The 72089-nt window shown below is 39.3% G+C and overlaps 2 protein-coding genes across 2 annotated transcripts; one reads left to right on the top strand and one right to left on the bottom strand.

Moving 5' to 3' along the window:
• Positions 1-12487: 12487 nt before the first annotated feature.
• On the top strand, positions 12488-60739 carry GASK1B (golgi associated kinase 1B; the record flags this gene model as incomplete). The annotated part of the gene is given in 6 exon segments (XM_080696988.1): positions 12488-13397; positions 13516-13529; positions 13531-13617; positions 33613-33750; positions 57137-57363; positions 60532-60739. Coding segments are annotated over 6 exon segments (1584 nt in total).
• Positions 45978-52270, bottom strand: LOC308264483 (large ribosomal subunit protein eL34-like; the record flags this gene model as incomplete). The annotated part of the gene is made up of 3 exons (XM_080697810.1): positions 45978-46329; positions 46512-46747; positions 52226-52270. 3 exons carry the CDS (start codon positions 52268-52270, stop codon positions 45978-45980), a joined length of 633 nt encoding a protein of 210 aa, XP_080553936.1.
• Positions 60740-72089: the final 11350 nt, after the last annotated feature.

Below are 72089 nucleotides of genomic sequence, written 5' to 3'. Positions count from 1 at the left end.
GTTTCAGTAAAGACCTGGTCCAGTAAAGACTCAGTTTTAAGCTTTGCAATGCCTGACCTATTTCACTTTTGTTAATTACAAGACATGGTCATTTTTAGTACGTGCCTTTCCCCAAGTCCCTGGCTTTAGTAAGTCACCTCCACCTTGAATTCCAATCTCTTAATTCTCGAGGGTCATCCAGTAGTCTTAATTCTCGAGGGTCATCCAGTAGCCGAACTCACCGCATTAGAATTTTCTGTCTGCTGTTTTCTGGTACTTTTCTTGAAGCTTTGCTTTGTGTATGCACGACTCAGGAGTTTACTAATAATGTAAGGGAAAGTTAAAAGGGTTTTGAGTGCCTTCATGGGTTCTTCCGCTTTGCTCCTCAAATCCCAGCTACATTGGCATCCTTAACCTCTAGTGTCTATCCTCAGATCTGTGAGACTGTTGCTTTTCTCTCCATCTTCGCCACAATTTGGAAAATATCCTCAGGAAAATTCAGAGGTGAAGGTTAACACAGCTCGGCTGGTTCCATTTCTCGAGGGTTCTAGCTGCTCAGTGTTGTTTGGCGCGGGCTCTCTAGTGCCTTCTGGGGATTGTTTATATGTTTTTCCAAGTTTTAAAGTTATTTTTGGTAGAAGATTTAGTTCGGCGTCAGCTACACTATAGGGTCCAGGATCCCACTCGTTCTGTCTGTCCATCCATTTATTCCTTCCTCCTCCTCTCCCTTTCCTTCTTCCCCTTTCTCAATGCTGGGACTTGAGCCCAGGGCCTCACTTCATCAGGTGAGCACTTCTGAGCCCTCTGAATTTCAGTTTCACTAATTATTTTTTATCATTTCTAAATCTAATTTTTCAATTAAAGGAAGACAGTGAGCATGTAGAAAGAAGGTCCATGTTCCTTGCCCACGTTGTTTAACTTTAAACATTTATATATAAATTTATGTTTGGATTCTCTTTGTACACCTGTGTTTCCTTATATTCACCTTAAGTAAAAATATCAGTTTGAAGAAGTTTTAGAGTTTTTCATTTTTAGGGAATGAATGTGTAAATGATAGATTAGATACAATTTTCCTTATTTGAGTCTAGGTTGAAAATAACAGAGCCTTTGAGAGTTTCTATCTTGACACACTAAAGTAGAAAGTTATACATTTTAATTTTGAATTGTGTTCTCCAAGGAAAACTTGAAAAGTAATAAAAATGTTTAATTTACTTAGATTCTCCAAGCTTCTCATTTATAAGCTTTACCTGTAGAAATTCAAAACCCATCCTATTAAACTTTTTCATTTATTTTTTTAAAGTTTTATATTTTAGAAGGAAAGCTATCGCACTTGTTAACTCAAGTATGACCAAGTTTAAAGGACTTTTTTTTTTCTAAGTTAAGGAAAAGGAGAATACCCCCTCCCCCTTGGATCCAGTAAGTAAATAAGTGAAAATAAGCTTTGGCTTAATTTGAAACTTATGACAGACTGATAAATGAATTATTTGCCAACTAAAATGAATTATCTATACAACTGTGCAAACTAGTCCAGTACTGCCACTTGGCAAAAGACAAATTTGGCATGATTAGAATTGTTATATTTGAGGCTGTATGTAGGCACAAGTGTAATTATAGTGAGATAAGATAGAATCGGGAGAATTGACCTCTGAAACTAGACATTTCTGTTAGGTTTGGACAGAAGGGTGGTAGATGGGGAAGAAGAGAGAGAATGGATAGAGCAGAAAGTCTTAGGAGGAAGATCATTCCAGAGGGTTGGATTCTTTCATCCCTTTTTCCACTGTTGCATCCAAAGTGTCTTGACAACCTTTTGCATAGTAGTTACTATAAAAAGTATTTAAGAGAAAATATTAAAGAATAAAAGAAGAATCTAAAGATATGACAACAAACACCTGTTTCTGATAAGCTGGTATGAGTTTCCCCATAATAGGAAGATACCTGCCAGGAACTAGCTGACTCAATGGATCCATGCCCGGTGCATATATCAGATTTTCTAACCCTCACATACCAAACCTATGCAATAGGTATAATTATGAAGAGTAGTAAAATTAAGTTGGGCATGGTGGTGGCACACACATGTAATCCCAGTGTTCGGGAGGCTGAGATCGAAGGATCGTGGTTGGTGAACAGCCTCAGCTACTTAGCAAGGCCCTTCTCAACTCAGTGAGAACCTGTTTCAAAATAAAGAATAAAAGAAAATAGGGCTGAGGTGTAGCTCGGAGGTATGATGTCCCTGGGTTCCATCCTCACTACTGCAAAAAAAAAAAAAAAGTGAAAATAAAGGCTTGCATGTGAAATACACTCCTGATTATCTTTTAAGTCCTTTGTTAGGTACAGAAGGAGTGGAATAAGTTCTAGATAAGTTGCTGCATTCATGATTTAGTAAGACTAAACGATTTTATGAATCTGAAATTGTTTTGATCAATGAGTTTTTATCTATCAGTGTATTCTTGTGGTCTTTAGAGCATGCTTAGCCATCAATATTACCCTTGCAGAAAAAGAAGAGAGAGAGAGAGAGAACAGGCAGTTGCTTCTTATAATCTGCCAAGCACTGCAGGGAGTGTTAAATGGTTAACCATCCTGCATACTGGATATAATCCTACTTTTTCAGATGAGGAAACTGAGCAGAAACTAATATCTTGCCCAAAGTGCCTAGCTTAGAGAAGAATGTTTTTGTTTATAGATTCCTCAACTCAAATGAATTAAATGAAAGTTTCCTATCATAAACAGCATTGTCTGGCTATTTCTATGTTCTAAGTAGCTACTGCCAAAATAGACCAAGGCACTGCCTCTGAGTTGGTGATTAACTCTGCCAAGGATAGCTTTGTGAAGGATAACTGGTCATTTCCTGTGGAAAAATAATGGGTATGTTATATTTAGAAAAAATCACATGTTCATGCGTAGGAAAATACTTAATTTTCTTTGTGTTATATATTTTTCTCTTTTTTATTTTAGAATCCAGTTCAGGCTTCTAACCAAAAGCTTTTAGGTTCATCATTTTTGGCTAGGCTACAGGCTGCATGATCATGGGAACCCAAGGAGCGCCTTTTGGAAAACTGTGATTTTACTATAAAAGGCGTGACGGGATGCGGGTAGGGGACCAACCGGCTTCTCCTGGCAGTTTTCCTTAGCAGGTTCTTCCGCACTCTGCCAGGAGTGCTCCTGTGAACTGTAGGCTATCTCAAATCTTTCTTTTCCCAACAGCGTATACTCTGACCTTGCTTCGAGGAAGGGGCTTGAATCTACAGTGCCAGGTAGGTGAGCGTGGGTGTCTAGGCATGGTATGTGATAATAACACATTCTGATTTTCCAATCCAGTGGCTGACCTTTGAGGAAGGAACTGGAGTGCTTGAAAGGGGGGAGTGGTGTACAACAGTGACAGCTGAGTGGCCATGTGACTTTGAGTCTTTGCTTTGTTCTAGCCTTCCTCTTTTGGCATCTTCCTATTTTCTGGCCTACTCTATTCTTTCGGTTTCTAATTCAGTAGATCTGGGGTGGTGGTTGACAATTTGTATTTCTAATGGATTTCCAGGTGAAGCTGAGGCTGTTGGTCCAGGGCCACCGTTTGAGAAACTCTGGTCTAGAGACTGTGATTTTTCATTTTAATATTTTCATTCATACTGGATGTAGTGGCACATGCTTTTAATCTCATCACATGGGAGGCTGAGACAGGAGAATTGCAGGTTCAAGGCCAGCCTTAACAACTTAGTGAGACCCTCAGCAAACTAGCAAGACTGTGTTTCAAAATTAAATAAATAAATAAATAAATAAAAAGAACTGGGGATGTAGCTCAGGGTTAGAATTCCACTGGGTTCAATCTCCAGTACCAATAAATAAATAAAAATGCACCTGGACTCTGCATCCCATTCCTCACCTGAGGGCCAAATGTCTGCCGGCGCCTCCGCAGCCCCCAGGATCCTGTCCGCAGATCCTGCAGTTACTTTCTTCCTGTTGTTCGCTTTTCATGGAGCTGGGCTTGTTAGGGCTGGGAAGGCTGGAATGGATGCGGGCAGGGTACATGATATTAACCTACTGTCTTTTCTAATGTAGTTTCTCAACTGATTCACAAAACGTGTGCATGTGGTTGCACATCCCAAAAAGTTATCAGACATGCCACACATGTCTGAGCTGAGTCATAGGGTAACACAATGGAGTCCGAACACTACTAGATAAACATGACTAAAGGAGTCAAACTTCTATCTTCTTCTCTAATGGTATTTTTAATAGTGTTTATTTATAAGAACAATGTGTTTCTAATGTGCCAAATTTAATCTAGCACAGCAAGGAGGCCTTGCTTCCTTTAAATGTAACTCTACAGCTCATTTTCTTTTTGATATAAACTATACATTAGGTGAAGAGAGAAGAGATAATTTGCAACTCTTCCCTAGTTTCCTGCAAAGAGCCCAAGAATTGAAGTACTTTTATCTAATTTTTACTTCTCTACAAAGGCACAAAGCTACTACTACATGTGTTCTGCCTCAGCCAGGAGCGACCTGGAGCCAGCCGTCTGCCCTGGCGTCTGCTCTGCACACTGGGGTGGGGGTGCAGGGGGCAGGAGACTTGAGGCCTTAGTGCCCACTTCCAAAGTTGAGAAGCTTAGTTATCCAGACTATCTGGGGCCTTTTAATGGAAGCTCAGGGTAGCCTCAAATTTACCTAATTCTTTTTGTCTTTACTCTGTGATGGCCCTATGAAGTATTAGGTATTACAGCTATGAGATGAATGATTATTTTTTTTTTCAGTACTGCAAACTGAACCTAGGGGCATTCTACCTCTGAGCTACACCCCCAGGCCTATATTTAATTTTTTGTTTTGAAACAGGGTCTCACTAAGTTCCAGAGGGCCTCACTAAGTAGCTGGTGCTGGCCGCGAACCTGCAATCCTATGGTCTCAGCCTGCCAAGTAAGGGATTTCAGGCATGTGCCACCATGACTGGATGCTACTTATTCTAATATGCATAAATGATCTAATTATTAAGAGATGAAATAACAACCTTAAAATATTTGTCACTTCAAATTAAATCATATTGGCAGTTATACATTTTGTCTGTTATATTATGGTGCACACCTGCAAACATTGTTCCGATTCTGGTCACATGGCAGTACCATCCTAACACAAACACAACTTTAAAGAAACAGAACAAGCATTCCTAGGGAAATGAGGCTACATGGGTTACTGCAGGAGGTTTCCACAGTGGGAGAAGGCGAGGAGCCTGGTCTAGCTCCCAAAAGAGAACACCTATCCAGTGAGATGCCAGGCTTTCATCTCCTGGAATACGCCCACATGGTGCTCTCACAGTCATAGGTAGCTCAGTGCTGAGTCACTCAGCCCCTCCAATGGGCTTCTCCTCCTGCAAGTAGATGGAATTGCTCAGATTAGGAGATGTTTTTAGAGGTGAGCCTTGTAATATGATTGTGCACATACTTTTATAAAACATAATGTAACTCTTTTGCATATAGTTTAGAGACAGATAAAATATGGAGTACTATTTAAAGAAATACAAACTCCTTGGTATCAGTTAATCACTTTGTTATAGTTTAGATTTCTTTATTTTTACTTTATTTTGTTGGCGCACTGTAGTCTCACATCTTAATGTGATCATGTTGACAATGGCACACATTCACACAGTACTCGGTGCCCCCCACATCTCCTGTTCCCTCCCTCCCAATACTGAGTGTCCAGGTTTACAACGTTATATTCACATGTATACACATCTTTGAATGTAGCTTTTCCATTAAATAATCTCCACCTTCTTCCTCCCCTACCCCTCCTTTCTGGCTTTGCTGAGGTTTCCCCTCCATTATCTGGAGTCCCTCTGGTATTCCTAATACTCCCTAGTTTGGGCATATTAGAGAAAACATATGTCCCTTCTCTTTCTGTGCTTGGCTGATCTCACTTAACATAATGTTCTCCAGGTCTTTCCATCTTCTTGTGAATGACGTGATTTTGTTCTTTATAGCGGAGTAGAATTCCATTGTGTGTATTTCCCATAATTTTGCTATCCATTCATCTGTTGGTGGAGATCTAGGTTGGTTCCATATTTTGGCTATTACAAATTGTGCTGCTATGAACATGGGTATGCATATGTTAATATAGTTCTCTGATTTCAACTCTTTGGAAAGATACCCAGGAGTGGTATAACTGGATCATATGGTGGATCCATTCCCAGTTTTCTAAGGAATCTCCATACTGATCTCCATAGTGGTTGAACTAGTTTGCACTACTAGTTTAGATTTAAAATGGCACCCCTGACTTTAGGTGCTAGAGGCAACCATGTTTGGAGGCAGGGCTAGAGGGCAAGTCCTTGGAGCCAGGTGGCATGGTGTTTGTCCTGGGCCCTGCCCAGCTGCAGGAACTGGTTCTGACCCTCTCTGTGTGTCTGTATTGCTCTCTGCTTCCCACTACGATGCCCTCCAGATTCCCAGCCCTGGTGCCTTGTTGGAGCGAGCAGAAAATAAAGTATGTGTACATGAATATATACATGGAGTACTTCATTGCCTTTGAAACCTAAGACTTTTACCATTAAACTGATTAAAAGTATTAATTTGTTTCTAGAATCAGCCTGAGAGTAGTGAACTATAATCCTACACATTACAAGTTTTCAGAAGTATGGATTCCTGGGCTCTACTCAGACCAAATAAATTTGAATCTTTGGGAAGGTGAGTGGGCCTTACATATATTTTAAAGATTTTCACTGATTTAATTGCTTTTTAATTTTTAAATTTAATTTTTAAATGATCAAACTAATATGAAGTCTACATTGTAAATAAAAGACGCAAAAATATTTTTCTCTTTCTCCTTCTTATTCTTCTTCAAATTGAATGCAGGGACATTCTACCTCTGAGTTACACCCCCAGCTCTTTTCTACTTTTATTTTTAAAACAGGGTCTTGTTGCCGGGCGTGGTGGCGCACGCTTGTAATCCCCGCGCTTGGGAGGCGGAGACAGGAGGATCACGCAGGTTCGAAGCCAGCCGTGCTGGCTTAGGAGACCCTGTTTCAAAATATAAAATAGGTCTGGGAGTGTAGCCCGGAGGTAGAAGGGCTTCCAGGAACCCTAGTACCACCAAACAAACAAACAAAAAAACCAGGGTCTTGTTGAGATGCTGAGGGTCCTAGTAAAGTGCTGAGGCTGTCCTAAAATCTGCACTCCTCCTGGCCCAGCTTCCCAAGTCCTAGGATTACAGGTGTATACCACCACACCCAGCTTAGCTTTGTTATTTTCTAAAATTAAGGGTTTTTTGAGTCTCCTACTACCCAAAGGGCAGAAAGTATTTTTCTATTTGGTTTCAACAGATACCATGAGCAATAAATGTTTCTATATTACCAAAATGGATCCACCATGCAAGGGAAGTGGTCACTTCACTGGAAGCCCAAGGCTGTCAGTAAAACACAGTGAGGTGACTGTGTCCACTTGAGGGCAGCATACACAGACCAGCACAGAAGGCCAGCTTGCTGGGCTTCTTAAATGCTCTGGGGAGAATGAGCTGAAGCCATGAGTCAGCTCTTGAAAAACTGCAGCTGCTGGATTGCAAGCGGCCCAGAAGACATCAACAGCCAGCAGGGCGGTGCTTTACTAGTGTCTTTGCATGGCTACAGAATGCCCCTTAGAGGAGCAGTTTTATGCATTCATATACCAGCAAGCTGATAAGCCAATTCACAGCAATATTAATAAGTAGCAAGAACTTTTGTGCTATCACTACTTTCCTCTCTCCACTACTCTTTGATCTTAGAATAGCAGCAGCCAGACTCAACATGGGGTGACTATGGGTCAGAAACAGAAACTCTAGACAGGGCCAGGCACAGTGGCGCGCACCTGGAAACCCAGTACTTGGGAGGCCAAGACAGGAGGATCGCAGGTTCCAGGCCAGCCTCAGTAACACAGTGAGACTCTTAGCAGCTTAGCAAGACCCTACTTCAAAATTTAAAGGTGGGGGTATAGCTCAGAGGATAGCATACCCTGGATTTGATCCTATTAACAAAAATGAAAACAAAACAAAAATGAAACTTTAAATGGAAAAAAAAAAGAATCTCAGATGAGTCACCTCTTCCCCTTTTCAGAAGGCTTTTGTTTTTAATTTTTATGGGTACATTGAAATCACATATGAGGTTCAGGGTGATAGAAACATACATGCACACAACACGTGGTGAGCTTCCCACCCGGCTCCCCCCTTCCCCATATGTGATATTGAGACCAGCATGAATAACTCTGTATATGTACATCATGTCAATTAAAGTGTTTCCTTCACCAAGTCGCCCTCCCCCGTCCACCTCTTCCCTTCGCCCCTCCATCACTTCACTGGGATTTCTCTTCCCTAGTCCGGAGTCCCTTTTGCATCCCCAAATCAGAAGGGTTTGAATTATCCTCTCTGATGCCTAGTGTCTAACCCAGGGCCTCCTGCGTGCCAGGCAAGTGCTCTCCCACTGAGTCATGTGTACCCAGCTCTTGGTTATGCTTTTTCAGGGGCCACTAGTTTCTGGAGAGGAGAAATGTTTTAACTTTAAAAGAAATTCAAAGGCTTTGACTATCGTACAGGATGGGGCATTTCAATTAATTTAGGTATATGTGTGTATATACATTTATGACTGCCAGAGACTGAAGAGCTTAAGAAAAATCTAAGCATAACTAAGAAGATTATGGGCCTTCCTGAGTCCTCATCCAAGGGCACTGAAAAGAGCTACTGGAGCTGGGGATGTCTAGTGGTGGAGCGTCTCCTAGCACTCACGATGCCCGGGGTTCCATCCCCAGCACTGCAAACAAAAATAACCACAAAACAAAACACAAAGCTAGTAGGCCCCAGAATGTGTTTGATTGGACAGGGGGAGAAAAGTTAGAGTTGTTTTCTAATTACATCTGATAAGCCCTGTTTATCTGCTACATCGTTTTGATTAATACATTGGCTGTAGACATAATTACAAACTTGTTCCCAATTCTACCTCAATGCCTTGGTCCAGTAGGGCTGTGAGAGGACTTCTGAGAAGCACAATAAGGTGTGTGTATTTTGGGGAAGAAAAGCACATTGTTGAGCATTCCAAATGACCACTCCCTTACTACGCTCTCAGTTTAGCCTTCACAAGAAACCTGTGGGATGAATGGTTATTATGCCTCTCTTAGAGGAAAGGAGGCTTAGCTACAATAGCTTGTCACAAGGGACCACATCTAGCAAGTGAAGGAGGAGATGAAGACTAAAAGCCAGGCTTTCTTCCCTGCAGTACATTCTCCAGTCATCTGCTTTAGATGATTTAGTAAGGATCCCACCAACCCCTTACTGCGGCAGTACAAGAAACCCCTGTATTGGTCTTTTTCTTTTTTAAAAATGTGTTTTTATTGGTGCATTATAGTCTCACATTAACATAATGTAAATCATTCTGATGGTGACATACATTCATACAATACTTGGTGCCTACCCCTCGCCTCCCCCTTTCCCTGTACTGAGACTGACGTTGGTTTATTCACATATGTAGACATAGTCGATGCTAGTATTTCCATTAGTGAACCTCATTCTTCCTCTTCCCCTTCCCTTAGACCATCTCCCTGGCTCCACCGAGGTTCTCTTCCATTATCTGGAGTCCCTCTTGTATCCCAGTTACTTCCTATTTTGCACATATTAGAGAAAACATATGACCCTTCACTTTCTGTGACTGGCTAATCTCACTTAACATAATGTTTCCAGGTCCTTCCATTTTCTTGCCAATGACATAATTTTGTTCTTCTTTATTACTGAGGGCAATTCCATTGTGTGTATTAATTTTCTAATCTATTCATCTGTTTATGGACATCTAGGCTGGTTCCATAATTTGGCTATTGTGAATTGTGCTGCTATGAACATGGGTATGCACATATTACTGTGGTTCTCTGGCTTCAACCTCTTTGGAAAGATAACCAGAAGTGGTATAGCCAGATCATGTGGTAGATTCATTTTCAGTTTTCTAAGGAATCTATACACTGATCTCCATAGCGGCTGAACTAGTTTGCACTTCCACTAACAGTATAGAAGAGAAGAAGGCAGTTTTGAGGTGGGGGAGAAGACAACCAAATTTACCAACTTACACATGTCTCATCTGCCTCCTAGGCATTTCTACACTAAAAAGGTTGCCTTAAAAGTGGCTAGAGGAGACTCTGCTTCCTGTGATCTGGCCTTTGCCAAAGACTTTTATTTTATTTTTTATTTTTTATTTTTTTACAGTGTGAGGGATTGGGACCCAGGACCTCCCACATACTAGGCAAGGGCTCTACTTCTTTTAACTTTAAATCCCAGGTAAGTTATTCTTTTGGTAAAAATCATAAGATAGAGAAAGTAACTGTGCCATGATTTCTTATCAAGTTCACATTTACTGTCTAGAAGATAATTCTGTGCTTATGGAAGTGTGTGCTTTTAAGAATTTTGGCATACAAAGAAAATGGCTTTGATGCCTGAATTTTCTTGAAGTTTAGCAAAGACCTACAGGCACTTGTAGGCTGCTGTCAGTATTGGAATTGCTCCTTCTCTTTCAACTGTATAGCTGGAATTTTAAAGAGGGAAAAAGATCCGAGTTTAAGAGGGCTAAAAAACAATCCCATTTTAATTTCTGTTGCTTTACAACTTGGATGTTTTTTCTCTCCTTTCCTAAATACTCCAATCCCCCCCCCTCTCTGCATTTGTAAAATGCAATCGTTTTAGGATTATGAACCATGTTCTAATTTCTTGCCCACCCTTTTGTATCACAACCTTCTTGTCTGGTGGGGAGGCCCCCAACCCCTTTGTGCCTTTTTGACTTCTGATTCTCTTTGCCATAGGAACAAATAGAATAAGCCGGTGAGACCTCAAGGTCATCAGCTGCTGCTTTTGTGCCCAGACATGCAAACAACCCAGGCCAATCACTAACCTGTTTTTTAAAAAACCTCCAATCAGAGACTCCACAGCCGCTTTTTGTGAACTGCTGCACTGTGTAACTGCTCACTATAAATGTCTTTCCCTATCTCTGTGTGCTCTTATCTCACTGTTCTATTTTCCCCCTCGTTCATAGTAACCCTTTCTTAGCTTTTTCTCTGAACTTCTAGACCTTCTCTTTCCAGAATAGGTGGGAGACAAATGTTCTTCTGAAATGGCCAGGATGGTAAGGTGAGTGGAAGGTCCTGGGACCCCAGAGCTCAACTCCCCAGCTAGTGGGTGGACAGGGGGGCGATGGCATTTCTCATATTACAAGGTATTTATTTGGTATCAGCTGCTTCATCAAGCTAAGCAAACACCGGATCCTTTTAACTTCCCAAGTGAGATTTCTTAGTCTGTTTGCAAACAGGACACTAGAGGGCTCCCAGGGGTTAAAAATAAGGAAAAAGCTGAATGAAAACTGATTCTGCATGGGGTTGTTTCTTCCCCCAGATTTTAAAATTAAAATCATCTTTTATTAAAAAAGAAAAACCATATGCATTTGAAAACTGTGTAGTAGCAAGTTTACAGGTAACCATTTTGCTTTGCCCTTGGTAATTTTCAAGGGAATTTTTAAAAGCTGAGCTGAAATGTTTGAAATGTGGAACACTCTTGACCATGAAATATGTTCTACTTACATGCCTCAGCCTTTCAAAGTTCTTTGCATTAGAGGCAGGAATTACATTCCTCCTGGAGCCAAGCGTGGGGCCAGCTGTGTAAGTAAGGCTGCTTAAGAGCTTCTTTTTAATAATGTGGAAAAAGAGCTAGACATTCTTTTTACGTTCTTTCAGCTGACTTTGGTGGAAAGAAAGGAAATAAAAAGAAGTTGGATTTGTATTTCGGGTATGTGTGTGGCTGAGTAAACGTAGTTGCTTCTGTGCTATACCGGCATTGATAGCTTTATATTATGCTAACACTTAAGGCAAGATAATGGAACATATTATGAGAAAACAAATCTGTAACATTAGATTAGGAGAGTTTTGAATGTGAATGTTAATATGTGGTGCTTCTGCCCATTGAGTTAGTGTATAACTTTTAGAAACAATATAGGGTAGCTACACTTTAAAAAATCTATTAGTTGTCTTAATTATTTCTTAATTGGAAAAAGGAAAAGCCCAGGTTGACCAAACACTTGGCTTCTGAATCAAATTAAAGGACTCTAGCTACAAGTCGTAAAGCATTTTTTGGATTTTTTTTTTTTTTTGGTGTGGTTTGTTTTCACTGCTGTAAATGGAATATCAAACCTACACATCTATCTTGTTTTCGTTTTTTAAACTTCACCTATATTGAGAGGCGCGATCTAGGAAGGAAAGGGTTACTTTTCTCTTCCCTCTTGTAGAGGAACTGGAATGGTTTGCAATGTGGCTCAGTTAACTCTCTTTCCATTCATTTCCAGCATCGGCCAGCATTCCTCCTCCGGGAGGTGGGTGGCAGTTTAAACAGCTCGGCCAGCCACCGCCACCCTTCCCTTCCTCCTCTTCCCACTGGCGACCACTGGGATACCCCGCCGGACACGACAGGCGAGTTCAGGAAATCATGTATCATGTTGGCAGGCGCCAACTGCAGACTTTAAACCCTGCTCAACATGTGGAGGCGGCAGAGAAATGACCTGTCCAGACAAGCCGGCAGAGCTCATGAACTGGTTCATCTGCTCCCTGTGTGTCCCACGGGTGCGAAAGCTCTGGAGTAGCCGGCGTCCCAGGACCCGGAGGAACCTCCTGCTGGGCACCGCCTGTGCCATCTACCTGGGCTTCCTGGTCAGCCAGGTGGGGCGGGCCTCGATCCACCACGGACAGGCGGCCGACAAGGGGCCCCACCGCAGCCGCGACCCCGCCGGGGCGCCCTTCCCAGAAATCCCCCTGGATGGCACCCTGGCCCCTCCTGAGTCCCAAGGCAATGGGACTACCCTGCAGCCCAACGTGGTGTACATTACCCTACGCTCCAAGCGCAGCAAGCCAGCCAATATCCGTGGCACGGTGAAACCTAAACGCCGAAAGAAGTACGCAGTTGCATCTTCCCTTCCTGGACCAGAGGCTTTGGGGGGGTCATCCCTTCAGCCACTGGAAGCTGCAAGGGCAGCTGATGCCAACATGCCTGGATATGCGCAGGGAGGAAACCGGGCCAGCGTTGGACAGCGCCCCTGGAGGTTGGTGCGGGGTTCAGGGGTTAGAACTGGGGGCTCAGACTTCCAGCTGCCTAAGGCCAGAGAAAGCAACATCAGGATCTACAGCGAGAGCGCCCCCTCGTGGCTGAGCAAAGATGACATCCGCAGAATGCGCGTGTTGGCGGACAGCGGGGTGGCAGGCCTCCAGCCTGTGGCCTCCAAGAGCGGCGCCCGCCTGCTGGTGCTGGAGGGGGCCCCCGCCGGCCCCGCGCCCCGCTGCGGCCCCAGCCCCTGCGCGCTGCTCAGGCAGCCCTTGGACATGAGTGAGGTGTTTGCCTTCCACCTGGACAGGATCCTGGGGCTCAACAGGACCCTGCCATCAGTGAGCAGGAAGTCAGAGTTCATCCAAGGTAAAAGATTCACACGCTCCGTTGTTTGCAGCTGTTGGGGATTCGGGTTCATTTTCTCTTTTCCCTCACTCTCTTTTTCTAAATGATTTTTCTCCACCCACGTTCCACGTTTGGACAGCAGCCGCAGCAGCCTTGTCCTTCCAAGTGCTTGGCATTCATTATTTTCCCAGCCTGGGAGATTAAGAGAGTCCCAGTGAAACGCCGTGCTGGACACGCAGGAGTAGGCGCACACCGTGAATCTCTGCTCGCCATTTCCGGGTGATTCCCAGTGGCTTATTAGATCTAATTAAGCCGGGGGAATTTGCATGACAGGAGAGGAAGGCAGGCCGAGCCACAGAGCTTGCTGACGGTCAGACACATCATTAAAAGCAACTCTGGAAGTAGAGTTTCAGCCCTTGGAAGTTTTTAAAACTACGAAGGAAGTGAGTTATCTTTCTCAGCACATAGAATCTCCTGAAGAGGCCCAGAGCCACAGTGTGTTAGATTTAACCCCTTACTTTTTCCTCAGCTGGGTTTACTCCCTTTATTTAACAAATGAAGAAAATGAAGCCAAAGTTGTGGATGTCCTCAGTTCGTATGCTAAGTAGCCGTGTGATTTCTTCAACTCTCATTGCTGTGGTTTCTTGACTGATTTCCAGGAGCCTCTCTTCTTGGAGACAGCGTCTGGTAGGTGCTAGGGGACGTGGCCAGTTACTGCGGTGGTAAGAGGAAGCACTGGTCCCTGGCCATGCTGAGCCACATAAAGGCCATCCTCTGTGTGTTGCGGCCATTCCAGGACTTGAGTCCAAAGTGCGGTCAATCTGCGGCTTGTATCTGATTGCAGAATCACCCCCAGAGTTACAGCTGTGAATCCAGGCTTCCTCAAGAGGCTGAAAAAACCTCAAAGCGATTACACACTCAAAGGGTACCCTTATTCTCCCAGTCAGCATAAAACTTAGACTTGCTGCGAGGTCCCCAGGGAGCCTGGAATGAAATGGACGAATGCTTTGGGAATGGCCGAGAACCAAACCACATTTCCGTTGGCTTTGGGATGGTAATTCTCACAGTGATGCTCTGAGGTAGGCACTGCAATTATTTTCATTTAATAAGAAACTTGAGGCTTATTCAGGCAAAATCACTGGCCTCAACTCCCACACCTCGTTAATGGCTCAGCTGGGTTTTGAGTGTAGGCCTATAGGCCCAGCAAAGGTCTTAAGCAGTGAGCTGAGGTGACTGTGTAACTTGTCCTAACTGGGCACATGGGAGTAAAAAGGGACACTGGGGAAACCTGGGTTGACAGGTGTAAACAGAGTACGCTGTGGCAAATCAGAGCCTGGTTCACCCTCAGCATGCTCGTGGCCTTTCGTTTCAGGCTGTAAAGGCCCCGGGGAAGAGCAGGTGAGCGCATCCTAAGGCATGGGACTGTGCTGTGTCCCCTGGACCTCCCTGGCAGCTCTGGGGGGAGGCTGGGGGCATCCAGTTGTGGTTAACATCCTGGGCTCTGGCCCTGTGCCACCTGGGTGGAATTAACCAGCCACACGACTGGGGAATGTTGCAATATCTCCTCCTGCCTCAATTTCCTCCACTGTAAAATGAAAATACTGCCTACTGTATGAGGGGGTTGTTAGTTTGTACATGGAAAACACTTAGTTTTGGGCACAGAATAAACCTTCGGGAAGCAGTGACTCTCATGTTTACTCTGTTTTCTACACTAAGATCTTAAGGTATCAAGTTAATTGAGTCACTCATATTGCCTTTAGACTCAAAGACCATTCATTTCTACCTGAAAAACTCTGCCTAAGATCTCAGTCTCCTGACTGCTTAATTAAGCTTTTGGTTGTTGTTTTTGTTGTTACCAAAATTCCTCCTACATTTAATTCTGTGCTCTGAATTTGCATGTGTGTGTTGTGGGCGTGTCTGGGGATTGAGTCCAGGGGCATTCTACTTCTGAGCTATACCTTTAGCCCTATTTTATTTTCTATTCTGAAACAGGGTCTCACTAAGTTGCTGAGGCTGGCCTCAAACCTGAGATCCTCCGGTCTCAGCCTCCCAAGTACTGGGATTAGAGCATGCACCACGACACTTGGCATTTTTAATGCATCTGTGAGAATAAAGATTCAATTTGAAAGAAGAATTTATAATCTCAATATGCTGCCAGGCGTGGTAGCGCACTCTTGTAATCCCTGCGCTTGGAAGGCAAAGACAGGAGGATCGTGCAGGTTTGAAGCCAGCCATGCTGGCTTAAGAGACCCTGTTTCCAAAAATAAAATAGGTCTGGGAGTGTAGCCGGGAGGTAGAAGGGCTTCCAGGAGCCCCAGTACCATATATGTGTGTGTGTGTGTGTGTGTGTGTGTGTGTGTGTGTGTGTGTGTGTATTGGGGTTCCTTATATATACTAATACATATTTTATGTATAAAATCTCATTATGGCCTGAATATTCCTCTCTCCCTTTTTACCTAAGTGGTGATAGAAAGGATGTATAAGGTCATAGTGATAAGACTTGATTTGATGGATTAAATTTCTAAGATCACATCTCAAACAAGGCCAGATCTTCCCTGAATCTCTCTTTAGTATCTTCTTCTGTTTTAGTGATTTAGGTTTATAAAGTCTGAGCAATTTCCTCAGGAGCCTATAAGATTATTTACACATAGGTGTGAACGCCACACAGCATAACTCTGTGCTTGGAGACGCTCACAGTGAGGGACAGTGCGTAAGAAGACGGATCCAGTCATGATGTAGACAACCGTGGGTTCTCAGCATCTTTACGCACTTCCCTGTCGTCTTTTCCTGGACTTGTATCTTTCTCTCCTGACTTCCATAGAATTGTGAATTTTCCTTTAGGGCCCTCCTATTCTTCTCTTAGTCCAAGTTTCAATGGAGAGTACAATTGGGACTCTGACATATAGTAGGTGCTCAAATAATTTGAACACATGTAGGAATGTATTCTTGGCTTATCCCACTTATTTTAAACAGTAAAGTTATATTTGTTTGCAGCTCCTAAAACTTAGGACAAGTACTGCCATTTTTAGACCTAAATCCAGGCTAAGATTTCTCTTGGAAGATATCATAAAAAGTTCAGTGTGGAAGTAATGAAAAATATCCCTGGCAGTCTTCTTATCATGCAAATAACAAGGTTTTTAGGAATTATTATGGTGAGAACTACCAGTATGGCCTGTTGGTATCACCCTACAGTATTGAGTTTTCTGTAGGAAGAATAGTAGGATTTAGTTTATGTATGAATTTCTCTGATGATCTGGCTTGATCTAGGAGTACATCTTTTTAATATTGAGAAGAGTAGGTAGCCAGAAAATCCTATAAGTAATCTGCCTTAAATGTTGTTTCTGTTCTCTGACTTTTAATTATTATTTATACAAATCAATTCATGTCCAGTACAAAGAAGGCAGCTATTCTATATTGGCAAGTTGAATGAACCTGTTTGGTTCATCCCAGATTGTCTTTCCAAAATCCTTTTTAAACCCCAATTTAGAAATGCCAGAAAGGCCAGAAGACTGCTCAAGTCCATGTAATGAGTTAGTTTTTTTTTAAAGGTACTAGGGATGGAACCCAGGGGTGTTCTACTCTAAGTTATACCCTAGCCCTATTTTTTATTCTTTATTTTTTGAAACATTGTCTCACTGAGTTGCAAAAGGCCTCACTAAATAGCTGAAGCTGTCTAAGAACTGTGATCCTCTTGTCTCAGCCTCCCAAATGCTAGGATTATAAGCATGGGCCACCATGCCTGGCTTGAGTTTGAATTTTTGATGAACTTCTTCATGAAGTCAAGAAGTCAAAAGCTTTCTCTCTAGTTTCCAAGTCTTTCCTCTTTGCCTCCATCTGCATCTCCCAAAACATTCTTTAAGGGCCACAAGGTATATCTTCTTTCTCCATCACCACAGCCTGTTTGTGTATCTAGTTATCTAGTGTATCAGCAGATGGACAGCTCACTGACGTTTACAGACATCTCTCTTCTCAAGGAGACAACGGCCTTACCCAATCTGAGAGCTCCTGCATATTCCTCTGTACTGGGTGCCATTCTGTCCTAAGGACTCATGTTCCCATTATTGCATTAAATCTTCATAAAGATTCTGGGAGGTATATGCAGGTGTCCTAGAGCCTGGGAAGTCTATGACAGACAGTTAATGGAGATGGAAATTGAGGCCTAGAATAATTAAGTTTCTTGGTCAAGGTCACACAAATTTTCTGGATAGTGATGGGACACAAAGGAGAGGTAGAAGAGATCAAGGCTACAATCTGAGTGATTTGCTTACCCTCAGCTTCTCAGGTGAAGCTCTCTTTTGATTCAGTCCCAGACAAACAGCCCTTAGTATAGATGCTTCTCTACATACAGTGGGTTATGGCTTGACAAATATCAGAAGTTGGAAGTGCATTTAATGCCCCTAACCTATCGAACATAGTGGCTTAGCCTTGCCTGTCTGGAACACAGTAATATAGCCTGGATGAATACTCATGTGAGCCTACTATTGGGCAGAATCATTTAACACAAAGTCTGTACTATCCTAAAGCCCCAGCTTCACACCCAGATGGGATAGGGGATGCAAAAATATAAAGCAGAGCATCCGAGACTCTTGCGACACAGCAAGATGTAGGCTGCCTGTTGTCTGACCTTGTGATGCTGCACACTGGGTGCCTTGCCCTGCCCCACTTCATAGGAGAGAATTAGATGGCATATCCCTAGCCCACTTTGAAAATTCAAAGTACAGATTTTACTGAAATCTTTAGTTGAACCATAGTAATTTGGAGGCTGTTGGCATAAAGCCCATCATTCAGGTTTTTAAAGTGATAAACCTGTGTGAGTGGTTCATTCGTCCTGTCCCAAAGGTCTTAGCTCGAGTGAGTCTGGGGCAAGTTCTTGGGTCTCTTGCCACGCATTCTGGATGATTCTCCTGGGATACAAAAATATATTTGAAATGGGTGGACTTGCCAGTATTTTATTCATACCAGACCATTTTCTAACAGGTGTTAAGCCAGAGATATCCTGGAAATTGAGAAGGTTGTGCCTGGGGAAGGATGAGGTGTAGTTAGGTAGGGAGTGTCAACAGGGCACCACGGTTCAAAGTCCAGCAGTGCTGATTCTCATCCTATGTGTACCTGTAAGCTGGAATGAAATAAAGCATCAGAGTTTCCTCTTAAAAATTCATTTTTGTAATGATCCAATTGCAAATGAATTAATACAGAATTTAGTGTTATGCATCACACAGTACCTATACCATATTTGATGTCGTGTTTGTGTGTGTGTGTGTGTGTGTGTGTGTGTGTGTGTGTGTGTGTGTGTTACTGGGGATTGAACCTAGTGGTATTCTACCTACCTCTGTGTCACATTACCCAGATCTTTTTCATTTTTTAAAATTTTGACAGAGGGTTTCAATAGGTTGCTTAGAGTCCTGCTATGTTTCTGAGGCTGATCTTGAACCTGCAATCCTCCTGTCTCAGCCTCCCAAGTACTGGGATTACAGACATGTGCTACCACACCCACCTTGATGTCTTTTGTTTGTTATGCTCCTTAAAAATTCTACATAGCAGATATTACTGTTATTTTGAATAGAGGAATCCTGAGGCTTAGTGAGGTTATGAAAGTTTTCTCAAGTCACCTAGCTAGTAAGTAATGGAAGGAGAATTTGTACCCAGTTTTGTCAGACATTAGTGCCATCACATATTACACTGTTAACCCACACCATCTCTCAAATACAATTTGACATAATTATGGGATAATGACAAAGAACATACAAATATTAGCATGTGTTTTCTTGATTAGACCACTATGTCAGCATTCCTGTTGTTTTCCAATTCACAATTTACTTTTGATAATATGTTTACTCAAGGGACTTACAACACCGCTCCGCCACAAGTTATTTTTTAATGCAAGCCAAAGCTCCAATACTTAACAGATTTTCTCTTTTGCCACAAACAACCATACGTATGCAAATGTGACGGAAACATATTGGTTTGTTTTCTGCTTCTCTTATCCCTACAGGAATCTCAGATCATAAGAAAAGCCACCAGATACTGTGAGGTGCCGACACATTTATATAACCTTTCTGAACAACATATTTTAAATTATTTATGTATTTATTTATGTCCTAGTGACAGTCAAGAGCATAAGAAGAAAGAGCCCAGTGCCCTTCTGTGGTCTTTGAGTTGGCAGCTTGGCCACAGCTTCCCTGGTCGCTCACACAGCACTGTGAATGCGTCTCAGGGGACTCCATTCGGGCAGCACTTAGGCATTGCACGGTTTTTCATGCCCAGCATGGAGGATGCATTGTGTACGCTTTATTTTTAGGATACTGCTTATTGCCACAGAGCTGTCAGACTGAATTAAGGTAGCCGGGTTCCAGGAATTCCGTGTGGCAGGCTGCTTAGATGACAGACTACTGGCACCCCGCACACTTCCATTTAAATTCATTGTGGATCCCAAGTTGCTCGCTGTTTTCCAGCTTTCATTGCCTCCTCTCACTATGGAGTAGGGAAAAGTTCCTGCGTGATTTTCACCGTCTTTTCAAGTCCTTCTGAGCAGCCCTGTACGTGGCGATGGATGGCACGGCTGCCGAGGCGGAGGGGCGACAGCCTTGCAGCTCAAATTGTTTCAGGCTGTCAGGTAAGGACAGTGTCCTGCAGAGAGCTTTGAGAACAGCTCTGGTGTCCCCCACTGCCTGGAGACACGTTGGCTTTCAAATCCTAGAAATCTTGGTCATATCTGCAATCTTTCTTAAAATATCTAGTTGGGAGTGAAGAATTATGTTTTCTCTTTGAAAAATTGGATTGAAAGCATATTGTGTTCCTGATCAGAAAAGCCCCGAGGCTATTTCTTTAGCAATCAAGTTGAGCTGGTCTGCTTAATACTTGCATTCATCAGGGAACAAAAGTTTACTGAGCATCTGTTGTAAGCAGTGCTCTGCTGCGGGGAAACCTTGTTTGCTCACCGCATACCTTCATAGACACAGCGGGAGCCAGGCAACCTTCTCAGCTGTGCCTCTGGGCTTTGTCCCTTGATCTCACACATGGCTGGGATAGAAAGGGCGGTGAATGGTTGCCATGGGACCCACAGTGTAAAGGATGCATGTGCCTTGACTTATGCAAGCTATATCCTCCTATAGGATCACATTTGTCTTTGTTAATTTAACAAATATTTATTGAGTGTCTGCCGTGTGCCAGCCGCTCTTGTAGTCATTGGGACTACGGGTCAAGGATGCCCGCCCTGGTGAAACTGGCAGGAGTGGGTTCTGAGAAGAGTTCAGTTGCCTGGAGGGAGTACTGATTTCAGTGCTCAGCCCTTCCTGACTCTGAGCCACAGCATCTGTCCAGGAGGACTGAGTCTGTGGCTTGGTCTAAGTCCCACACAGGTGTTGTAGGAGTAAGCAAACCTCCATACCCAAGCCAGTGGGAAGATATTACAATTTTGCTCTAATGCATTTGCATTCGGTTCACCTCAAAGGTACTTACTTTTAAATGTGAGGCACTGTCCTAGGTACTGGGGGAAAGCAGAAAAGTCTCTAACTCACATCGTTTGTGGTTAAGGATAGGAGCTGGCAGTGTAGACTCCCTGGGTTTGCGTCCTGAGTCTGTCTCCTTGTTGTGCCACTACAGGAAGGAACTAATCTCTTTGTACTTTATATCTTCATTGGTGTAATAGGCTGATGATAACAGATGATATTGTGTCAATTCAGTTGATCTGTACAAAGTATTTGTAACACAACCTCGCATATATTAAGACTTATAAATGTCACCTTTTATTTTCATTATGTTTTACAGGCCAGTTTAGCTCTTTGTGGCTTTCTTAGGTTTTAATATTTTGTTTGTTTAGATTGATGTTTACTTAAATTAAATAAATGAGAACCTAAAATTTTCATTTAAAGGAACTCCTTGGAGTCCATGTAGATAATAATGTCTTTCATCTGTGGAGCGCTAAGCACTTTATACTCACTCATTATCTCATTAAATTTCACAACCGTCCTATACATCAGAGATCCTTCTCCAGAGTTTCTCACAGAAACTAAGGTTCAGAGAATAACGTGTCCCCATGCACGGATGGCGTGCAGTAGGGCAGGCTCACGCTCACCCATTGCCATGCCGTTCTGCTCCCCTGACACCCCAGCATGTCACATGTAAACCACCAACAATTGGCACGGTGGCTTTTCCTTTTAATCAGAAATGCAGGTGACAACCTGCCTCTCCTGCTGCCTCAGAGTCTAATTCCTGAGTGTAGCCCAGATGTCTTAACTTTCTCTTCCTGACATCAATCTGGGGTCAGGAGGCAAGAGTTAGGTGTGTTTTCCCTACACCTGTTTTTATTATTTCTGTGTCTCAAAACATTTTGATAGCTGAGCACAAGCTAGACAGAATGAGGGCACAGAAATGTCTATATGTCTCTGGATCTATTTCTTATTTTTTCTCTAATTCATTTTTTCTAGTTTCTCTGATTCATTGCAGTGATAATATTGAAATCACAGATTTCTAGGATGTCATACTGATGAAATTTTAACTTGGACCAATTGGGGCTTTGCTTAGAATGTATGGGCTAGAAAAGATCACTGGTGAGCTCTGAAACTTTCATTCATCAAAACCTTTGTGTCATCTAGATGTCACTCAGGAGGCAAAAGTGCAGAGATGACTAGGCAGGCATTTGTTCTCCCAGGCCTTCAGCTTGGAAGGCAAGATGCAGCCAAGCAGCCACCACACAGAGAGGGTCTGGTGAGCTCCTTAGTGGAGATATTTGTAGGAGGGCTGCACGGGTTGAGGGGAACGGGAAAGAGAATGACCGTGAATATGACTTTAGCCTAGAATGCATTTGCAGGGGAAGGAGTGGGGAAATGATAATGAGTTTGGGAAGAGGTAATGCCAGAGTTTAGCTCTTAAATGTCACTGTAGGTGGAGCCAGATGTGGTGGCGCATTCCTGTAATCCCAGTATTGGGGAGGCTGAAACAGGAGAATCGCGCATTCAAGGCCAGCCTGCAGTAATTTAGCGAGACCCTGTTTAAAAATAAAAATAAAAAGCTGAGGGTTTTCCTCGGAGGTAAATTGCCACTGGATTCAATCCCCATAAACAACTCTTCCAAAGGTCACTGTGGGTAAATAAAAGATGGGAAGGATGTAGGGAGGGTAGAGAGAATAAAAATGGAAAATTTGCAAAGGCAGATGTGCTTGTAACTGCAAATAGTTCTGATGACTTGGAACTTAAGGTTAGGAGATGAAGTGAGAGAAATGTGGTAAGTGGAGACTTTATGTCATACAGGAGTGTGGACTTTATCTCAGCATTTGGGAGGCGGAGACCAGAGGATTGCGGTTCGCCAACAGCCTCAGCTACTTAGTGAGTCCCTTTGCAACTCAGTGAGACTCTGTTTCAAAAAATAAAAAGACTAAAAATGGGATCAGGGGTATAGCTTGGAGGTAGAATGCCCCTGGGTTTCATGGTTTCATCTCCAGTTTCTCTCTCTCTCTCTCTCTCTCTCTCTCTCTCTCTCTCTCTCTCTCTCTCACACACACACACACACACACACACACACACACACACAGATATAATGAGTTACTGATGCTCTTGAAGAAGGGAGTGATGCAATTAGCTTTACACTATACTGAGGTTGCTATAGCCAGAATTCAAGGCTCCTTTAGCTACCTTAACAAACACTAAATTCCTCAGGAACAGGTCACTCGGCAGAAACTAAGACTTCATCTGCAACTTGTGATTGCTTGTAGAGCCTAGCATGATCATGACATTATTACCACCCTCAGAAGTCAAATTTGATTCTTGCTTTTCTCAGTGGATCACTGGGACAGGAAAATTCTGGGGCTTTCCATAGCAGAAATCTTTATGTATCAGATGTGCATGGCAGACCTAGAGAGTAGAAGCTCCTACTGAAACGGGGGTTTCTTGCGAGAAAACCCCGGCGAGTTCTTGTCTACGGTGTGCAAAGAATGACACCCGCAGACCTCAGGAAGGGGAGTAAAAGGTTTATTGGAAGCAGTAGGGAATGGGGCAAGGGAGGCTGAACATCCCCAAAGGGGCTGGAACTCTGGGTCCAGCAGCTGCCTTCAGGACAATACTTGAGAGTAGCCCAAGCCGAATTGCCTTCAGGTGCAGGCTGCTTTCTTCCGGAGTCCACGCAATCTGCCAGAAGGGAATAGAGAAAAGTGGCCGAACACCCCATAGGGGCGGTCAGAACTCCGGGGTCCAGTAGCTGCCTTCAGGGTCACTACCCGAGTGTCGCCCGAGCCAAGTGCCCATCAGTTGCAAACTACTTTCTCCCAGAGTCCACGCGATCTGCCAGAAAAGAGGTGCAGGTCACCCCTAGGGGCCTGGTCAGCCATGATGTCCAGCAGAGGCCTTCAGGTCACTACTCGAGAGTCGCCCAAGCCACGTGCCCTCAGATGCACTCTGCCTTCTCTCAGGGCCAACACGACCTGATCTGCGAGAGAGAGAACAGCTCCCCAAAGGGGAGGGGGTCCCGAGCGGGAAAGTGCCCCCCTTTTGTCATGTGACTGGCAGATGCCTGACTGCTTGCAAGTCAGTTTGTGGTTAAGGTGACTTTGAGATTTCAAGGAGAATTTGCATAGGACATTTGCAAGTTCTTTGAAGGGTCTCCTTTCAGGAATGCCAGACTTGCTCGGTGGGTTTGTTGATTAGGAAACTCAGGATGGTTTTGTGAAGCTCTGGCCTTCTTATGTCTGAGCCTTTAGAGTTTCAGGCATTTGTCGCCCCTCAGGAAACTCAGGAAATTAGCTTTTTTCTACCAAGGCCTTTTCCCTATCTGCCTATTTCCTTTCTATCTCCTCACTACCCATTAGCCAAAGGTTCAGAATAAAGAAGGATGCTCTGTGTTTAAAGAAGAGCTGATGGTCTTGGTTGTCTAAGTGTTTTGTGATGGAGAAAGTCACCAGACATTCTCCTTTTCTGGCTCATCAGTTTTGTTCTTAGCCTATGTTCACTGAAGTAACATGGGGATGATTTTTTACTCAGTCCAACCTAGAGAAAATAGGTTATAAAGTGAAAAACAGGTATCAAGAAATAAATACTTTTTCTGGTCCAAAAAATGTATTTGAAATTAGAAGTCTGTTGCTTTAAAATTAATATCTATTAAAATACTTAAGAATAAATATAACCAAAAAGATAAAAGACCTCACAGTGAAAATTATAGAATACTAAAGAAGACCTTAGAAGGTGGGAAGACTTCCCATGTTTCAGAGTAAGCAAACTAAATATTGTTAAAATGGCCATACTGCCAAAAATGATTTATAATTCAGTGCAATCCCTATCAAAATACTAATGTCATTATTCAAAGAACTAGAAAAATCAGTCTTAATTCATATGGGAGAACAAAAGGCCTAGAATAGCCAGAGTAATTCTGATCAATAAGAACAAGGGCAGACATATCACAGTGCCTGATTTCAAATTATACTACAGAGATATAGTAAGGAAACAGTATGGTATTAGCACCAAAACAGACACAATGGCAAATGTAATAAAATAGAAGCTACTAAGATAAGTCCTCCCACTTACAAATACTTGATTTTTGACAAAGGAGCCAAAAACATATGCTGGAGAAAAGATAGTTTTTTTTTTTTTTTTAAACAAATGGCATTGGGAAACTGGATATCCAAATGTATAAGGATGAAATTAGACCCCTACAATCTCTCATCACGTACAAAAGTAAAAAAAACTCTCAACCTGTCAAAAAGTCAAGATGACTCAAAGACCTAGAAATCAGACCAGAAACTTTGCAATTACATAAAAAAAGGACCCATATAGACCCATATAGTCTCCAACATATAGACACTGGTTGAGACTTCCTCAATACGACCACCGAAGCTCAGAAATGAAAGTGAGGATAAATGGGATAGAGTCAATTTAAAAGGCTCTGCAACAAAGGAAATAATCAGGAGACGGAAGAGAGAGCCTACAGAATGGGAGAAAATCTTTGCCAGCTACTCCCCTGTTAGGGAATTAACTTCTAGAATATAAAAAGAACTTAAGAAACAACCCTAAAAAATTCCAACCAAAAATTAGCAAATGAGGTGAATAGACAGTTCTGAAAAGAAGAAATACAAATGGCCATTCAAATTGAAAAAAAAAAAGCTCAACATAATTAATGATTAAGAAATTGTGAATCAAAATTACACTGAGACTCCATTTAACTCCAGTTAGAATGAATGGCAATCATCAAGACTACAAACAATATTAAATGCTAGTGAGAATGTTAGAAAATAGGAACTCATTTTTTTTTTTTTTTTGCAGTACTGAGGATAGAACCCAGGGGCATTCTGTATCTGAGCTACATCCCCAGCCCTATTTTTTATTCTTTAGTTTTTTGAAACAGGGTCTCACTGAGTTGCAAAGGGCCTCAGTAAGTAGCTGAGGCTGGCTGCGAACTGTGATCCTCCTGTCTCAGTTTCCCAAATGCTGGGATGCCAAGTGCATGCTGCCATACCCAGTTTAGGAACTCTTAACGTTGTGGTGGGGTGTGAATTGATACAACCACTATGGATATCAGTATGGAGAGTTCTCAAAAGATTACAATAGAACCACTATATGACCCAGCTATAGTAGTTTTTAGTATTCCCCAAAGAATTAAAGCCAGAATACTATAGTGCACAGGAATATCCATGTTTATAGCAGCACATTTCACAATAGCAAAATTATGGGACCAACTTAGGTGTCAGTCAACAGATGAATGTGTTAAAGAATATGTGGTCTATACATGATGCAATTTTACTCTGCCATAAAGAAAAACAAATTTGCATCATTTTCAGGAAAATAGGTGGACCTGGGGAATATTATGCCAAGTGAGATCAGCCAGTCTCAGAAAGTCATTGGCCATATGCTTTCTCTCATATGTGGAAGCTGGATAGAAAATAAGAAGCAAAAGGGACTTTAGTGAGAAGCTGGGAAGAGAGATCAGTAGAGTAGAGGAAGAGGACTGGAGGAGGGGTTTGGGGAGGGGAAAGGAAGAACTGATGAAGGATGCAGTTCAAATAATGCTATGTCCATATATAAAGGAATCACTACTGATCTCAGTAGCGTGCACGAGGAGGGAGAGAGCGGGTGGGATGTGCAGGGAAACACCAAGTGTTTTGTGCATGTATGTTCGTATCACTTTTAACCTCACTGTCATGCACCAATAACAGTGTATTTGAAAACTTTGTATTTTAAAATAAAGTAAAATTATTTAATTTTATTTCTAGTTATAACAATTGTGTGCTTATGGGGTTCAGGGTGATATTTAGATATCTCTTTATGATGTGACATGACTAAATCAGGGTAATTAAATCTATCACCTCACACACTTGGCACATTTTTGGGGTAAAAATATTTAAAATCTTGTTTGAAATGTACAATGGATTATTAATCTTAGTCAATATTCTGTGCAATAGATCACTGAGGCTTATTCCTCCTGTTTAACTGAAACTTTCCTCTTTTTGATAAACATCTCTCCTTTTCCCATCCATCTCCTTCTCTCAGCCTTTGCCAACTCTATTCTCTATTCTAATGAGTTCAACAGTTTTAGATTCCTCATCTAAGTGAGAACACACAGTACTTGTCTTTCTGTGGCTTATGTGACTTAGCACAGCATCCTTGGTTTCTTCCAGGTTGTTCCAAGTGGCAGAAATTTCCCTTTTTAAAGTCCAAATAATATTCCAATGTGTTTATGTACACCATATTTTTTTACGCAGTCATCTGATGATGAAAACCTGTGTTGTCTTATTGTGAATAATGCTACAGTGAACATAGGAGTGAAAATATCTCTTTCAATATACTAATTTCAGTTCCTTTGTATGTTTACCAAATAGTGGGGTAATTAAATCATAGATTGTATTTTTATTTTATTGAGGAACTTCCACACTGCATTTCATAATGACTATTCTAATTTAATTTCCCACCAACAGTGCATAAAGTTTCCTTTCCTCCACACCCTTGCCAATACTTATCTTTCATCTTTTTAATAAAAGCTATTCTAACAGGTATGAGATGATATCTCACTGTGGTTTTAATTTACATAGGAATCTATTTCTAAGACAAGGTCTTATATCCAGGAATTATTGTCTATATAGAATCTGTAGAATCTTGCCTCTCTTCCTCTCCCACTTTTTTAAGAATCACAAAAGCACGTGAAAATTTTCTTATTTTTAATACTTGACAGTGCTGTATTTTCAGCGTTTTATTAGGTTTTTACACAGCCTGCCAAGTAGGTTTGGAGTGTATCGTGTATTCTTTTTTCACCTAAAGGAACTCAGTGCCTTTGTAGAGACCAGTGATGGTGTCAGGAACAGAATCAACAACTTATAAGTCCTTCCTCTGCCACACACCACCTCACTTTCAGTTCCCTTTCAGCAGAACTGCTTGTTAGAACCACGGTGTCTGACCCCATTCTGGACACTTCTTTTGTTCTCTTGGTTTAACCGTAGTTCTTCTTTTGTTCCCTATAAGACACCCATGCATCTGGCAAATGTCCTTATGTGTGCCTGTTCCTACTGAACTCTGGACTCTCTCCGGCTCAGGAATTGCCCGGGACTGGGATGTTTGTAAAGACACCATTTTCAGTACATCTCACTAACTTCTTTTTACCCCAAACTCAGGAACCAAAAAGTCTAGATAGATAGTGAGAGGTGCTTGTAAATTTTTGTGTAATGAATAAGTGAAGTAACAATTCCTAACATCCTGAGCACATGTAAAATATCATCTAATCTTCAATCTCACCCCTCCTTAAGGCTACCACAAATTTCTATTCTGCCCTCCCTCATCCTTAAGAACCTGCTATGTTCACCAACTTCATGCCAAGAGAGCTTACCTTTTGTTTTAAACTTCAGTCTAATATTTCTTAAGCTGCCAAAATCCTACTGTGATAAGCATAGGAGAAAAAGGGCTAGCTGAGAGCATCATCTGTTGTTGTAGTATCATTACTTACATCGACATCAGTAATGACCTTTGCAAAAGGAGACCTGCAGCAAGATTTTCCCTTAACACATTTGTACTGTTGACAGCTGTGACGGAACCCAAAAGAATTTGTTTCCTATAACAAAGATGCTTCACAGATTTTGACTGCCTTTGCTTTTTTAAATGGGTTTTGTAGGTTTTTTTTTTTTTTTAAATGAAGGACTGAGCCAGACACTCACTTCTTTTACCTCTTTTTCATAAGGAGTCTTGGGAACTGGCCCATGCGATGAAGAGACTTTTGACTTTAGAGCAGAGAACATTTTTACCTATTTTTGCTTATTGACAAATGTAGACAGACACTCACAACTCCACCCAACATGCTTAGCTTTCACCTACAGTCCAACCAAATCAGTCAGCTAGTGTTCAAAGCGAAGGGCTTTTAACGAATCTGGACAAAGGAGAATGTGTAAAGCATTCATTCTTGGTTAATTTTCATGTTCATCTTCTCAGAAGAATGTCTTCTTTGTACTTTTGAATAATAAAACGACTTGAGAGAACATCAAAATTCAGTGGGAATATTCAGATATCAGAAAAATGAAGTTTTATTGGCAAGTCTCATTTTTAAAGACAGCTGTGTAACCTTTAATTCACTCAAACACCCACATATCTTTTAAAACCTGCTTTCTCACCACTCTGACAGTTAGAATTTTATCTCCTCACTGTTAAAATTTCTCCGGAGTCCAGTGTCCATCAGTTTGACAAACGAGAACGTGCGGAGACAGATGCCCCTCGTCCCCGGCACTTCAGGGAAGATTCCTTAGCCAGGTGCTTGTGTTCAGAGGTGATTTCTCTGCCATCACTTCAGATCTATTGAAGTTCATTCAGTTCCTTTAAAAGCAGTATTTTATAGAAAGTGGAATCTCTGAGCTCTGGAGCCATATCGGCGGCTGTTAGTACCACGAGGTCCTGCACACTAGAATCAGCATGGGGCAAGGAGCCTGGAAAGGGAGCTGGGCCTCTGCCCTCAGCCTCGGTGCGTCCCTACACCCTGCTTCCTTCTTGATCTCTGGAAATCCCCTTTTCCTGAGGTGCGGATTCCTGCCAGCACAGGAAAGAATGTCTTTATGTGATAGTCAGCATTCAGTGTTTTGCAAAGGGGACCTAGAAGGCTAGGGAGAAAAGCACAGGATGTTAATGATAAAGCAAGCATTTCTGTCCATTGAACACCACCTTGGCAGTTTGACAATAACTTTTTTTGGATGGGAGGGCAATGGGGATGGAACCTGGGGACATTCTGACCCCTTCAAACATTAAAAAAAATTATTTAAACAGACTCTTGCTAAATTGCTGTGGCTGGCTTTGAACATGCAATCCTCCTGTCTCAACCTCCCTGGTACTGGGATCGTGGTCATATGCCACCGCATCCAGCTAGTTTAAGAATAATTTTTGAATTGTTAGTATATTTATTCTGTTCATTCAGAGAATTTGATGAGGGACAAGGGTATAGCTCAGTGGTAGAGAGTGATGCCCTTAGAATGATCTCTAGCACTGTACTTTCCCCAACAGAGAATTTGATCATCTAAAGTTGGAAAATGATAAATGAAATGTAGTACCCTCATAAGTTGGGGTTGTAGCTCATAAGTTAAGGGTTGTAGCCTGTGGGCCAAACGTGGCCCACTCTATTTTTACTTTCTGAAGTAAAGTGAAAAGTAAGTAAAGTGGTTTCTATAATTTCAAATGGTTGAAAAAGATCAAAAGAATAATATCACTATGACTCTTAAAAATCATATGAACTTCTAATTTCATTATAAAATAGTCATGAACTAATTGCAAATGAATAAAATAGTCATGGGTAGTCATGATTAATTATCTGTACATTTTCTATGACTGCTTTCTTGCCAAATGAGAGTTGAGCAGTTGAATGATTGTGATGGAGACCATACAACTCTCAAGGTCTAAAATATTTGCTCTCTGCCTTTTAGTTTGCTGACTGCTGGACTATATTATAATTACATCGGCTCTACCTAAAATATTTATTTATAAGACAAATATTTGTGATAATATTTACTTATGAATATTTATGAACTGTATATGGAAGATGATTCCAAGTAGTGTTTAACTCTTGGCATAATATATGCTTCTTTTCTCTGGTAGAAATGAGAGTTCCACAAGAGCAACAACATATTGACATGGATATATACATTTAGGTTCAGGTTTTAGGACACTGGCACACAGAAGGTGCTCAATAGCAAGGAAGGGCAGTCAGAGACTGATGTGTGTATGTGATTACGTGATGTGTGTATGTAATAATAGTCACTACAAAACATTCTAGGACACACATTTATATTAGGCACTAGATTGAGAATTTTGTTTTTATGTCCTTTTTCCTTTATTTAACTGATACGTAGAAACATAAAAATGGTACATATGAATGGGGCACCATGTGATGTTTTGAACATGTATACATTGTATAATGTTCAAATCAGGTTCAACATACCTAGCATATCTGCCATTGTGAAACAGGATGACTATAGATTACCAGTAATATACTGTCTATTTCAAAAAGCTAAAAGAGAGAATTATGAATGTTTCATCATAAAGAAGTGTTAAAACTTTGAGGGGAGAATCTTTTACAATAACAAACAAATGTTTGACAGGAGAGGGAAGGGCCCAGAAGGTTTCCGTTGTTTATGGAGAGCACTTCCTTATTTGTCTGAAGGCCTGTGTGGATTGTGGAGGAAACTCTTGGTCCTACCTGTATTGATTTGCATTGTTGGGGCTCAGTATTAGGTTTCAACTCCCTCTGAGGTCTTCCTAGCCCTGAGAATGAAAAGTCCCATTCGTGTATAAATTTGGTCCAAAGGCACTGATGATAGAGCTTCTAGGTGTTTATTTTTGTGTATTTGTTTAGTGGTGCTGAGATCTAACCCAGGGCCTCACACATGCTAAGGGAGTGCTCTTCCACTGACAACTGACATTCTCTAGTGATGGCCTAAGTTGCTTTCTTTCTTTCTTTTTTTTCTCAGTTGTGTGTCAATGACTTCGGCATGTTTTGAACAAATCCAAGGGACTTTCCACATGCCCCAGCCTTAATGGCAAGGACAATCTTTCTTTGGGATAACACTGGAATGCGGGTGATTAGCATGATTAAGTGAACTCTCTCAATGTTATCAAGGTTAGGGTGGTACTGAATTCAAGAATGGGGAGCCACATGACTGTTTACTGGAGATAAGGATTCTAGAAGAAGGTAAGGTGGCAAACTTTGAGGAAAGCTATAGACTAAAAACATATAAGCCACTTAAAGGGCATTTAGAAATTCCTGGATCATGTCTGGACATTCCAGCCATAGTTTCAGAGGCCTCTGTTGTTCAGGCCTGTTAAAAATGGGTTAAGCAGATCTTTTCAGATTTTGTAGTTTAGTTTTTTTTTTTTTAAAGGGAATTCTACTGATTTTTGAATTATAAGAAAATTTGCTGAACACCATCTTTCTGTGACCATGTTTGGCAGAAAAAGAGCCTTGGGAGTAATGGTACTAGTTTTAAGCCTAAAGTGCTGGTCAATTTGCCCAGTCATAGTTCTTGTTTATGCTGACTTCACTGGACCTTATCATTATTTATATAGTTTAGCAATATAAGAAATCACATTTCTAAACAATCAGAAGTGAGATAAACTGGCTTCCATTCCCAGACCCGCAAAAAAAAAAAGTGAGATGAAAACAATTTGAGTGATAGGCAAATTCCCAGATCCAAGTGACCTCCGTTAAAAAAAATTGGTTGTAAGTGGATCATCTCGTCAGAGTTACTCACCTCTGGCTTTCAGGATTTCAGTAAGTGAGAATTGATGTGAAAGAAGGACTTCCAAGGAAGAAAGAAACTGTAATTGATAGAATGTGGAAAAGTAGAAAATCTAATACATTATTAGTGGGATTATGAATTAATGCAACTACTTTGGAAAACAGTATGGAAGATCCTCAGAAGAATGAAAATGAACTTACCATATGATCTAGCAATACCACTTCTGGGTATCTACTCAAAAGAATGAAAACCAGAATACCAAACTAATGCATGAGTCACTATGTTCATAGCTGCACAATTCACCAATGCCAAACTATGGAACCAGCCAAGATGTCCTTCAACAGATGAGTGGATTACAAAACTAGGGGATATGTACACAATGAAATTTTACCCAGCCATAAAGGAGAACAAAATTATGGCATTTGCAAGGAAATATCACAAAAAATAAGAAATCAGATGCTTTCCCTAATATGTGAAAACTAGGGAGAAATGGGTAACAGGAGGAACTCTAGATGAAGAAGGAGATCCCTTTGAGGAGCAATTAAGGTGACCTTTCTGCGGGGATGGGGGGGGAGAATGAGGGAAACTCTTTAAAGCACATGATGTACTTAAACATGTCAAAGTCAATCACGAAACCAAGCATGGGAAGGAGGGAGAGAGAGGGAAGGGGATAGGGATTGGGTAAGGGCTAATTGGGTGATGTGTGCATGTATATCTCCACAAGTTTTTTTTACATTAAGATGTATGACTACAATACACCAATAAAAATTTACTTTAAAAAATCATATATATATATATGCACATGCAATTGAAGAAGTGACATTTACTTAAATGTACTTTATGAGGTTATGTTTGAGGGAACAATCCATTAACAAGAGTGCTATTGTCTTCATGCTGTTTCTATCAGAAAAAGAAGAAATCCCCTTGCTTCCTTTTTCCTTTGCTGAAGAGTATAGTGATTGGTGTGAGCCATACAGTTTCACTTTGAAATTTGTGACTTCTAAGATTTTTTTTCTTCCTGACATCACAGTGTGGCCTCAGAAAATCAGATAATTGTTATTACAAATAGGGAACAGCTCCACTCAGACACTGAATAGACGATTATAAATGTCTGGATTCTTTCCTTTTTTTTTTTTTTGTGGTGGTTGCTTTTAGATGTGGAATAAAACCACTCTAACTATAGGAGGTTGTTAGTGGAAGTTAGTAGCTTATTCCTGCCACATCTATTAAGTATCTTGTTGGACAATTACTTTGATTGCTTAACAGTAACTTTTGCTTTGTAAGACTTAGAATGGGAAGCATCATCGAAGTATAAGATAGTTAAACTTCCAAAGACAAAAGGACCATACAATATAGTTAGTGAATCTCTTATGTTGGATAGGTGAGAGAGTGAGTTTGGAAAAAAGTGAACGACCTGCCCAAGGGTGCTCACTGAGTCAACAGCATGGAATGCTGAAGCCTGTTTGCTTGTCTAATTCCACAGATGGTCGCCCATGCCCTGTCATTCTCTGGGACTCATCTTTATCTCCAGCAAGTAATGACACCCATTCTTCGGTTAAGCTCACCTGGGGAACTTATCAGCAGTTGCTGAGACAGAAGTGCTGGCTGAACGGCAGGGTTCCCAGACCCGAATGGGGCTGCACTGAAATTCATCACCATGAGTGGTCCAAGATGGCGCTCTTTGACTTCCTGTTACAGGTAAGTTAACTGAATCAAGTAAATGATTATATAAGACGCACACTGAGTCATCTGAGCCACACCTGAAGAAATTTTCAGCATCTGGAGTTTTAATGAAGTCAGAGTTTAAGCTCTATAATCCTATATTTGGCAAATGTAGTATGCATGTTATAAACTCTTCTATTTTGGGGGGAAATCATCATAAACATCTCTTAATCTTTTTGTTTCTAAAGAAGTAATTTATCGCCAATCCTACAGTGGTCATGTTCACCATAGCTACAATTTATTGAGCTATGGGGACAGTCTCAGCCATTTGAGAGCGTGTAGTCTGAGGCTTGGTTAAGTACTGCCTCCAACTTTTCCCAACTTCTGGAAGCTGGAGCTGTAGTTCCCTGGAACCCTCTGGTAGTCAGAGATTGTCTACTTTCTGTCATCCTACACTGTGTTTTAATTAAAGTTCACTCAGCCATTTAGTTTATAACTACCATTTTTCTTATTCTCTTTCCAGGATTTTTTTTTAGTAAATATTTCACTAATAATTGACATTAAAAGTCAGGTGTGGTGGCACATGCCTATAATCCTAGTACTTGGGAGGCTGAGACAGAAGGACTTCAGGCTCAAAACCAGCCTCAGAAAGTTAGCAATATCTTTTTTCCAACTAAAAATAAAAATTAAAAGGACTAGGGGTATAGCTCAGAGATAGAATGTCCCTGGGTTCAATCCCTTACTACCAAGAAAAAAAAAAAAAAGGCATGGCATTGGAGAATAATAAATCTTGATCATCTTTGAAATTTGAAGTGACTCCTGATGGTTTTTTTTGGTACTGTGGATTGAATTCAGAGACATACTACTGATGAGATATAACCTAGTCCTTTTCATTTATTATTATTATTTTTTTGAAACAGGATTTTGCTAAGTTAGTGGGCACTGGCCTCAAGCCTGCAATCCTCCTGTCTCAGGCTCCCAAGTCTTGTGATTAAGGTGTGTGCCACCATACCTGGCTGACTCCTGACATTTTCTATGTTTCTTGTAACTCTGTGCTCCTTCTAGTGAAGATCATATGACTTTCCTCCTCCTCATCCTGATTACTGTCTTTCTCTTTCCTCATTTTAGAAAAACCATTTTTTTCTTGTTATGTTAATTAGTGTCTTCTGGAAATTTGGAACTGTTTTAGGACACTTGAGAAACATTTTTCTTTTGTTAATATGTGTGGATGTGTGTGTGTGTGTGTGTGTGTGTGTGAGAGAGAGAGAGAGAGAGAGAGAGAGAGAGAGAGAGAGAGAGAGAGAGAGAGAGAGAAGGAAGGAAGAATTGTAGTGGGACAAAAATCTAGGTAGGAAAACTAAGGAAGTAAAAAGTCACAGTCTATGGAATGGAACCTTGGATGAAGGGGATCTCTCTTGTCAGTGTCACACAGCCACCCCTGAGAAGAAGAAGGTCATGTGTTTGGGTGACAAAGCAGTCAATAATCACCAAACACTGCCTCTTGGAAGAGAGGAGAAATCCACCTGAGCTTAGACTGGCTTTAAGTATAAAAAATGCATTAAGTCATTGTTCTGTTTAATTAGCATATTAACTCTGTGAGGTAGGTATCTTCCCTTCCTTTTACATCGAGGGAATCTGAGGCATAGAGAGGTTATTATCGAGAAATCTGAGAGCCTGGGAAATTACTTTGATTGCAGAATATCAAGGTAGCCTGGCACAGCTTGATAGATGCTAGCAGAACACATGGAACTTCTAGGTCAGAGTCTTAAATTACTCATGATACAGCAAGTGGCATGTTCCTAATGCTCCTTAAGGAAGATGTGTTCCTTCAGGAAGATGCAGAGTGGCTCTTGTGAATCTGTTGACATTGTGTTTGTATCAATGATGCAGAGTCCTGAGCTTAGGAAACTCCCATTTTATAAGGGGCTTCTAGCAAAACCTGCTCAACATTTAACTTACAAGAACACATGGTCTTCATTATCTTGGTCAGAAAACAAATCCACCCTGTATTCTAGAGTGAAACACACTATCTTCCATAGGTGTTTACTATATGAACATCTTTAAAATAAATTAAGAATAAGAGCTAGGGATAGCTCAGTGGCACTGAAACCACCACCAACAACAACAACACCCTCATAGGTGTGCAGAAATGTTATGGAGAATCGTCTCTCAATTACCTAGTGGGTTCAGTGTTACATAGTCAGGTATAGTGATACATTCCTGTAGTCCCAGTAACTTGGGAGGCTAAGACAGGAGGATCGCAGGTTTGAGATGAGCCCCAGAAGCTTAGCGAGACCCTATTTCAAAATAAAAACTAAAAAGGGCTGGGCTCTATCTTGCAGGTAAGCTATCCCTGGGTTCAATCCCTAGAATCACCACCAAAACACAAGTCTATTAAAGTCTAGATTCCTTATTTTTAACCATTAGTATATAACAACTGCCAAGTTTTCATTGGGTTAATAAAACAAGTTGGCATGATAAGAGAAATAAAGTAGAGATACAGCATTTGGAAATATTTTATCCCATTCTATCAGTAACTTTTAACTCTGTTTACATTGTATTTGGATGTACAATATTTTTTTTATTTTTTAGAAAGTTTGTTTGATTACTCCTCTGTTGCCTGTGCCTTTGAAATCATATCCAAGAAATCACTGCCAATTTCAAAGTTGTGAAGTTTTATGACCCAGGTTTTCTTCTAAAAGTTTATAGTCTTAAGATTTGCATTTAGGTCTTTTATCTATTTTGAGTTAATATTTGAATATGGTGTTAGTTAAGGGTCTAATTTTATTCTTTTTCATGTAATTATTATTTTTCAACAATATTTAGCGAAAAGATTATTATTTTCTTCACCAAATGTTTTTGGAAACCTTGTCAAAAATAACTTGACCATTTATGGAAGAATTTATTTCTAGGATTTTTATTTTACTCCACTGGTTTATATATCTGCCTTTATAGCAGTACTATACTGTTTCAATTATTGTAGCTTTATAAGGTTTGAAATCAGAAAATGTACATCATCCAGCTGTGTTCTGTTTTGGGTATTTAGAGTTCATATTTCATGTTAGAATAGATTTTTTTCTGAAAAAACATGAATGATAGTTTCACCTTAAAAAAAAAGAAAAAATATCCTCTGGTAAGAAAGAAAACAAGAAAGAAATATTGAAATGTTATCTCTAAGTGAACAAAAGTTTGATATCAGACAAATGAATTCTGTTATGTGAGATTATCATCGTTAATTTTGGATAAATTGATATAATATTAAAAAATAAAGCTACATAATCAAAATAAATAAAAGAAAAGAAAATGTAGGTAATCTCTACAATCTTTTTTTTTTTTTTGCAGTACTGGGAATGAAACTCAGGGGCATTCTACCTCCAAGTGATGCCCCCCGTCCTATTTTATATTCTTTATTTTGAAACAGGGTCTCATGAGTTGCGAAGGGCCTCACTAAGTAGCTGAGGCTGGCTGCAAACCAAGATCCTCCTGTCTCAGCCTCCCAAATGGTGGGATTACAAGCATGCACCACCACGCCTGGCCTTTTTTAATTTTTATAGTCATTGAATTATTTTATTTTTTTTAGAAAAAAATTTCATTTTTGATAATGGGAGCTGGGTGTGATGGCACATATCTGTAATCCTTAGTACTTGGGACACTGAGACAGGAGGATTGAAAGTTTGAGGGCAGCCTTAGTAATGTAACAAGACTCAGAAACCTAGTGATGCCCCATTCAAAAACAAACCAAAAAATAAAAACAAAAAGTCAGGGTGTAGCTAAGAGGTAGAATTCCCTTCAGTTCAATTTCAGTGAAAAAAAAAAGTGTGTGTGTGTGTGTGTGTGTGTGTGTGTGTGTGTGTGTGTGTGTGAAGAGATTGAGTTTAGGGACATTCTACCTCTGAGCTATCTTCAGAGCTTTTTTAATTTTTTAGTTTTTGAGGCTGGTCTTGAACATGCAATCTCCCTCTCTGCCTCCCTAGTAATGGGATTACAAGTGTGCTCCATTACTCTCTGCTTATTCTTGAATTTCAACAAATTTAAAGGACATATGTCTTAAAGTTGGTCATTCTGCATTTAATTTTCCTGGACTACAATATATATAACTAAATTTCTAAAAACAATGAAATATGTTTTATATATTTTTGGTTCTATTTCTATGTTTTTAGGTGAAGGAAAATTTATCTTGTATGTCTAGAATCTTCAAGTAAACTGTATTTTTCTTATTCTTACTTTTTGTACTTTTCCTCATAATCTGTACTATATTTTCAAATGTTGTCTTCATCTCTCTGTTTTCAAAGCATCTATTCTACCGCTTTCTGCTTCTAATTAGTTTTAGTTTCTCTGAATGTTTTATTCTCTTTCATTTTTTTCTAGCTCAGTTTCCATCTTTTAGTGATTTCCTAACTCTTCATTGAATTTTCATATCTTTTTAAACAAGTTTTTCATAGAGTTAAAAAAAATTCTTGAGACCATAGAGAATATTTTGTGAATCTATTACAGTGAATCTAAATGAACTTGAAATAAAATTACAAATTTATTTTCTTAATCGCAGCAGCTGCATTTCAAATGCTCAGGAACCACATACAAACAACATTTCCATCCTGTGTGAAAGTCTCTGGCCACTCTTGCTCCAGAGCACAGGTATCACTGTGTGTTTCCTGTGGGAGAAGTGTGTGCATTTTCCACGCATAGTCGTAGTTACCATTTTCTTCCTTCCCTTTTTCCTACCAGCAAGCATATGGAGATGAGGGTTTTGGTTTTAGTACAGTAAGTCATAATATCTTCATGGAAACTAAAGGGCCCAGCTTCTTCCTCTGCTCTTCTCAGCTCCTTCTGTCACTAGTCTTTGGCCAAGCAAAAGACCCTTTTCGGATCTTTTAGAACTCTATCAGTTATTTTGAAAGGAATCTACACAGTATTTAGTATCTGGGGAGTACGAATGCACAATTTTTCCTTCCTCCAGTTGGCAGAAATTGTATAATGACTTGCTGTTTTCTTCGTGTGTCTTTCGTGGTAGCCATTTTATAGTGTTATACTAGATACATCATTCTTTCCCATATTTTTTTCTTTATTCATTTTAATGGTTTATACCAAATGCTGTTATATCTTTCTTTGCTGTCATGTGTGTGTGTGTGTGTGTGTGTGTGTGTGTGTGTGTGTTTGTGTGGTACTGGGGGTGGAATCCAGGGGCTTTCTACCTCTGGGCTGTACTCCCAGACATATTTTTATATTTTATTTGGAAACAGGGTCTCACTAAGTTGCTGAGAGCCTCATTAACCTGAGATCCTCCTGTCTCAGCCTCCCAAGTACTGGGATTACAAACATGCGCCACCATGCCCAGCTCACCAAGTTATTTTTAAGTACTTATTTGGGAAATGTAGTATATGAAACAGAAGATAGATCCATGTAAGAATGACTGGTTGGGTATAAGTTCTAAATGTGCTGAGTTCAAAAGATGGAGAATCTTCTGCCATAAAACGATAGTGAAGGAGGAAGAATTTAAGTAGGATTGTGGGTGGCTAAAGACAGGATGGGGAAAAGCATGGGGGAGAATAGAGGACTAGTGATGTGCACGTGCTATTCAAGGCATCTTAAATGTTCCATTTAAAGCACAGTGTTTGCTTAAGGGAGTAGCTGAGCCTGGTCCTCTTCTGAGAACATCAGCTTGTTCTTGTAGTAAGTAGTTATTATTTTTTCATACAAGAATCTTCCTCATCGATGACACTGAAAATTTTATTTTAAAGTCAGAACCTATGCTTTATTTAAATGGTATTCAGGAATATATTAGATAGATTTTGTGAAAAATTTTAGTTATCTCTGAAGTAGATGAAGATCATTTCCTCTGTAATACTCCAGCACAGGCAGGAGGACACAGAACCCAGTTGTTAATTTTCTGTGTACAGCATTCTTTTTGTTTCACTCCATTAACAAATCTACATTCACAAAGGCTATGCCATTTTAGTGGCTTTGTTAAATGTGAGAGGCACAAGCAATCTTTTATTCCTGGGATGTGGGGGTAGAAACAGCACAGACTAAAATTCTCCCCAGTAGGATGACAAAGAGGAATATTCTAGAAAATGTCTGCATTTCTAAGATTTGGTCAGTTTCCCCAAAAAGATTATTTAAAATATCAGGAACAGATTTGGAATATAGGAAACTCGTTTTCTTATCTAAGAGACATTTTAGTATAGTGGTTCAGAACTGAGACTTGGGAGCTGGTGTGCAATATTTGAATCCCAACTCTGCAGTAGGAATTTCTTAACCTTGAGAAGTGGCCGCAGCCTCTCTTTGTATTGGTTTCTTCATCTATAAAAATAATGGTCTGTTGAGAGGATTGAATGTTTTATATACATAAGGTATTTAGAATGATGCTTGGTACACAAGATTGTCAAAAAAACATTATTTATTGCTTAAGCAAATTGATGGTCCATAAGAGTGGAGGTAAATAAGAATTAAATAAACTAGCATATCATTTTATCCATTAAATTTCAAGTCATTCCCAAATAATTTTATTTCTTTGTACATTTATGAAAATAACCTGTATTGTAGGTCTCAGCTTGTTTAAGGTTTAACCATTTTTGACTAGACCGTCTCCTTTAATAAACTGTGAATTTCTCTAGGGCAAGTCCCTGTCTTATTCAAGCTTGTAATGTTTCTGTTAGCTGAAGAATGTCTGGAAATGTCACAGGTACTCAGGGTGTTGTTTTTGGATCAAAGAAAATTACCAGGTTATATTAAAATATTAAACCCAAAGTGCTAAATTAGAAATGTTAACAGCAATAGAAATAAAACTGTACTTGTCATATAGAAAGAATTATATTATTAAAGGAAGAGAACTAGAAAATTAGAAAATAAGAGAATCAATTGATTAGAAAATGTTTAATATTTTTACTGTCCGATAGAGCTTTTCATACTCTCACATTTTCTAAGAATAACTTTTCATTTAATGAGAAATCAATGGGTGTTTAAATAGAGGACCAACAAAGCTGTATCTTGGAAGACCTTTGCTTCCACCATCAACAAAAATTGTATATATTTCTTTCTACCTAAATTTACCTGACTGTTTTGAGCTTCTATTTGTTCTAGATACTGAGCAGTTTTAGTGCTGGTGATAGAATGAGACCCTCTCCTTGCTCATAAGAGTTGCACAGTGTAGTATAAAAGTCAGGTAATCATAGCAGAATATATCAATGCCATAATTAAGCTTTAAGTAAGTAATAAAAGAAAATATAAAAGTAATAAAATAAGAAGGCACTATTGATTCTTGTGGAGGTGGGGGTGAGAGAGTGGGACCTAGATGTGGCACTTAGTGTAGGAAGGGAAGAACCTGCAAAGTCAGATAAGTACAAAAGACAGGAGAAGAGCTTGAGAGACAGGGATCCTAGCAAAGGGTTAAAGTGTGCAGAAGTTCACTAAATGGGAAAAATAATGCTTACAGAAACTTCCTGTTTCTTAAAGGTAGTTTTCTCTCAGATGGCTGTGAGTCATAAGCTTATGTTTATTAGTCCAACCAGCAACCACAGTATGCATTGGTATGTCTTATCCCCAGAGCTGTCTCTTTTCATTTAACTCTTCCCCCCTCTTCACCTGGCTTGCAAATAATTATTTCCTTAATCTAATGACTTTGATTAGGAACTGTTGATCTTTGAGCTCTTATCTCTTATTTTCATCCTGCAGATTAGTTTGTTCCATTTAATGCTGTGGGAAAAATTCCAACCAACTCTCTTTGAGCTATGAGCAAACATACTACTTTCTACTCAAAGGATGTTTGCTTCTCTGGGAATATTCTATGTGCTCTGCAAAGAAAGTGTCTGATTATGGCCCCCTTGACAGGCTATGAGATTCCTCCAAGCACCCCCTCCTAATTTTTCCTACTGTTTAGTGAACAAGAGTCTTACCCACAGCTGTCAGAAGCCAGTGAATAAGAATACAGATAACCTTTGACAGTGAGAAGCTCAGTGCTGCAGGGTTCTGGATGCTGGGATTTCAAACAATTGGGTCAGTTTTATTGTTTTGCAGAATTAGAACATTATAAATGACCTCTGGCCATGTATTTATTGATAAGTCCAAACAGGCATATGATACAGTTTCTCTCTCTCTCTCTTTTTTTTTTTTTTGCTAGAAAACAACAAAGGATGATATACTCAGATTATGTCTTGGCTCAAAGTGGCAAAGAAAGTCTGGGATTAGCTATAGAAATATTGATTAACATGATGAATTGTCTGGGAGGGATCAGAAGGTTTAGAGAACATATTTCTGCTTTTTGTGGTTTATTGAGATATCTTACAAAATTATTATTATGTTGAGAACTAGGGAATTTGAGAGGTTCACTTAATTCCGAGTTTCCTGCTAATATAAAGGATGTGAGAATCGCACGATGCTAGGCATTAGAAATGACAAAAATCCAAGCTTTGCAGGTTAGGTTATACTAAGCACTGAAATATTTTTGGGTTGTTATAAAATTTTAATCATGTAAAACTAAATCTGTTCTTTGATATTAGCGAAATTCAAGAGAAATTATTTCAGGGTTGATAATGCTACTTAAGATAATTAATGATGCTGCTTAGTAAGAGTGTGATGTTATTTAAGGAGGCCTCAGAAGACTTAGCATTATCTTGCAAATGCTGCCATTTTATTCTCTTGAGTATCGATGCCAATAACTGAGGAAACTGGCCCAAAACTTGGTATTTATTGGGCACCTGCAAAATGTTTATTGCTTTTGATACTTAAGCATATAGAAACCAGGGAAATGATATCAAAGTAATATATGTTTTTTTTTACTTTTCAGAGAAAAGGGTGTAAATGAAAGGGCTACACCATGCCAAGGAACTATTTTTATTAAAAGAATTTGATCTATTTTAATATTAGTTCCAAGAAGATTTTACTTATTTTTAATTTAATGACTTCATGTCAGTAAGTAGAACTTGTGATTTATTTTGAAATAAGTCATCACATTGGTGTTAAGTGCACAAAGGATATCATTTTTATGCATGTGCAGCTAAACAGTTTTCTTTAAATAGCATGTGGTCATATTGGAGGTTCAAACTTGATGTCTGGAAGCAAATTTGTCACCTCATTCCCTGACGTGCACTCTTGACTTACCTATTTCTGTGCATGACATGACTATTTTTTACATCTGCCAGGTCTGAAAACTGAGTCATATTTTAATCCTTCTTTGGTTTGTGCCTCCCAGTCAAGCAGCAATCTTTGCTTTTCAAATCATTCCCAAGGCTTCTTCTTCTTTTTCCCAAGTTCCACTTTAATCTGGCTCTTAGCACTTCAGGCCACAATGCTATCACAGAGCAATCGATTGTCTAGGGTTTCTCCAGCTGCCACTTAATGTCCAAAGCACTGTTGAATTGATCTTTCCTAGTTCCCTTTAATTATAGTGCTGCTTGCAAAAAACAAAATATCTGAAGACTTTCAATTGATTGGAAAATAATGCATTAAAATTTTTATAGAGGAGCTGGGCATAGAGGTACATGCTTGTAATTCCAACATTTGGGAGGATGAGACAGGAGGATCCCGGTTCACGGACAGCTTCTGCTGCTACTTAATGAGGCCCTTTGCAACTCAGTGAGATCCTGCTTCAAACTAAAGAATAAAAAACATAAGGTTGGGGGTATAGCTCAGAAGTAGAAGGCCTCTGGGTTCCATCCCAGTACTGCAAAAAAACCAAAAAATTACAGAGGCTAGAGACATAGCTTGGTGTTACTGTAAATGATTAGCATGTGCAAGGCCCTGGGTGCAATCTCCAGAATCCTCTAAAAATTGTGGTAAAACTAAACATATAAGAAATTGGTAGAACAGTACAATGAAACCTCGTGCCCTATCACCCAACTCCAACAGTTATCAGCTCATTACAGTCTTATTTCTTCTTGATCCCTGTCTACTTTCGTTGTCCCTATTAACTTTGAGCAAACCATTGATATCATGTTATTTTGTCTGTAAATATTTCAGTATATATCAATAAAAATGAAGCATATAAGTCCATTACTATTATCATATCCCAAAGGAAATTTAGCAATAATTTCATTCAAATATGCAGTTAGTGGCCAAATTCTTGTTTCTTAAATGCCATATATAATCAATTTATTTGAATCAGAAATCAGATAAAGCCCACCTCTAGTGATCAGATGGTATGTTCCTTAATCTACAGATTCCACTTTTATCATTTTCCTCCCTTTTATTTACTTTTTGAAGAAACCAGAATCTTTGTTTTGTAGAGGTCACATCCTAGATTTACTGGTTGTACTTCTATGGTGAACTTTTTTGTCATCTTGCTTATATTGCATGTACACTGGTATTAAATTGAGAGACTGGACAAGATTTATCTTTGATTTGTTTTGCCAAGATATATATATATATATATATATATATATATATATATATATATATGGTGTTATATTCTTTTATTGAGACATACTTATCATCTAATTAGTCATTTTTGTGATATTAGCAGCTACTGATACCCACACTGAACCCATCAGTACACTAGGCACTGGAAAATGGTGGATATTTTATTTCTATAATACTTCTTCATTTCTTAGTTCATTTATTATTTTTCTCTAAAGGCAAATTTCCCCTCGTATTCTGCTTAGTTATCCAGTGGTGGGAGTTAGATAATAGGGAGGATCTATTTCTGAGGACACATATCTACAATGTAGTAGCCAAGAAATATTCTCTAGATTGGAAATAGAATCTTACCATGAAGGATATGACAGAGCATATGTTTAGTGCCTTTGACCATTTTTATATCATATAAAAGGTTGTGCTAGGCTTCATCGGTATTTTATGTTAATAACTTGTTTTATAATTATTTATCCTATTTTCCTGTTGGCATAGTTCAGTAGTTTTTACTTTGTAAACAGAACTAGGAATTATACACATGCAAGAAATTGTTTGAGTTTTTTTTTTTTTTTTGGTGGTACTGGGGTTCCTGGAAAGCCTTCTACTTGGGGCTACACTCCCAGACACCTATTTTTTATATTTTTATTCGGAAACAGGGTCTCTCAAGCCAGTGTGGCTGGCTTTGAACCTGCTTGATCCTCTTGTCTCCGCCTCCCAAGCACAGGAATTACAAGCATGCGCCACCACGCCTGGCTTGTTTGAGATTTTGATTGAATTAAATACATCTGAATCAAGGGCTTTTATTGTATATTGGGACAATTACCTTGCTTATCATTTGAAAATTTGCAGTTTACTTCTTGAATCTGACAAAATGTCACTTTCATGCCTGTGAACTCGTGTCTTCCTATTTCTCAGTGGTTCCTTTCCAAGGGTCCTCTTCATTGAACTATACAGTCTAATTCCACTGTGACCATATGGAACACTCCCTTTCCGCATGGGGACTCCCTTAGATTTTGCCCTACAAACAGCATCTGATTGAGAAGGTTTGTAAAACCTCCCTCTGCTGAAATCCACCTGCTGCCTTCTGAGGAGGCCTTCCCCAAACCGCAGGGAGGTAGGAGACCGACATGCCTATGCTTCAAAAGGCAAAATGATTTTCCTTTTTATAGGCTTTAACAGAACCCAAATTCTCTGGTGCCCGAACATTCTTATAATCCCTGTACTTTGGAAGCTGAGACAAGATGATCCGTATTCGTGCCCAGCCTCAGCTATTTAGTGAGGCCCTCTGCAACTTAATGAGACCCTGTTTCAAAATAAAGAATAAAAAATTGAGCTGGGGGTGTCGCTCAGAGGTAGGATGCCCCTGGGTTCCATCCCCAGCCCCACAAAAAAAAAAACACCCATAAAACACTGAACTATGAATCTCCCTTTTGGGTCTCACCGTTAATTTTTCTAGCAGATTCTTAGTTTTTAGAGGCTATATTCTCTTGCTTTGTAGAAATTAAGATGTTTATTTGATTTTGTTTCATGCTGGGAACTTTGAGGAGAAAATTTAGCTACCCTGACCCACATTCACCATAGAGATGTAGCTTATTAGCTACTTGGCCTGAGCAATAAAGCTGACCTCTGCAGGCTGGCCTACTTCCTTTTAAGAGCGGCCCATGTATGTGTAACAAAGTAGATTTCTCCTGTTAGGGAGCACACAGATTCCCCAGGGTCTGCTTCCAACATGAACTGCCTTGGAACTGTGTGTATTCTTTTTAAAATATAGTTTCTGTAACTTTTAATTGACATAAAACTGTACATATTTATTGGATTTAGTAGGTCAGGGTAATTAACATATCCCTCATCTCAAACAATTGTCATTTATTTTCTACCAGCTATTTTTTTACAATTTTTATTACTCAAAGAAGATTCATTTATTTAGCTTTCTGACTCTGTGCTTGTGCCTTCAACATTTTCACGATTTTCTGCTCCTCAATAAGGAAAGCACGCTTGATCCTGTCGCAGACACATTTAGCACACATGGAACCGCCATAGGCCCTGCTGACATGCTTTTTTGTCTTAGACAATCTCATAAGAACCTTAGGTTTCACAGCACGAACCCCGCGCAGTCGGCCTGGGCACACGCCACATGCAGATTTTGGAGCTTTCCCAACCTTCTTGGTATACAGGTAAACAATCCTGTTGACAGGGGTTCGGGACAGCCTTGTTTTGTTAGAGGCTGTATTGTAGGAAAGCCTACGATGATATGTCAAATGCTGGACAATTCTGGGTGTCCTTACGCCAGCTCTAAGGACTGTTCCCGAATGCTCGCTACTACCACAGCTCCTTGGATGGCGACCGATTGTATTCTACCAACTATTTTGATATGTATTCTTAATTGTTGCCAACCACAGTTACTCACTGTGCTATAAAAATTGTATTTTTCCTATCCATCTCTTCTCCTGTACCCATTAATCATTTTCTCTCTATTTCCCCTTTCCTCAACCCTTCCTGCCCCTTGGTCAACCACTTGTCTACTCTCTATTTCTATGATGTCAACTGTTACAGCTTCCATGTATGAATGGGAACATATTTCTCTTTTCACTGTGTTGATATTTGCGCTACTGTGTGAATCTGCTGATGTCTTAGAATCATCCAAGTTAGACACCAAACTACCAATCAGCCACTGCAGTCTTGGCTGCCCCTACGTTCATGGGGAAGAAGCTCGTGAAATAAATGCCAGATTTACTCCTCAAGAATGTCCTTGATGATGCAATAAAAAACTATTATTTTTGTTCACTGTCTGTCCCCCAACTACATATTTTTTTTTTATATTCTGGGTGATAAAAAAGACTATATAAAGCACTTCTATTGCCTCTCGCAGTATTTTACTCTTTTTTTAAAGTATAGCAATTTCCTCTCAGATATGCTATTTGTGTTGACATGTGATGTTATTGTTAAATATATTTAATATACAGCTATTTAAAAATTGTTAGCTTATTTTAAATGTTATTTGGTGCATTGTGATTTTACATCATATTTGAGTATACAGTGACAGAAAATACATGCACACAACTCTCAGAGCCCTTCACACTGGGTCGTTCCCCCTCCCTCCCTCTCCCCGTGCACGTCTTCACGACTAGACTTGGTAGTTTTGTATACATTAGCAGCATTATTTTAACTGTACATTCTCTAAGACGTTGTCCCCCCTCCTCCCTTCCTTAATGCTCCCCAATTACTTCATTGGCGTTTCTGCTCTTCTATTTGATATTACTATTTCTAGCTTCTACATATAAGAGAAAATATACATGTACTCATTTCCTGAGTCTGACTAATCTCACGTAGTGTAATATTCTCAAGTTCCATCCATTTTCCTGCAAATGGCCTGATTTTGTTCTTCATGACTGATTAAAATTTCATTGTGTGTGTATATATATGTGTGTGTGTGTGTGTGTGTGTGTGTATGTATATATGTGTGTGTGTGTATATATATTATATATATATATATATATATATATATATATATCAAAGCTTTCTTTTTATCAATTCATCTATTGAAAGCACCTAGTTGGTTCCATAATTTGGCTATTGTAAATCGAGGTGCTATGAACACATATACAAACAGTATTATATAATATTCTGATTTCAGTTCCTTTGGGAAGATGCCTAGGAGTGTTACTGCTGGATCATATAGTAGTTCCAGTCACAAATTTCTAAGAAATCTCCACAGTGATATCCATAGTGGATGTACTAATGGACAGTCCCACCAACAGTACAATAGAATTCCTATTTCCCCACATCTACATCTTTGCCAGATTTATTATTGTTTGTGGGTTTTTCTTTTTCTTTTTTTTTTTTTTTGCAGTACTGGGGATGAAATCCAGGGGCATTGTACCGATAAGCTACACCCTCAGCCCTATTTTTAGTCATTTTATTTATTTATTTATTTATTTATTTATTTATTTATTGGTAGTACTGGGGGTGGAACCCAGAGGCTTTCTACCTCTGGGCTATATTTCCAGACCCTTTTTAAAAAATATTTTATTTGGAAACAGGGTCTCACTAAGTTGCTGAGAGCCTCACTAAGCAGCTGAGGCTGGCTTCGAACCCGTGCGATCCTCCTGTCTCAGCCTCCCAAGCGCGGGGATTACAAGTGTGCACCACCATACCTGGCTTAGTCTTTTTATTTTTTTGAAACAGGGTCTCACCGAGTTGTAAAGGACCTTGCTAAGTAGCTGAGGCTGTCTGGAAACCGCGATCCTCTGTTCTCAGCCTCCTAATGCTGGGATTACAAGCGTGCACCACTATGCCCAGCTAATTGTTTGTGTTCTTGATTATTGTCATTCTAACTGGAGTTAGATGGAATCTCAGTGTAATTTTGATTTGCATTTCCCTGATTGCTAAAGATGTTGAATATTTTTTTCATGTACTGTTGGACATTTGTATTTCTTCTTTTAAAAAATGTCTTTTCAGTTCAGCTGCCCATTTTTTAACTGGGTTATTTGTTTTCTTAGTTTATTTTTGATATGCTAAATAACCTTCTTAAATTAGTGCTCTTTAAGAGCATTAAAGTATAAACCACTGCTCTAGGTTAACTTTTCAGAAATTGGCTTCCCTGTATAGAGTACTTTGTAAGTTCAGAGGTATTATATTTAATTATTCTAATATTTTGCAATTTTAAGGCTTTGAGATTTTTTTCTTACAAGACAATTGGTAAGGGGAAACATGAAATCTTGCCATCTAGAGTTCTTATATTAGTTAGCTATCTGCACTATGTGTGTGAACTCATGATGGGTGAGCCAGATGGAGCTAGTTTTTTTTTTTTTCAAGAAATATTTATTAAGTTCATATACTTTTCAAAATATGCTGCTGGCTGCTGGAGTGGACACATCGAGTCATAATTAGAGGCATGAGGTTGTAATCGCTATAGACGCAAGAACATCTTTTCTACCATGGGAGGCAGTGTGATACTCCAGGAAGGTGTCTATCCAAGTCACCATCCACCACTTCGTTCATCTTTTTAGGCAGGTTTCTTCCCTTTTCTGACATTTTTCATTTGTAATATGGGAGGGAGAACAATGCATACCATTTTGGTTTATTTTGATGATTGGAGACCTTATCATATGAAATACATTAGCACTGTTGTGAAATATTTTACTCAGGTTACATAAACGGCTTTATTCTAATGCAAGTTGTTAATTCAAGGACTGTAGAACCAATTACATCTTAGAATAGAAAATTCTATATGTGCAAGCAAAAGTAATTTTTGAAAAGGGTTTAAATGAAGGAAACATCAATTATTTTTTATTTATTTTATTTATTTATTTTTGCAGTACTGGGGATGGAACCCAGGGGTATTCTACCTCCAAGCAACATCCTAGCCCTATTTTTTATTCTTTTATTTCAAAATATCAGGGTCTCACTGAGTTGCAAAGGGCCTCACTAAGTAGCTGAGGCTGTCCGTGAACCACAGTCCCCGGTTTCAGCCTCCCAAATGCTGGGATTATAAGCGTGCACCACCACACCTGGCCATCAGTTATTTTTAGTGACCAGAAAGTAATTCATCTGACAGAATTAAGTATTTGTTAAAGGAAAGCTGAGTTCCATGAAAGAAAAAATATGTGTTTAAATAGCTATTGGATTTTTATATTAGATTCTGTTAACTATAAACAGCATTTATATAGTAATTTGGTTTATCTTTACTTATTTTTGTCATTTTCTTTAATAAAATCTCTATTACAGAGGACAATAAAATTGATAAAGATAATTCTGTGTAAACACTAAGTACTGGCACACTTCAAGTTTCAGAAGTTTCAGACAAGTTTCAGAAACAATTTTCTATTTAATGTAAATGAATATAATTTTTAGCTTACTTATAATACTATCTAGTGATTTAAGTTAGAAATGATATTCTATTTCATTGAAAGAAAGCATTTTAAGCATTTTATTATGGTAGGCTTGTTTCAGTCCGATGGCAGGTAGATTTACTTAGTATAAATTAATTTTATAAATTAAGATATCATAAAAGTGTGAAAATAACTGTTTTTTTTTTAATCCAAGTGCTCTTTTTTTTGAAGTCTCCACAGGAACGTGGGTGTGCCTTTGGCAAGAGGTTATTTTCATGCAGCTCTGCTCTTTCAAATTATAGGACATGAATTTTCTTTCCCTAAAAATATGTTGTCACTTGCCCAGTAACTCTCTAGAGCCTTCCTGTAATATAATGATGCTTAGCGCTGGGAACTTACCCACAGGTGTGGCACATGGATTTTAAACATTGCATCTGTAGAACCAGCTGTGAACGTATCAAAGCATGAGACACAGTTTTATTTCTCCACAAAGAAACACTGCTGCGTCTTTCCTTGTGATTTAGTACTGTGGAAGAACCCAGGGACTCTAATGTGTTATGCATTGGTAGGTATTTGTTTTTAAATGTGGGATCCAGATGAAGGACTGTGCACAGGGCAGAGGCACAGGGAGCCAGTGCTCACTGTTAGATGTAGACATGGGAGACATATTTTACATTTTTCGTTCATCAACTGCTCTGCTAATCACATTTACATGCTTACTAATTTAGCAGGCACGTGTTGTCATGGCAACACAGAACAAACAGGAAACCCATTGTTTTAATGAGGTGAGAGTTCTCAAGTGATAAGGTGCAGGCTGGGAGAACATGGTGGGCTTTTCCTTTGTATAGCGCACAAAGAGGCCATGTTTGCCTTAACAAGTATCATGGTTCCATGGGCTTGTCCAAGGTTGCTCTCTCCTCTAACTTTGTTGAATCTTTATGCATTCGTTAGGCCATACAGATCCACCTCTAATTTCACTTGTAACATTGCAACTGTGCCATGGTTTACAGAGAAGGCTTTTCCACCATGAGCGATTAGCTCATAAATAAATAAGCTTATACATTTTGTCTCTCTTTGGCTAATGTGGTGCTGATATTGATGGTGATTCTGTCTTTGCCTCTTTAAAATAATGAAGATAACTGGCGAAAATGGAAGTTTTTTTCCATGCATTTTTTAAACAAAAATGAGCTGTTCACTGAGGTAAGTTAGATTCAAGAAGTTGTCCAGAAAACTGCAAATGAGAGAAGAGTTTCCTTGTTATTGTCATACCTGACTGTTGTGCTGATTTCAGATGCCTTTTCCTGCAAAGCATTATGGTAGACTCCACAAGATGTGAGAATTCAGGATCCACGACTAGTGAAATTAAACCCGTATAAAGAAGTGGGATGGGGTAAGGAGGGAACTACACCAAGAGACGCTGTGTGCATATATGCACGTATACTTGAATCTCACATGGTGTGTAATTATTTTGCACCAATAAATTATAAAAAGGAAACTAACAAGAAGCAAAAGACAGACCTTGTTTCTTCGTGTATTCTATCTCTTTTTTCTTGGAAACTTTTTTTTCCAACTTCATACACTCGCTATTACTTAATAAAAACTGTCTTGATATACCACCATAATTTTGTTTGACTCTTCACAATATAAGACAGTGCTTTGGAGAAGCTTTGTAAATACTCAAATACAAAGTAAGTATAGTAGAGTTGATTCAATAATACACATTTTTAAAATTATTTATTCTTGTGGTACTGGCGTTGAACCCAGAGGCCATTCTACTGCCGAGCTATACTCCAGCCCTGTTTCATATTTTATTTTGAAATAAGATTTTGCTAAATTTACCTGTGAAGCTGGCCTCGAACCTGTGATATTCCTGTAACATCCTCCTAAGTTCTGAGATCACAGGTATGTGCCACCACAGCTGGCTATTAATACACATGTATTGTATACTTGTCATATCCTAGACTTTGGATGAATTATTGTGGTGAATTGTTAAATTCCACCAACTATATGCTGTGTTGAATATTTAAACTCTTAAAAGAAAATTTAAGAGTTTAAGGAAAACTTAAGGAAAATTGAGACAGAAAACCAGATGGGCATATCTAGTTTTACCAAAATAACTGAATGAGAAAAACTGACTAGTGGACATTTTTTTTTCTGCTAACATTTTCACTGTGTCTTCCCGTCATCTTCTTATTATTTGGTACATTCTTATTTTGTTTTCATTTTTCAAAGTGTTTTCACTTGATGCCTGGCTTCCGTTCCTTCTACCTTCCAGTACTACAAGAAAAAATGAGGGAACTTGGTTTAAATTTTTCTCACTTATCACTCTTTCTCACCTTTTGCTCTGACACCTGCTGTCCTCTTCCCCTTCCACCTGGCATCCTACTGTGCTGGGTATTCTTGTTTAGGCACTGTAAGCAAGTTATGAGTCATCTGTAAGATATATTTTTTTTTACAGGCAAAACCAGCTCTACCAAAGGAAAATGGAATAACACACAAACAGACGAGCATGCGTGCGTGCATGTGCGTGTGCGCGCACGCACACACCCACACGCGCACACACACACACACACACACACACACACACACACACACACTTTAAAGGGAAATAGATCTAAAAATATCCCACCACCAAAAGAAAAATAATTGCCTAGGACACCTGGATTTTTCTAAGTATAATTTTAGTTAGGTAAACATTGAAAAGATATATTTTCCTAAAACAGGAAAGAGGTGATTTTATGGAAAATGGCAGCTGGCAATCTTCTTTAAATTTGGAAGATCAGTGTTGAAAAAGATTTTATTTTAAGTAGGGGCTAACTGGGCGATGTGTGCATGTATGTCTACAAAAATATTTTCTTTATACCATTATGATGTATGATACATTGCACCAATAAAAAATAAAATTAAAAAAAAGAATTAAAAGACGCAAATTCACTGAAGTAGCAGTAATGGTGATTACTACTCACTGTTTCTTAGTTGACAAATGTATCCCAAAGTATCCTTTCTCTGTAGGATAATTACCTAAGAACATAGGCTCATAGATGTGCACCAGGGTGCATAATCATGCCACAATTAAATGAAATGATTGTTTTATTGTGCGTGCTAAGCAAGTATATTAAAAACATATTATCGATTAATAGCTATGTATGATGTATTTTATTAGGCTTTTTTAAAGAGGTAAGTTGTCTTATGTGGAAGCAGAAATATGTGAAATATATAACTAAATCAACTACCAAGTAAAATAGCACTGAATTCAAGAGAATGGGTTATGGTTTTGTGATCAAATTATTTTTGGTGTATTGAAATGAGAATTCAGAAGGAGGACAATAAAAATTCCAAGAAAAGTTAGAGAGTATGATTTAAGAGGTACTTAGCTCTTGTTAGACAGGGAGAATAGTACAAAGACATAATTTATTATAGTTGGGGATAAGGAAAACAAAATAACATTATTTGAGTCTGATTATACATTATACATATGGTCTGATTATACATCTCTAGGTATACATGCCACACATACGAACACACAATCCGTATGTGATATAATATACACCAGTACACACCATTACACGTGAAGATCCTAGTAAGACGAGTGGCAACATTTTATAGAAGAGAAGTTGAGCTGAGCACACATACACTCATTTTTCAATAATGATGTCTGTTAGACTTAAGAGCACAATGGTTGGCCAAGCAGACAGTGAAATCATCACTTCGTTGAGTGATTCAGAATCAGACCAGACAAAGCACTTTGAAATATGCTATAAGAAACAATCTAATGGGTATTTATAGAAGTTTTGAATGTTATGACCTGAAAGCTAAAGAGCTTATTATTCAACATTACTATATATAATTATGCGTGGCTTTTGGGAATATGAAGATTTAAAGAAGTTTATTAAAACATAGAAATACAGAAAATAGAAATACAGAAAATAGTTACAGCCCCATGCCAAAATGGCACGGGGCGGGGGGGGGGGGTGGTGGCCCAGGCCGACTCAGCACTCCCCGGGAATTTGAATCTGGAATACCCCTCAAAAGTTCATGTGTTAGAGGCTTGGTCCCCAGCTTGGCACTGCTGGGAGGTGGTGAACCCTTAGGAGACGAGTCCTAATGGGAGGATGTTAGGTCACGGGTGTGCCCTTGAAGGGGATGTTGGTATCCCAGGCTCTTCCTCTTTCACTTCTTGGTTGTGAGGGGAGTATGTTTGCTCTGCCACATATTCTTAATATGATATCATACCACAGGCCCAAAGAAACAGGCCTGCTGAGCATAGGTTGCAATCTCTGAAACTGAGCCAAAAATAAACCTTTTCTTGTCATAAGTCATCTTAAGTATTTGTTATAGTAATGAAAAACTGACCAACATCCGGGCATGGTGGTGCACGCTTGTAATTCCAGCATTTGGGAGGCTAAGACAGGAGGATTGCGGTTTAGCCTCAGCTACTTAGTGAGGCTCTTTGAAACTCAGTGAGACCCTGTTTCAAAATAAAGACTAAAAAATAGGGCTGGGGGTGTAGCTTGAAGGTATAGTGCCCCTGGGTTCCATCTCCAGTACCGAAAGCCCCCCCCCCAAAAAAAAAAAAAACCCAAACTGACCAACACAGCTTTGTTGCAGAAAAAATACATAGTATACCTTGATATTATAATTAAAATTTAAAAGGATTTCACTTTTTTGTTATATAGAGATATTAACAGAGTTGAACAAATATATATGATGATCATTGAGAAATTAAAGATTCATTAAGAATTATTAACTAATGTATATAAAAGAGTGGCAATTGAAGAGGAAGTTCTTGAAAGGTTATTTTGATGTTCTCTCTGCTTTTCAATAGTTGGCAGTTAGATGCAATCTTTTCTATAATTAGGTTTTTCTTATATTCAAAGTCTAAGAAAGTACTATTTAAAATGAAGGAAATTGTTTGTTAGGAAAATATCCAAGTAAACTTTTGTAAAAGCCATTGTTTAGACTTAGGGTCTGTTAATTAGCTGCTTGGAACCCATCCAATGAGAGTCTTTCCTTGTTTCTAGACTAGTAGTGTACCTCTGAGCTATAGTAATGTCCACTTGCTCACCGACCAGCCATGTCATACGTGCCCAGCTTTGCATAAATGTCACAAATCACCCTCTTCTAACTTCTCTTACAGTCCCTGCTCCTTAAAGTATGCAGTTGGTACAAAATCCATATGCGCCCAAAAAGCAAACAGGAGGATCATGTTCCCAGTTCCTGAGTGTGCTGTGGGAACAAGGCAAAATTAAATGACCCTTCATTTTCCTTTGCAGTAGTGGTGGTGAGAAGGTGCTGGCTGTGGGGGCATCGCCTTGGTGCCCAGCCCACTAATGGGATGGGGACGATGTTCAGTCAGTGTTCATGTTTACTGGATAATCATCTCAAAGTGGGCTAAGTTTTGGCACTGTGTTTTTACGTCTCTTTCTGAGAAACTCCCTTCCTAACCAGCCCCAAGAATACTGCAAAAACACAGGAGAAGGAGAAACTTGGGAATTAAATGTCAAAAGAACAAAAGTGGCAGTGTTTATCTACTCATATTTTGAATTATGAGCATATGTGCAATCTTTGGCCTCAAACATTCAATATAATATACTGGTGGAAAATTGTGGAAATTTGGAAACAAATAGCCTGACTTTGCTACTTACTAATATTCTACCTGGGTCAAGTTACTTAACTTCTCAGTGTTTCTTCTTTTAGAATAGATATATTACCCTTAATCTTTGAAGCTTTTTTACCTTTATGTAGTATTGATAGGTGTCTCAACAATAGTAGCAGTCCTAATTTTTGGATACTGTGTTAGTTAGCTTTTGTTATTGTAATACCTGAGATAAGCAGTTTATACAGAGAAGGTTTATTTTAAGCCAGGTGTGACTGCACACCTATAATCCCAGTACTGTGGAGGCAGAGACAGGAGGATCTCAGGTTCAAGACCTCATGATCACAGCTTGAGCAACTTAGCAAGGCCCTGTTTGAAAATAAAAGATTAAAAAGGTCTGGGGGCTATAGCTGAAAGGTAGAATGCCCCTGAGTTCAATCCCCAGTACAGAAAGAGTTTATTTCGGATCAGTTTTGTAAGTTTTAATCCATAGTCAGTTGGCTAGTTTTGCTTTGGGGCCTGTGGCAAAGTGGTGCATCATGGGAAGAGGTGCATTACTTAGAAGAGGAAGCTTTTTACCTCATGGGGGAGGGGAAGAAAAGAGAGAGGCAGAGAAGGGGCTGGGGCCCCAGTCTTCCCTTTAGGGGCATAGCCTTGATGATGTAAAATCTTCCCCTCATAAAGGTTCCACCATTTACCCACATTTGCGTGCTGGGGACTAAGCCTTTGGCACATGGACCTTTGGTGCACAATTAATCCAAGAAAGTATCTTCTAGATGCTTGGGTCAGGGCTGGCTGGAAGGCACACAAACATCTTCATTGATTTTCTGGCCAGCTCTGTAATGTGAACAGGATCATTCCCATTACACAGGCAATTACTCCAGAGGGTTATGAAGGAGTCTGTACAAAGACATGGAGCTAAATGTGAGACCAGAGAGTCCACTTCAACTTTATCTCATTCCTGAGCCCAGGTTTTATTTTACTCTGATCAATAAATATTTTTCCTTGCCTCAAAGAAATGGAATTACACAATTTCCTAATTAATCTGTTTATCCTCATTATGGTTTGTTATTTCTGCTCATCAAAATAAACTCTAAGAGTCTCACTTTTTTTATTGCTCACTTATTCAGAATCTATGTGAGGCCTCCATGTAGGTAATGTTTTTTATTTTTGGATCTAACCTCTTTCTAATAGATTTCTTCTGTATTATTTCAGATTAGGTACTGTAATATTGAAGCCCAGTGCAATAAGCTCTTAGGCCAATGAGATTCTAAATAAGCCAACCCAAGGGAGAAAGCCAGATACAGGCTCTTGAATATGTGTAAGCACAAGTCTTTTGTTTCCTGAATGGAGTCAGAGATTCTTCTGGCCACACGTCTGCCTGTGATGTCAGTGGGAACTCTGACTATTAAGGGTGGAGATGTCTAACTTGGATGATCCGACGTTGGTGCAGTTCGCAGAAGCTGGAAATGCTTAGAGCCAAGGCTGAGTCAGAAGGCTGTGAGCCTTGGACTTATTCTGACAGTTGCCCTTAATTAAACGATTCTGGCAAATCAGCTATTCAGAAAGCACTGGCTCTTTGGCAATCTGACTTTCCCAAGTATTCTTTTCACTCAGCCTCTTGGATCTTGTGCTTGTTTTCTATTTTCAGATTTATAATCGCTTAGATACACATTGCTGTGGATTCAGACCTCGCAAGGAAGATGCCTGTGTACGGAATGGGCCGAGGCCAGACTGTGATGACCAAGGTTCTGCTACCCTAGCACACATTGTCCAGCGGAAACAGGACCCGAGGCACTTGGTCTTTATCGACAATAAGGGTTTCTTTGACAGAAGTGAAGACAACTTGAATTTTAAGTTGTTAGAAGGCATCAAAGAGTAAGTTTGGTGGTGAAGTGACATCTTTAGGAAATCATTCTCTATATTAAATAAGTCCTAAGGTTCCAGAAAAACTCATGCCTTCTGTGTGATGGTGTTAACTCTTGAAAGGAGTTCTGAATGTAAATCTGGGAGTAGAGACCCAGAGAGGGGGTCAGCCAGAGTGTGGCCAGGCTGTCTGCCAGTCACCCACAGCACCACAGAGCTCACCATGCTTCACATCTGCTGTGTTGCTTGCCCTTATTGTGAAAAATCCACACGGGTTAGGCTGGAAGCATGCGAGGATCTCTGGAATAGAAACTGGCAGAGCAGGGGTGGGCAGGTGGCAGAGGCTCTGTTATCATGGTGGGGACATAAGATGCCCAAACTCATAATAAACTTGAGTGACTTTTATGAATGCAGCAGAAAATGAAAGCCAGTCTGGTGAGTCGGGCACAGTGTGAATGGACAGCTGGCTTTAGGAACACTTGAAAATGCTTCAGGTAGACATAGATTATGAGGGACAGTGTCTCACACCTCAGAGGGAAGGCTGATGAGGGCTGGTTAAGGAAGAAGTATCAGTGTACTCAGGATTGACCAGGAATTCAGAGACCTCAAGAATCTGAGGACATCTGGGAGGACCTAGAAAGAATGCAGGGTGGAGAGAATACAGACGTGGAACTAGACAAGGAGTTTTGCATCACAGAAGTTAAAATGCAACATGTATATATGAAAATATCACAGTGAAGCCCATTATAGTTTTATAGTTAGTATGCACTAATAGTTGTAATCTTAAAAACCATAGTGGTCGCTCACTGCCTACTTGATATACATCTGTGTGAAAGCAAGGGTCATTCACACATTTAATAATATCAGGAACCAGCTTAAAAGTCTGAGCTATTCAAACCCCAGCTGTGGATTCATGGCTAGGTTTCAAGCTCCTTCTGAGAGTGGTTGGAGCTACTTTTCATGTATTTCCTACCTTTGTCAGAAATCAGATTGACTAAGATATTGGGATAGATTGGAGACTTGAAGATATAATGGTGCATTAGTAAAATAGCAAACCAGTTCTGTAGCTAAGTGACTGTTGGCAAGCATACCAGCCAGTCTAAAAATGGAGGTTAAGCCCAGCCCAGAGTGCACACCTGTGATCCCAGCTACTCTGGAGCGTGAGGCAAAAGAATTGCAAATTTGAGGCCAGCTTGGACAATGTAATGGACACCACTGCCAAAAAAAAAAAATTAAATGACACAGGATATTCTGGTATATGCCTGTAATCTCAGTGCTTGGGAAGCTAAAACAGGAGGATTGCAGGTTAGAGGCAAGTCTCGGCAATTTAAGGAGACCTTCAGCTACTTAGTGAGGCACTGTTTCCAAAAATAAAAAATAAAAAGGGCTAGGGTGTAGTTCAGAGTTAGAATGCCCCTGGGTTCATCCCAAATACCAGGAAGAAGAAAAAAAAAAAGCAAAAAAGGAAGGAAGAGAAACGACAGTAAGGTTAGGACTCAGTTTTTTCAATCCAAGTCCCCCAGCCTTTCTTGTAATTCCTTATGGTGCTCATGCTCAGTTACTATCACTCTTCTTAATAGGGCTGTGGTGAAACTTGGTGGTAGAGATTGCCTAGCATGCACATGCACCAGACCCTGAGTTCAATCCTCAACATTGTATAAAACCAAACCAAACCAGATACAAGAAAAAAAACTCTCATTACTTATTCTCTTAAGTATATTTCAGTTGTTCTTCCTAAATTCTGATTTTGCATTGTTCTTTCAATATTGACTCTTGTGAGTTTCATGAGTTTTTTCTGTGCTACCACACAGCCTCTTGGTACAATGTTCCTCCTTTCTTTTTGAATACCGAAGACAGATTCTCTCTTTTGAGTGCCTAAGCTAAGGAAATTTTATGTATAGGACGATTTACATTCCTACGATATTCCCTACTGAACTGATATTATGGCGCCTTAAATTTTCTATTAGAAGTAAGAGTGCCTGAAGAATATCGTCTGTCCATTTAATACATCCATATCAGTGTGAATACTATTATTTGTTCTTTCAAAGAACATTTAACTTCAAATGTATTATAAGGAGCTTAAGTTAAATCTTCTTTGACTATATAATTCTCATATTGAAAAACAAAAATGAAGACTTCACTAATCTCAGATTTATCTTTTGAAAATTCCTATTAATCAGCATAATGCCAAGAACTATAATATTTTTGTTTTCCCTTGTGAAAAGAATTAGTCAGTGGAGAGACAAATGGTCTTAACAATTTCATCTCCTGCATTCTGCCACAATTGAATTAGTTGAAGGGCTTTAGAATTTACACATTGTGAATTATTAATACTTTATGGAGCAAGATCACTGCTTAATTGATACTATTGCACATTAGATTATATAGTACCCATCTTCAGGGGCCTCAGAGCACCACAGAAGCATCAGTTAGTCCACTCTACGCTTCTCAGACTCATGCAGCATGTCCAGCTCTGTGGCCTTTGACTTTTCATCAGTGTAAGAACTGTGAGAAACTCAGGGACTCAGGACCGAGCCTTTAACACACGGCTCTGTGGGAGACACGCCAGACCCAACCTTAGCACACTTTAACATGTCATTTGAATAAAACGCTTCATATCATCAGCATTCCAGAAGTACAATCTACATTAGGATCAATTCTTTCTCCAACTGGGCTTTTCTGAGTGCTTCCTTTCTCATTTTCCTATATACTTTTGGGAAAATTCACTTTAAATTCAGTTGTTAACTTCCACTCAGAGAATACATTCCTGGAACTCTTGGCATTTTGCTTTTCTGATTTTCTATAAAACCACACCTTATCACACATGAGGACACTGCTCTTATGGGACAGATTTGAGAAGATTCTATGGATGAAATGGGGCTCAAGATTGAGGAACACAATTTTGCTTGACCTATTAATAGAAGCCTAATTCTTTGCCTTTCTTTGCCTACATAGAGTGACTTTAAGTAAAATGTTGGTATGTTAAATTCTGAATTTAGAAAACTCAGGTTGCTTTAAACACATGCTTCTAGTACATTATGGCAGTGACAAAATTATTTTGGTTCTCAAGGAACTATTAGATTATGTGATTTCTGTTATATTAATGAATGATGGAACAAATGGGAAAGGAATAATATTTCTGAGGAATTACTAAGAATGACATATATGTTGTCTTTTCAGGTTTCCTGAATCTGCAGTTTCTGTTTTGAAGAGCCAGCACTTGAGGCAGAAACTTCTCCAGTCTCTGTTTCTTGATAAGGTGTACTGGGAAAGTCAAGGAGGCAGGCAAGGAATCGAAAAGCTTATTGACGTAATAGAACAGAGAGCCAAGATTCTTATCACCTACATCAATGCACATGGGGCCAAAGTGTTACCTATGAATGAATGACAAAGAGCCTTCCAGAAAAGGTGCTACATGTATTTATGCATTTTTGCTTTTGTTTTTAAAACAAGTACACCAACCTCAATTCCTCTTAGGAGTAAGGCAGTATACATGGATACACAAAATAAGTGAACTTCAGCAAGTAGAGTTGAGGTACCTGAGCACTCTACACAGATTCAAAAGGGATTTTAAAAACCACACTGCTCAAAACTATGAATTATTTTTTTCTAACATTCTAGCATGTGTTTCTCAACATCTCATTATAGCATAGTTCCAATTATTGTTCCAACTAGCTTTTAAAAACACTTGTGAGGTCACTAAATAGACCAGTATAAACAGAGCTATTAGCTCCTTTAATAAACTCTATCAGGGGCCATTTTGCCTGAGGGACCAGGTGCTGATGGCGCTGGCTCTTGAATTTCTTCTGCAGCTGGTGGTTGAAAGGGCAGTGCCCACACCACCCAGAACACCTCTACAGAGGGAAATGGAGGCCCACAGGCTGCGAGTACATCAAAGCCTCTGAACAGTTTCTAAATAGAAATGGTGGATTAGTTACAAAACCACCAACATATTTACTATAGTGTAGATACAATCAGCCATTGCTGAGCAGTAAGAATGACATATGCCACTGCATTTTAGAAATTTATTTTGTTGTTAATATAGAAAACATACTTTTAACAATTTTTATACCAGTAAGCTTTGCTCTTTCAGTATTGATCCAATTTATGTCTAGTGGTTTAGAAATTAAACAATTCTAACACATGAACTTACCTATTGAAAATGTACTTACAGAGTATTTTTTTAATGGATTCTTTAAAAATGTCATTTTATAAAGATATACTATTTCTGTATATTTTATACTAATAGGGGGCTTGTTCTATGTAATTATATTTAATCTGATTTAATTGATGTTGTCAAATATTGACAATAGATCCAGATAGTGAGTGTTTAAATATATTGGCTAGCTTATTCCAATATGGGAAGTACAAATAAAATAAATACTTGACTAATCAATTCTCCCCAATGAGAGCCTCTGACTAAAACTAAAGCAGTAAATCTGGACAATATTAAGCCTCAAATAATCCTCCCTCACTCCCTCTACCAACTATTTAATTAGGTTGAAAGGACTTGTACATACAGTGTTCACATGTTGGGTCTTCATGTTCCTGGGACATACCTGGAACCATCCTATAACATAAATACTCACAAAGGGCTTTTAAATAAGGGAAAAATAATCACTTCTTTCCCACTCCCGCCCATCCTACCTCTTATTCAAAAGCTAATTTACTGGCTAGGATGTAGTTCAGTGGTAGAGTGCTTGCTTACCAGTGCATGTGGATCTGCGTTCAGTCTCCAGCACAGCAAAAACAAATTAAAATAAAACATTTCCAAAACTAAGACTAACGTTGATTCATTGATATTTTCTTCACTGAAAGCTTAAAACTACAAATTATTAATGTTTATAATATATTCTATTATCTTTTTTCTTCCTCAGTCTATCTGTTACTACTGAAGTGTACCACATTTCTGATCCAAGGTAACTCAATATCACTGTGAATTAAAATGAATATAGAAAATCAGACACTAGATTTTAAAAGAAAACCATATAGCCAGGCATGGTGGCACACAATTGTAATCCCAGCACTTGGGAGGCCAAGAGAGGAGGATTGCAGGTTTGCAGCCAGCCTCACCAATTTAGTAAGGCCCTCTGCAACTTAGTGAGATTTTGTTTCTAAATAACAAATAAGACAGGCCTAGGGGTGTAGCTGAGAGGTAGAACAGCCCTGAGTTCAATCCCCAGCACCAAAACAAAAAAAAAAAAAAAAAAATCAACCAACCAAACAAAAACAAAAAATATGTCAATTCTAATTTATAAAAACAGATAGAGCGAATAGTCCAAAATAGGAATGAGGGATCATCTGGTCATCGGATCCTAACTTCAAGGATCCTAACTTTGCACCCTTCGCCCTCTGAAAGTTGAGCTTTGCACCACTCTTCTTTGCTCTTTCCTCTATAGGCCTGAGGGCCTCTCCGTGTTCCTATAAGTTCATAGTAGTCACTGGTTCCTGAGTCCCCACATTTCCCTGTTGCCTCTTGACTTTTATAAATCATCCTCGTAATGAAAAATTAGGCTAACAAAGGTTTGGAAACCTTGCCTCTACTTTGAGCCAGCTGACCTGAAATAACTCTTTCTGCATGTTAACTCATGCCTTATCTTAAGGTGACATATTTACATTTTAATATGCTTTTTCAGAATTTACCATCTTAACTTAGACTTGTGATATAAGTTATAGGAAGTCCAAGCTCCTTTGAAGCTAGCGTAATGTGGTCTCAAGCTACACTGACTTGGTGCAGCTTGACCCTCATATATATAAGGTCTGCTGGTATTTGCCTCCAAGTTATTCCAGAATGCTTGGTACTAAATGAAACGCCCAGGAAAACCTGTTTGTTTAGTTCCATTCACTTTTTAACAATGTATTTTGTTTTATAATGGGTGAATAATTCACAAGGTATTATTTTTGAATAATGGATAGCTAAAGGCCAAGCTGTTAATTCTAATAAGTAACACTCTTACTGAAACAATGAGAATCTTTTGCATATTTCAAATGCTCTCAGATTACTGTGATTCAGTTCACAAAATCACATTCTGTGGTTTATTTATAACATAGCAAATTTAAAATAGAATAATTTACCTTGTCGGACATGCAAAAACTGATTCTTGTGTGAGTTATTTTCTTCGAGCTGATGATATGAAAACAAATATGTATTTTCAAAATCTATAATAAAGTGTTAAACAGTAATACCTTTTTGGTGATGGGTTCATTTGTTTCTTTTGTAGATGGGTTAATTTTCAAAAGCTAAATATAGAAGAATGCTTGTTACCTTTATTTATGAGCAAAGAAAAATGGAATTGTTGAAATTTTATTGGGTTGTGTTTGTTTATGCATATATTTAATATCCTCATTAATGATTATTATACTTTCTCTTGGTGTACATATAGTATCATACTGTAAAGATAGTACTCATTAGTTAACATATATCATGAATATTAAGAGACAATCTAATTTTTAGTTCCCTTTCTTTGGTTGATATGAGTTTTACAATTATGTTTAGAGTTTTACTCATAGCATTCATACTGATTGTTTGTTAGATACCCTAGGAAGTTTATCAAAATATGAGATGGCTTAGATTTATTTATACTTTAAATATTTATAATCTCAGGGTCTAGTATCCTATTTATTTTATTATGCTTTTAAATATGCATTGCATTGTATTTAGTGAATAAAATATCTAGATGTAGATTTATTTACATTTCTTTTGAAATTCCAATGTTTGTATGGGCATAGAAGTAAGGCACATTTAGAGGGCTAATCTAAAACAGATACGAAAATTATGCATGTATCAAATAAAAATGATAAGGATCTTTTCCTAAAAATTAAATAGTATAACAAATAATCAGAAACTTTCATTTATGAAAGATAATTCAACTTGTCGGGAAAATTATCTCAAACTTGGAAGTAGCTAAAACATTTTTTTTTGGTTGTTTTAATAAATTTAAGGGCTTGACTTTCTACTGAATGAACTACTTATCAGTGCTTCAGGAAAGACAGAGGTTAACTTGTAGATTTTTATTTCATAGAGATACAAATCAATTTTTTTCCAGCAGAAAATATAATCATAATATTTACAATTTATTACCCTGTTGGACATTAATTAATTTTATATCTGACCTTAATATTACCTGTAAATAGTTATCTTTTAAGATACTTTTAAGTGGTTTTATCATCTTACTAGTTTTCTCACTAATTAATCATTTGAATAAATTGTTATCATATTTTCAGTTCATATTTGCCTTGGGATCAGTTTTACCTTTTGAAAAATTTGCTTTAGAAAACCTCTGACTGTAGAATCGTTTAATTTTATTTGATTGAGGGTCTTGGTTTTAACTTTTTGCAGTCTTTACCAAGCTTTAAACACAGTTATTAATTTTATGGCTGAATTGTACATGGAGTTAGTATCAGGCCCAACAGGCTCACCCTCGGGACGAAGAATCCCAGGCATCACAGGCGAAGCGACTTGGCCCATTCCTACAGACAATGACCCAGAGCCTTCAGCAAGTCAGAGAGACAGCCTGCGCAGAGAGGGCACTATCTACCCAGGGACAGCAAGAAACCCCTGCTTTGCAAACTCTAACGATCCTCATAGAGATATCCATATGTGGCATAATTTTAGGTCACATTTTTGGTACGTGAACCTGCCAACAGTGAAATAAACAAGAAAGCTTATTATATAAAAGCTTTGATAATGACATTGCCCAGTTGACTGAGTATGACTCCCATGCATTACGCTGTTTTAGTGCAGATGTACAAATTACTGAGTAAATTTGAATATATTAACCATTAGTTAAGAACTGTAATTTAGGCTGTAAGTTATATCTCCATTTTAAAACTTTATTGTAATTATCCTTCCTAGTAAGATTCAGAATGATACAAACATACGTGCACATAGCACTTGGTGTCTTTCCTTCCCCATCCCACCCTGCTTCCCGAGGACATGTTAGTGAGAATGGATGCTATAGCAATATTTGAACTATTCTGGGAACTGAACCTTCTACCTCTAAGCCACACCCCAGCGCTATTTTATTTTTTAAATTTTGAAACAGGGTCTTGCTAAGTTGCTAAAGCTGGCCTCAAACCTGCTATCCTCCTATCTCACCCTCCCAAGTACTGGGATTGCAAGCATATACCACCAAGCCTGGCTGCAAAAGTTTAGAAAAGAAATTCTTATTAGAAATGTTCTGAAATAGAAATACTTCTAGACTAGAGAAGGTTTCTGGTACTCATAGTAAAAGCTTAACTCCATCTGTATTCTACTGTTGATGTTTTCTGCTAAAAATGATAATTCAATCATCTGTGGCTATACAAATAGATTAATCACTGCAATACATTTCTTGTGAATCTCTGTTCCAATGTGATAGATGCTAGATATAATAGTAAATGCTCATAACGAAAACCTTGATTAACAAATTGAAAAAACAGATTTACTTAAATTCTGTGTTGTATTAGCAGCAACAAACTTTTATGGGTTCTGGATCAATTTGAGCAGTTGATTGATGGTACAGCCGGTTTGTATCATTCTCCAGATCACTTCAAGATGCCCCCGAATGGGTGGACACCTGCTCACGGAGCTCCCGCTCCAGGGCCTGTGGCCAGCAGGCGGAACTCATTTGCTTTCCAGCCGAGTGAAGAGTATGGGAAATAGCACTGTGTGCTTCAGAAGGATCTTCTTGAATGTTTCTAAGTTTTGTTTTCACACAAAGCTGAAAACAGGTTCCAGAGGATGTTATTTGATGAGATACTTTTTCACCAGTGAAAGTTAAGGGATAAGACTAAAACATTTTCAGACCAGACCATAAGTCCCAAATCCCACTACCATTGACTCAGTACACAAAAGGAAATCTTCTGATTTTACATTCTGATAATACTTTAATTTATGAAAAAATGATAAGTCAGCTGATTGCTTTGCTTTGATTTATAACAGACCTCAGATTGTTACTTTTTTAAAATAGTGTTTCTGAGTATGAGAGAAGCCAAGTTATTATATAGTATTAAGAAAAAAAATATCTATTTTAAATCCCCTCCAAATAGTTTTCTAAATAAATGAGGTTTTGCCAATGGAACAATTTCCTTGGCATTTCTGCAAAGAACGGAAATCCTTACTTTGGCCTCCTAGAGGAGTTGAGTGTCTATGCTCATTCACTCTTGCCCCCTTTCCATTCACACACAGCTGTCTTATGTCAAAATATGGCATCTTCCCTACTTTTTAAGCTCTTTAGCCCCCTGGGATCAGACTTTGCTGTAAGAAAGGTCTGACTCAGAGTTGCTGGCAGTCGTTTTAGAACCTAAAAATGCACATGACAAGTGAATGAAGTCATCGAAATCCTTTCTTACAACAGGATATGTTTCTTGCATATGGTTAAATTAGCTCACTGTCATTTTTCCTTGTGGAAAGATACCTTTTTAGTCTCATGATTCTAAAATTATTTAATTTTCAACAAAAATATGCCCAATTATGTGTGCATTAAGAAATTCCCATGCATCTTCTTTTAAAAAAAGTGTCCTGGATTTCTAAACAGTTCTTGGCAAGGTTTTCTAAAGCTTTTGTGACAAAGAGCTAAAAAATAAAGAAAATCTCTCTTGTCAGTGACTCTAATCACATGCTGCAGAATAGGAAGCTGTGCCATATTTCACAGGGCAAAATGGGCTTCAGAGACCAGGACCAGTCACCAAATGAGACGGAAACAGCTGTGGTTTTGCAGGATGTGCCAACAGTTTCCTTAGCTCCAGGACACCAGACATTACTTGGTTTATAAAGTACCCTATGATTCTGGCTCAACTTCTGTTCAGGGAATAAGGGGTTGTGTGCTTGTATGTTCATTTTAGGGGCCCAGGGGTATTAAAAATTGAGGTCAACACTTTTTTAACCTCATAAGTACTTTTTTAAAATAAATAAACTACAATCCAGATATCCTTTCTAAACTTGTAAGAACATATTATATTTAAGCTTGCAAGATTCAAGTTCTTTTAAAGAGAATAAGCCAGATGTGGTGGGGGATGTTTGTAATCCCAGGATTCGGGAGGTGGAGACCAGAGGATTTTGGTTCACGGACAGCCTCGGATACTTAGTGAGGCCCTTCGCAACTCAGTGAGACCCTGTTTCAAAAAATAAAAAAGACTAGAAAATAGGACCTGGGGTGTAGCTCAGAGATAAAATGTCCCTGGGTTCTATCCCCATATTACAATAAATAAATAAGTAAGTAAATAAATAAAATATAAATTTTTTTAGAAAGGATTCAATATTTTGTTTTAATCAATTAACATGGGACAGAAAGTTAGAAATTCCCAGGAGTTTTGATGACTGTTGTAACAGTGTGACAAAATTTCCTTTTTCTTATCATCTTGTTGTGTCATTTCCTTCTCTGGTTGCAACACCAAAATAATTATCTTCACACAGGGAGTATGATGTGTTCAAGGAGGAGTGATATATCAGCATTTAGCAAAGCAAGTTCATAATTAAAGACAAAAATTCTCAATTAAACCTTTACTTTAGCCCAGATTTAGCCTCAGCAGCACAGGCATTACAGATCAGATAAGTCTTTGTCTTGGGCAGCAGCCCTATGCACTGCCTATGTTTACCAGCATTTTGGGGATTTACCCACTAGATTTCAGGAGTAAAATGGCCTGTGGAGATGACAACCACAAATGTCTCCTGACATTGCAAAATGCCACCTGGGAGGCAAAATCTGCCTCAGTGAAGAACCTGGACCGTTGGGTCTTCTCTGTCAAATTGCTTGTATTCAACTTTATTGCCTCATTGTGGACGTCAGTGTAAACCCTAGGAGTCCCAAAGGCTTGGGACTTGGGTCACAGAAAGAAGAGACCTCAGGGTCAGGAGGAAGAGGCCTCTTGGGCTTTAAAAAAATTTAGGCGAGGAATAAGACTGGTAACATGTGACTAACTATTGGGGCTAAAATTTTAGAGTGAGTTGTGGTGGCCAGCAAGAGTGCTTGTAAATCTAGTCTTTAGCATCTGGTGTCCCAGGGTCTGAGATCTGTATTCTTTGAGAAGGTGCCTGGCACATAAAGAAGCTATGATCTTATCAGGGTCTCAATAGTTCTGCAGAAGACTCTTCTGAAAAATGGGCAAAAGAAGTGGAGGGTGTTTCCTTCCTCACAAGAAAGATAGAGAAAAGTGGCAAAATGCATTGGAATAGAATTGATCTGTCACGACATAGTCATCAGGCCCTGCGGAATCACACTGGTAAACAAAGGCAATACCCGTCGGGATATGCGTATTAGTCAGCTTTCTGTCACTGTAATGAAATACTTGAAGAGATTAACTTATAAAGAGAAAATATTTGTTTTGGCTTATGGTTCTGGAGGTCCCATCCAACATTGAGTGGCTCTGTAACTTTGAACCTCTGGCAAGGCAGGCGCAACATGATGGGGACATGTGGCAGAGTAAGATCACTTACACCCCGAGCCAGGAGCAAAGGAGAGGATGCGAAGGAAACCAGGCCACACTGTACTCCACAAGGTCACGTGCACACTTTATAAAGCGTCCACCATCTCCCAATAGCTCTGATCTGGGGACCAATTCTTTACATGTGGGCCTTTGGAGACACTATTCAAATCATAGCAGTAAGCTAATTGATGATCCAGTAACAAAATGCCATCAGCTTGCAGTGTCTTCAAAGGTATATCTCTCCAGATACATGTCTGTCATAGCTTTGCTCTTTGTAAACACCTGGCCACCCCAGCTGATGGAACAGCCTGGCGTCTATGCCGAGGCTCAAACACCTTCTGAAGGTCTTGCATTCTACATACTCAAGTAGCCAGCAGAGAACAAAAAATCTAGAAAGGGCTTGTGAATGACATTACTAACTATAGCGCATGGTGAAAGTCACAGGAGGCACCTCTGTATTTGAGACAAACAGAACCTAAACTTCTTATTGTTTTTTTCAATAAACCTCTTTCTCTGGTAACTTTCTACCCTCACCTCTGCCCTGGCTTCCAGGCCATCGCTGAGAGGTTCAATGATGCCCCTGTAACTTTGGCTGGGGAAATAAGTCTTTTCATTCATCTCTATTTTCTCTCATGATTGATTGGTTAATTGGACACATGACTTAAGTGGGTCAATCCGAACACTTCCCTCAGAATCTTAATTTTAATCCTTCCTTCCTTCCTTCCCTTCTTCTTTCCTTTCTTCCTCAGTTACACGCCCAGTCCTTTTTATTTTTGATATAGGGTCTAAGTTTCTGAGACTGGCCATAAACCTATGATCCTCCTCTCTCAGCCTCCCAAGTACTGGGATGTACCGCTGTGCTCTGCTTTTCTCTCAGAATTCTCATGCTGAAAAGGAGGTAAATGAACCATGACTGAAGACTAAAGTAATAACATGAAAAATCCAGAGATCTTTTGCCATGCTTTTTCCAATGTGAGCTTGAGGAAGTTAATGGGGGTATGGTAACAGAAAACTATGGAGAATCTGATGGGAAAGACACATATTTCCTGACTTGATTTTTTTGTGTTGCTTTTGAAATACGTCCAATTCCTATATCCATGAAATAGGTAAGTACTCTTTTGTATTTCAACATTTTGTAGCAAATAATTTTGTTTAGAACAAACTAAATTAGTTACATCTTTTTGATTTATCAATTTTAAAAGGTATGACTTGATTTTCTCCTATGACAGATAAGTTAGCTTATGCTCTGACCTGTTCTTCCCCACACAGGTGAGTTTCTGCGGTATTCACCATCATTCTAACACTGTTAAAATTCTTAACACTGACCTTCTGGGTCCCACTCTGTGGAAGATGCGCTCCTTCTCTATTTGAATGGACTTCCTTCTTACCATCAATTGTAGCCTTGCCATTCTTGAGAGTTTTGTTTGATGTTTTTCCTTCACCTCATTGTTAAGTAATTTCAACATCAAACATTTTTTTTACAGACATCCAAACGGGTTTCATATGTATATAAACAACAGTATAGCTGATACAAAATTTAGGGCCCATGTTTTTATGCCCATGGAAGTTTATAGCTATTGTAACACTGTCATCTGGCATGAAATACTGATTTCAGAGGTTGGAACTGGGGGTGTAGCTCAGTAGAAGAGTGCTTGCCTACCATGCATGAGGCCCTGAGTTGATTCCCAGCACTTAAAAAAATGAATTAAAATTAAAATTAAAAGCAAGCTACTTAAAAAAACTATAGGGTGAAAAAGAACTTCCGGGAAGATGGCGACTGAGAAAAGCAGCGTTTGCGAGTCCTGCTAACACTCGATCTCTATTGGCACAAAATCAGTGCTTTTCATAGCCAGAAAACACTATTGGCAAAAAAATAAAAAGGGTAAACACAAGGGACAGAGTAAAAGAAGACTAGAAAAACAACCAGAGACCAGAAAAAAAACCAGCCCGCATTGCGGCGGCGGAGCTGCACTAGCGCCAACTTGCCTTACAGCACCAGGCTCCAGCGAGGAAAGGTAAACAAGGAGCTGAAGTGAGCAGCTGCAGATCATTTGGGTGTAATTCCGTAGTTTTTTTCAAAGCAAAGAACGTCTAAAACTCCCAGTGGCCAAGCTCATTACGCCTTCCAGGGACTCAAAACAGAGCTCAAAACTGGAAAAGAAATAGGCCAGCCTCATGGCTGAGGGCGTGGCAGTGGCACCATATTGCCAGGAGCAGTGTCAAGTTCACCATGCCCACGACAGCTTCAGATCAGTGCGCACAATAACTGTAAGTGAAATTGCGGCCCCTAAAGCAGAAATCCCAGTACTGCACCCCCAGGGACTTGTGCAGCTTTGATAATCTCCCTAGGTCTGAGATTTTGCAGTCCAACCCTGTGAAGGAGGAGTGGTGGCAAAGTTACCACACCCTAGTCGCAGCTCCCCATGGGATAACACCCAGCCCAGCACCCCCATGGTCTCACGCAGCCTCTATTAACTCCCTGGGTCTGAGACTTTGTGATATAACCCAGTAAAGGAGTAGTGGTGGCTGAGATTACCACAGACTCGAGATCCAGAGCACCCTAAGTGAAGTCGTAGTGACCCAGGGAAGGCACAAACTTCTGAAATCATGGGAAAGAGGAACAACAATAGAGCAAAGAATGCCCACAACCTCATATTATCAGAACCTGATAACACAGAAAATCAGAGATCTCCAGAAGATCAAGTCAGGAATATAACTGTAGAAATACTTTGAAAAGAATTTAGAGAGAGTCTAAAAGAAATAAAGGATGCAATCATTGAGGTAAAGGCCTCAACTCAAACTATTAAAATTGATTAGACCACATGGAGAATAGAATCACTCCTAGAAGATCACTCCAAAAACTAACACATAATTTAAAACTTAGAAAAATAATCAGACAGTAGGAATCTGACAATGAAGAAATATGGACCCATCTTAAGAGTGGTAACTTAAGAATAATTGGAATAGAAGAGGAAATAGAAAGTGAAAACAAAGGGTTTAATAATCTATTTAAAGAAATGATAGCAGAAAATTTTCCAAACAAAGAGCAAGAGGTTGACACACAGGTCCAGGAAATGTATAGAACTCCCTTTAGACAGGATCAGAGAAGAGGTTCCCCATGCCACATAAATGTCAAAATGACCAATGTGGAAGCTAAGGAGAGAATCTTAAAGGCAACAAAAACAAAAGGCCAAGTGACATTCAGAGGCAAACAAATTAGAACCACTCCAGACTTCCCAAACCAAGACATGAAAGCCAGAAGGGCTTGGAGTAACATACTCTAAACTCTGAAAGAAAACAACTTCCAGCCCAAAATTTCCTACCCAGCAAAA

This window comes from Muscardinus avellanarius (genome assembly GCF_963383645.1).
Source record: "Muscardinus avellanarius genome assembly, chromosome: 6".
Lineage (NCBI taxonomy): Eukaryota > Metazoa > Chordata > Mammalia > Rodentia > Gliridae > Muscardinus > Muscardinus avellanarius.
The sequence above is the reverse complement of the archived record's forward strand: the minus strand, read 5'-3'. Positions and strand labels throughout refer to the sequence as shown.